General features: G+C 58.7%; 3 protein-coding genes across 5 annotated transcripts in view; 2 read left to right on the top strand and 1 right to left on the bottom strand.

The window, feature by feature from the left end:
• The first annotated feature begins 19980 nt into the window (after positions 1 to 19980).
• On the top strand, positions 19981 to 20978 carry Fam163b (family with sequence similarity 163, member B). The gene is made up of 2 exons (XM_013029429.1): positions 19981 to 20114; positions 20566 to 20978. Exons 1-2 carry the CDS (start codon positions 20022 to 20024, stop codon positions 20974 to 20976), a joined length of 504 nt encoding a protein of 167 aa, XP_012884883.1. The 5' UTR covers positions 19981 to 20021; the 3' UTR covers positions 20977 to 20978.
• A 2801-nt stretch (positions 20979 to 23779) lies between these two features.
• Adamtsl2 (ADAMTS-like 2) lies at positions 23780 to 59446 on the bottom strand. 3 transcript variants are annotated; one of them, XM_013029477.1, is made up of 19 exons: positions 59274 to 59446; positions 57470 to 57688; positions 56818 to 56960; positions 56276 to 56351; positions 55058 to 55160; positions 53781 to 53926; positions 53531 to 53654; positions 50213 to 50293; positions 47230 to 47405; positions 41237 to 41582; positions 40074 to 40446; positions 35927 to 36024; positions 32670 to 32796; positions 31363 to 31576; positions 31104 to 31259; positions 30218 to 30388; positions 29374 to 29550; positions 26579 to 26723; positions 23780 to 24460 (listed from the first exon to the last, which is right to left on the bottom strand). In XM_013029477.1, exons 2-19 carry the CDS (start codon positions 57602 to 57604, stop codon positions 24342 to 24344), a joined length of 2910 nt encoding a protein of 969 aa, XP_012884931.1. In that variant the 5' UTR covers positions 57605 to 57688; positions 59274 to 59446; the 3' UTR covers positions 23780 to 24341. The 3 variants fall into 3 exon arrangements, with proteins under 3 accessions (XP_012884931.1, XP_012884932.1, XP_012884933.1); XM_013029478.1 differs by lacking the exons at positions 57470 to 57688; positions 59274 to 59446 and having other exon boundaries at positions 40074 to 40270; positions 40397 to 40446; positions 56818 to 56881; XM_013029479.1 differs by lacking the exons at positions 56276 to 56351; positions 56818 to 56960; positions 57470 to 57688; positions 59274 to 59446 and having other exon boundaries at positions 53786 to 53926; positions 55058 to 55157.
• A 6301-nt stretch (positions 59447 to 65747) lies between these two features.
• Tmem8c (transmembrane protein 8C) overlaps positions 65748 to 68334 on the top strand; it is a 9178-nt gene continuing 6591 nt past the window's right edge. Inside the window, exon 1 of the mRNA XM_013029430.1 lies at positions 65748 to 65884. Coding sequence (XP_012884884.1) covers positions 65750 to 65884 — 135 coding nt within the window. The 5' untranslated portion in view covers positions 65748 to 65749. The remainder of the gene's footprint in view (positions 65885 to 68334) is intronic.

A 68334-nucleotide genomic window follows, 5' to 3' on the forward strand; every position in this document is an offset into this window, starting at 1 on the left:
GCCACAGGCTGGCTGAGCAAGTACAAGGACTTGCGTGCAGGGGCCTGTGAAAAGTTCCTCTCCTGCTGGAGGCCAGCGCTTTGCGCACAGGAGCCTGTGAAAAGTCCCTCTCCTGCTGGAGGCCAGCGCTTGGAAGTGGCTCTGTTGCCTTTCGTGCCTGTGACGGGGCCGTGTGGAGGGCCCGTCTGGTCTCCAGAAGACATAGGGAGTTTGTACCCAAGTCTTGGCCCCCAACATGAGTTTTCTGTTGAGGTGGCCGGTCAGGACTGGGAAAGCTTGGGGAGTTTCCTGAGGGGTGTGGGGTCTGGGGAGGACCCATGGACCCAGCCTCAGCACCCCAGATGGGGCCCCTCTGGGATGACAGCTGCTCTCCGGGGAGCAGGGACGCTGCACCCGGCTCCAGCCCCTCTTGCTGTGCCAGTGCTGCTGAGCAGAGAGACGGTGCTTGGGGAGGCGGTGGGCACTGATGGAGGAGTTGGCGCGCGCCCATCAAGCTCTGAGGAACCCTGGGCCAGTCACTCTCCCTTTCTTGATCTCAGTTTCCCATCTGTAAGAGGAGGGGGTGGACATGTGCGCCCCCCCCCGTCAGCCCCTCCCTGTGGCCCTGGTGCTGAGGCGTGCTCAGAGGTTTGGACTCCAAGCCCCCTGCCGGCCTCATTCTCCATCCAAGCAGCTCCCCGTGTTTTGCAGATTTGAGGGCTGAGTTCTGAGCCGGGGGCTGGCTCTGGGTAAGGCTTCCCAGCCCAGGGAGCCGTGCCTGCAGCCCAGCCGCTGGCCGAGCACGCGGGCTTGGCCTAGAATGAGGACGGCCGGTTCTAGCCAGGAGTAATTGCAGCGCTCGGGAGGGCAGATTTATGATATCTCAGTCAATAACATCCAACTCCAAACTCAGGGCAGGAGGGGAGGCTGGGCGGCAGCCAGCCTGTCCTCAGCACTCAGTGCCCGGCCGCCACGTCCCGCTCCGTGGTAGTGGACACAGCCTGGGCATCACCACAGCAGTGATTTGTGTGGCAAGAAGATGGTTGGGGGCCCAGCTCTTGAGTGAATCACTCGGCACCCTCTTTTGCAGAAGGAGGGGTCTTTCCCCCATAGGCTCAGGGGGTTACCTGGTGGAAGGGCGGGGGCTGCTGCTGCCCCCGGGGAGGGGCCCGGGGCCAGGGGAGGGGGCTTCTCAGGGCTTCGTGGCTGCTCTTGGCGCTGGCTTGCATTCCTGTCTCAGCCCCTTTGGATTTGCTCCAGAGCGCTGTGACAGGACTCACACCCCAGTGCTCACCGGCTTTCTCTCCCTCTCCAAAGCTCCAGCGCTGGTCTCTCCTCCCATGGTTCCTTGTTCTTGTAGGAGTTAAGCCCCCCCCCCCACAGTAGGCTGAGCTGTTGAGCCCCCTCCAGTCCCCAACTCAGGCCCAGTCCCTCTTGCTGGAGGCTGCCCAGTCAGCCTGCGAGGGGCTGCTGGCTGTCTAGGGCGAAAGTGGGCTACAGCAGGAACCTGAAATGCAGGTCTAACCCAGCCCGAGGCTCTGGAACTGGATATGGAGAGTGTGCCTCTACTTATCCGGTGCCTCATGAGGGGAGAAGGCACTGAACGGGGTGTGGGGGCACTAGAAGCCCTGCTTAGCAGGTAGGCTTTACCCAGAAACCCAAGGGGGAGTGTGGTCATTTACCCAGCAGCATGCTATAGGGGGGTGGCAGGAGGCAGGGAAGCTCAGCAGAGGAGATCATCGGAGGCCTGGACCAGGACGGGGGTGGGCAGATGCCAGGCACACAGGGTGCTGGGAGGGTGCCAGGCGGCAGGGCGCAGTTTCTCTAAGCAGAGCCTAGGCCAGTGCGCAAGGCAGGGACAGAGGCTGGGTGGTCCACGCGGGAGCAGTGAGCAGGCAGCCCTGGGGGGCCAGGAGGCACGTGCCGCCCTCCCCCTGCTGGGCGTTCCTGTCTGTCCAGCCCGAGCTCAGCTGGGCAGTGCCTTGTCTTCCTGTGTGTGGAGTTCCCTGTGCTGTAGCTAGTGGTGAGGCCGAGGAAGGGCTGGCCGGGAACCCCCGGGACCACAGGCGCCTCCGCCCCCTCCCCGGCTGCTGGGACAGGCAATGCAGCCCAGGGCAAAGGAGCACAGCCTTTGGGTCTGATTAGGGCTGTGTTTATGTCTAAGCTGTGTGTTCCTAGTGCAGTTACTTATCCTCTCTGGACCCTGAATTTTCCGTTTCTAAAATGGCAACAATTACAGGTACTTCGTGGAAATACGCAGTGGAGCTGGGGGGAATCCATACCTCACTGAAGACTAGCAGAGCTTTCTGTCAGGCCCTGTGCGCCCCCAGGGAAGCCAGTGGTACCCCCTCTGTCAATGCCAGGTGGTCGTGGGGGCTGATCTCCCTGGTAAGCAGTTAAAGCCCACTCTGTGGGATGTGGTGTGAGACATGGACAATGCCATCATGTTCCCCAGACAGGTTCAGGGGCAAAGCCGACCCGTGGGTCACTCCCAGACAGCTGTGGACGGCAGCTGGGCCCGCAGTGGATGCGTATGCAGCTGCCTGGGGAAGCAGCTTTTGAAATCACTTTGTGTGTTTGTATGTGTATGCACGTGTGTGCATGTGCTTACTGGTACTGGGGCCTGAACTCGGGCCCTTGTACCCTTGTTTGGCTTTTTCACTCAAGGCTGGCACACTACTACTTGAGCCACACCTCCACTTCCAACTTTTTGTTGCCTATTATTTGGAAATGAGAATCTTATAAACTTTCCTGCCTGGGCTGGCTTCAAACCACAACCCTCAGACCTCAGCCTCCTGAGTAGCTAGGATGACAGGCGTGAGCCCCAGCGCCTGGCTTATAGCAAAGCATTTTTAATTTTAAAAAAGATGCTGCTTTGCCATGAAAGAAAGATCAAGCCATCTGGTTTATCACAGTAAACATGCCGTGCTGTGGCTCACTCCTCAGCCCCACTGGGTGCGATGTCCCGTCCATGGGTTCCTTGACCTTTGATTTTTGTTCTTTTGTAGTGCTGGGGATGGAAGTAGGGCCTCACACTCTGCCACAGAACCGCACCCCAGCCACACAGCCACCGCACCCCAGCTCAGCTTCACAGACCAGATTAAGATTGTGAGGTACTGACTTCACCTGGCTGGATTAGTAAAGGTCTACATTTGGTTTTTTATAGACTTAGTAGGCTCTGGTGATTGGATGGCTCTCATGATTGACAGGTGAGGGGTTAAACCTAGTGCGGGACAGTGGGGCCAAGAGGCGGGTATCTCGGGTTCGGAGGAAATGCAGGCCTGGCTTGAGCCATCAGGGAAGGCTTCCTGGAGGCAGAGCTTTACCTCAACCCTGCAGGGCAAGTATCAGAGTGAGGAGGAGCCCCCTGGGCCTTCTGGGAGGCTTAGCCCCAGAGGCACTGTTACTTGCTCTGAGCATTTGTTGGGCGGCCTCATCTGGCCGTGCCTGTGGTGCTGCATTTTTACACGGCGTTTTCCCAGTCCTGCCATTCGGTGCTGGCGCGAGCAGTCTCGCGTGGCACATCAGGAAACTTTCCTAAGGCAAAATGAAGATGTGCATTTTTCTAATTGAAAGGCAGGCCTCCTGGCCCGTGCTGCAGCTCAGCCCGGGAACCTGGCAGGAGCTCCAGCCGGCTTGCGGACGGACCCAGGGCTGGAGCTCAGACACGCAGTTCCTTCTCACGCCGCTGCTGGAGACGGCTTCTCCTGGGGTGGCCGGTCATCTGGTTTGAGAGGAGATGGCCACGGGTAGGCGGGGCAGCACAGGGGCTGGAAGTGTTTTGGGGGGCAGCATTAGTGGCTGCCACAGGGCTGGCGGTGGCTGTGTTTAGAGTTGTTGGGTTTGAACGCACATTCTGCTGGAGGCTTGCAGAATGTGGGCGTCAGTTACAGTCAGCTTTGATCCCTTCTCTCCCCCTCCCTGCCTGCCCCCCTGCTTTGGGATCTCCCACCAGCGCTCCCCCGAGGCAGACCCCTGCTTCATAACACTGCGGTACAAGTCTTTGTGTTCGTGGTTTGTTTTATCTTGTTCCTCGCTACTTGTTCTTTTCTTCCTGGGAGCGACCACTCCACTGATCAGAAGATGAGGGAAAGAGAGGAGGGGAGAAGAGGTGGGTGCCCAGGGGAGAGAAAGCAGAGGGGTCTGGTTAGGTGGGTCTTGACTCAGGCTCTTTCCTTCTGGTGAGCCCAGGCAGGTTACTCAACCTCTCTGTGCCCTAGTGTCCTATCTATAAAAAATGGGCCTGGGCCTGGGCTTCAGTGGCTCGTGCCTGTAATCCTAGTTACTCAGGAGGCTGAGATCTGAAGACCACAGTTCAAGGCCAGCCTAGGCAGTAATGTCTCTGAGACTCTTATCTCCAATGAACCACCAAAAAGCCAGAAGTGAAGCTGTGACTCAAGTGGTAGAGCACTTGCCTTGAACACAAAAACCCAGGACCAGCCCAAGACACAAAAGTAACAAAAACCAAGCATGATTTTCCCACCTTAGACCCCTGGTGCACATGGGTCTGCTCTCCTAGCCTCTGAAAGCCCTTCTTCCACTCTTCTGTACTGCCTCTGGCTCACTTCCCACTTCTGGAACATTCCAAGAGTCTTCCTCCCCCCAGAGTTCTCCCACCTGTTCCGCTCTGCCTGGAGACCTCCCTCTGGCCAGTGCCAGGCCAGGCTCTGGTGTCCACCCTTCAGGGAAGTGCCCAGCTGCAAGCCCCGGGTACCACAGCAGTCATCAACACCTGCAGCCGTGGCTTTGGCGAGCTGGAGCCCCACAGGGCCCAGAGCCAAGCGCCCGGCGTGGCGCCTGGCACCCTAGGGACTCTCATAGATGCTACTGGATGGCTGGTTGGTCTGCAGCATGGGGGCCACTCCTGCTGGCCACCAGCCTGGCCTTGCAAGGCCCTGCATGGCCCAGAACACCACAGTTAGGGTCATAGTGCCATGTCGGGGTTTACCTTCAAAACACTCAAACCGGTGGAACCTGATCTTCTGGTAGAAGGACTTGGGGGGAAGCAGCTGGGCCAGAGTCTGTATCTGTTGTCCTGTTCAGTCCCATGTCCCACATCCCACAGCACGGCTGTGGGTGAATGATTAGAAGGAAATTCCAGGCCAGGCCAGCCTCCTCTGGCCAAGCCCGCAGGCTGAGCTGATATCCTGCGCAGACACACAAGTGAGTCGCAGGCTGGTGGCTCACACCTATAATCCTAGCTGCTCAAGAGACTGAGATTTGAGATGGCAGTTTGCAGCCAGCTCCAATGGGAAGGTCTGTGAGACTCACCAAAAAGCTGAAAGTGGAGCTATGGCTCAAGTGGTAGAACTCTAGCCTTGAAAGAAAAACTAAGGGACAGCACAGCACCCAGGGCTCTGAGTTCAAGCCCTAGTACGGATACCAAATGTGTGTGTGTGTGTGTGTGTGTGTGTGTGTGTGTGTGTGTGTGTAATTATATATATAATTTAATCCACATGATGGACCGTTCCAGCAAAGCAGCTCTACTTCCTTTCCTGTGTACTGGAGTTTAAACTCAGGGTCTCTTGCATACTAGGCAGGTGCTCTACCACACGAGCTAAGCCCACCCCTTTTTGCTGTAGTTTTTTTTTCTTTTGAATAAAGCCTCATTTTTTATGTGGGAATCCTGGGCCACCATCCAGGCTGAGTATCCACAGTCCAGAATGTCATGAGCAACCACTGGATCTAGAGGATGGTCAAAGCAAGGGACCACTAGCTCTTCACCTTCCCTGGCTGTTAGGCAGGCCAGCCTGGGGGGGGGTGGAGTCCAGGCCACTTAACTCTCCCTTTTTCCCTGTCCTGTCTACATTTATATCAGACACACAGAGTACACTCACTAACACAAACACACACACAGAGGTGTACACAGATCACAGATGCACCCATACTCTCTGCAAGTCAGTTTCAGGAAGGAGCAATTCCTCTTCCAAGACCCTGTCCACCTCCCCATTCTACACACGTCCAGCCTGGGCTTCTGGACGATCACTACCCCTGCCGAGGAGGCTGCTTCGGGCTTCTGCGGCATAGCTGCAGAGCCTCCTGTCCTCTGCCTGCCAGCCCCTCAGGCAGCTTCCTTGGGCCCTAGAAATCCAGTGTCTGTCGGTCAGGTCACTGCTGTCCTGGGTTCTCTGCAGCACTCATCCACATTGTCCTTAGTGCTCCTTTACGCCTCAGCTGTATGTATCAGTCAGTTGCAGGCACAGTAACAGTGTAACAAATGGCCCCATATTCAGCAGCGAGCGTGGTCTCTGGTAGGCGAGTGCGCACAGTGTGCAGGGCTGTTCTTTGAGTGCCTGCTTCCTGGGAACCCTCTCCCTAGCCCAGGACCATAGGCATCTTCAGGACTGATTTCCGGCCCTGCTCCCTCAGCCAAGGCCAGCGGGGTGGGGCTGTGCCCTGCCTACCACCACGGCAAAGCCCGTAGTGGAGGGGGGGAGGAACCCCCTACCGGGGTCACCTCCTAGGAGAGGCTGGACCCCAAGGCCCCCTTCCTGTGATGTCCTGCCCAGACCTTTCAGAGTCAAATCTCATGGCTGAGAGCTGCTGCCAGGTCTGCCTTGGTTCCCCCAGATGTGGAGGAGCAGTGCAGGGGAGAGGCTGTAGCCGGCCACTGCTCGACCCCTTCCCCACGCCTTGGCCTGGGACAGATAGGGGGGAAATCGGTTGTCCCCGCCTGGAGATTACAGGGGTGGCACACAGGGGGCACTCAGTGCATGCTGGACTCTGCCTTCCCAGGACAGGGCTGATCTTCAGCCCTGAACAGCTACTGAAGGGTAACCTCCGTGGAGAAGATCTGAGGACGGCTCTGCCCATGGCAGCCTCACACAGAGGGGGGAGAGAAAGTCTTCGGGGAGGAACAGAAAGGCCAGGAACCTCCCACCAAGCAGCATGGGGAGGAAGGGCTCCTCTCGCACAGCAGGGCTGGTGCATGCTGGCAATGGGTCGGGGGGGGCTCCCTTTGCCTGTGATGCTGGGATGGGCACCCCGAGGAGAGAGGTGAGCAGGAGAGCTGTGTGTGGGCTGAACTGGAGCACAAGCCAGGGCCAGCTGTGGGGGCAGGATGCGGGATCCGGAGCACAGAGTGAGGGGGCGGGCAGGACCCTGAGCCGCTGAGGTGCTGAGAGGCCAGCGGGCTGGACGGGAGGAAGCAGGGGCCCAGCCAGGACAGAAGGGAGCAGCAGGGAGCCTGTGCACACCAGGGGATCCTGGGGCCACTCAAAAGGACAGGAAGAGATGGGCCCAGACAGGGGAGCAGCTACAGCCCCCTGTCTTCTCGGGGCATTCGCGGTTGGGACAGGACCTCGGGCATCTAGGCTCAGTCTGAGATGAGCAGCAAGATGGCACAAAAAAGACCTGGGGCTTGGACAGGACAGGACAGGACAGGCATCCACTGCTACCTGGTGACACCCGTGTCTGTGCCCCACCTGTGAAAGAGAATGAGGGTCTGCCTCCTGGATTCCCAGGCCACCCTCCCGTCTGGGAGATCCTATACCGGAAAAGCCAGCTGCAAATGTGGAGCACACAGGGCCGTGTCTGACCAGCCATGGGAATCCCCACACAGCACCGGCCCTCCTCCATCCCTCCTTCCTCCAGGGCCGTGTGTGGGCTGAGCAGAGCCCCTCCCCCTCGGTAGCAACCCCCCCTCCCGTGTGTGCCGCTGCTGCAGCCATGGAAACGGCCTGGGACCCATGAGCAGCTACAAAACAGGGTTTTTTTCCCCCTGACTCTTTTTAAAATAATTTTTAAAGTTATTCTCTTCCGCCTTCACACTCCTGCATGACGGGTGAGGCCAAGGTACAAGAGACAGGCCCACTGTTCACAGGAAACCCACGCCCATGCCAGGTGCTCTGTGCTGGAGCAGAAATGAAGAGAAAAGAAGGAAGAGTCTCTGAGTCTCCCCTAAAACAAGCCAGATGTCACACAGGCTCCCAGAACCAGAGTACCTCCCAGCGGAGAGCTCACAGGCCTGGGCCCCCGAGGGGGCTGATGGCCCAGCAGGAGGGCCCAGACCAGCCCACCTGAGTGTTTTCCTACCCAGGTGGGCCCACCAGGGGGAAAACAGGAATCCCCAGAACAGGTCCAAACCACTGTACCCTGGCAAGAGTTCCAGACCCTGCTCCCCCATAGCCTTATAGTCTAGAAAGGGAGACTGTACTAATGCCACCACCGCTAATTTACCCTTCATCTTGGAAAGATTTCCCCCCCTTCTCATGTATGGAAGCTGCCAGGTTTGCATCCTCTTGTTCATCCTCTTCGTTCTGATAGACAGGCTTCCACTATCTCCCAGCTAACTATATCCAGTGAGATGTCTGCAGTCACTCTTGTTGGCCAGACCTTTCTTGTCTGTGTTTTAGATTTTCTCCGTGTCACTGGTTTTAAGAAACTGGATGATCACATGTCCCTGGCTGTTGTTTCCCTCATGCTTCTCTTGTGCATGGTTTTGTCAAGCATTTTGGATCTGTGGGTTTGTAGCTATCATCCAATTTGGAAATTTTGCAGTCCGTAATTCTGCTGATTCCTTTGCTGGCAGTTATGGGTGACTATGTAATAGGCCATTGGAGTTTCTCACATCTCCTGAGGCTCTGTTTATTATCTATTTGTTTATTCTGGGTTCCCCCTCATGCTTTATTTTGGATGGTTTTCACCTTAGACATTGTTGTTTCTCATCTCTAGAAGTCCAGTAAGTGTTTTGTTTTGTTTTTGTGGTTAAAAACAACAACAACAACCAATACCATTCACGTCTCCATTTGTGATCAGAATTCCCTCGTGTTTTGAGTGTATGGGCCGCAGTTAATAACTGTTTAATACCGTGTCCCCTGATTCCATCTTCTGCTCTGCTTCTACTCAGTGACCCGACAGTTTTGTTGTGTTGCTTTGGTTTTGTGTCTTTTTCTGCTTCTTTCCACGTTGGGTGATTTTTACTGATGCCAGTCATGGTGAGAGCTAGGTATTTCTGCGTTCCAGCCTGTGTGTGTGAGTTCTGCTGTGGAGGGTTGCTAAGTCACTGGGGGACAACCAGACCCTTGTAGGTGTTGTTTCAGAGTTCCACTCAAGAGCAGAGCAGCCCTCCCTCAGAGCTCTCGGTGTCCCCTCCTCTGTGTTCTGTCAGATACATGGTGGGACAAGAACCATTTCTGGGCTGGATGAGCTTCAAGTTCTGTTCTCTAGACCTTCCCTCAGGCAGTTCTTCCTCTGGTCTCACATGCCGTGAGAGCTGAGCTTCGAGCTCTGTGTCTGGTCATCTCTGCTGCTCTGGCCACCTTGGATCCCAGCAATCTCTCCTTAAATGAGGGAGACTCTGGCTGCTACTTGGCTCCTTCTGCCAAGTAAGGAGAAGAGTAGCCAGGCAGGATGCTGGCTCTGGGAGAGCACAGTGTTTCTTTCCCATCCATTGAAGGTCGCTTTCCTTCATCATCTGATCCCAACACCTCAAGTGGCAATATTCCAGCATTTTGTCCTGACATGCAGTTGTTCAGGAAGTAAATCTGTCCCTCTAACTCCACGGTGGCCAGGCTTCTGGAGTGTCATACCTGCTTATGACAGCCAGCTCTCCTGAAGAAGGCTGGACTGCATCCCCGCGCTGTCTGTGGACAGGATGAGGCACCACAACCTGCAAAGAGTACCAGGCGGTGCCGGGCGCTCTGCCCCTGCCTCTGGCAGTGTGGGCCCACGCCTTCCGTTCACAGCCAAAGGTGCGTCACCCCAGTGCACTTGGACTCCTCTCCGATCATCCTCCTGTTGTATCCACCCCACCAAGCCCTGTCTGTGCTCTACCCCGCCCATCCTCTTGTCCTGAGCCCCGTGTCTCAGGCACTCTGGGGCCTCTCTCCTCTATGTCTGCTGGCTCTGCTGACTCCATCCTGCAGCCCCTCACTTATCCCTCAGTTGAGGGCAGGCTGAGGGTGTCTAAAAGGAGTTCTCAGCAAAATCTGGATGGAAGGCAGGGAGGCAAATGGGGAAGGGAGCCTTGGGTCTGGAGCCCTGGACCAGCAAAGGAGATGGTAAGGCTCGGCCTGCAGGTCAAGTCTGCAAGGGAGATGCGCAAGTGACTTGAAGGTCCCTGCCCTTTGCCCGCCGCAGCTGGCACCGTTGCAGCTGCAGCCTGGCAGCACCACGACCCACTCAACGCTGTGCCCATTAAGATACGGTGGTGCGATCCCAGCTACTCGGAAGGTGGAGGTAGCACCATGGTCTCACGCCTCTCTCGTGGGCCCGTGCTGGCTGCTCTGGTATAGATGTGGCTAAAACAGCCCTGCTTCCCAGGGGACATTCAAAGGAGAGGTCAGCGGGGCACCTCCATGGCCACCAGCACCACCAGACCATGGACGATGCATGAATTCTGGCCCAGGAATGTTTGTCCAGGCTGGGGCTCAGACCAGGCAGGACTGCCCAAGTCCCTAACGGGGGCCTCTGTGCCTGGCACACAGGAGCAAGGCTGGTCATTGGCACAGTTACCTGTCCCAAGGTGCCGGGTCAAGGCTTCCCTGAATGTGTGTTTGGGGCTCCTGGACAGATGTGGCATGAGTGCCCAGAGCTGGGAGAGGAGGCACGGACAGGGCTAAGCACAGGCTGTCTGGAGCGCGAGGATTGGAGCCAGGCCCTCTGGTGGTGGGAATGGATGCTGCCTTTGTGAGAGATGGCAGGATGGCCAGGACCGGGGCGTGTGAAGGACGTGAACCAAAGACCTCACCCCGACTGAGGATGCCCAGATGGGTAAACTGAGGCAGCCTGGGCAGCAGGACACTCCCAAGGGAACACAGCGGATGAGGAGCTGAGGGAGATCTGAAGTCAGGCTCTCCTGGGCCTTTCCTCCTGTCCTCGTCTCAGCCAGACTTGGTTTCTTCTTGAGAACCCGTCTATCCGGCGCTCTTGCAGGCTGGCCATGAGGGGTTGGACTCTGAGCCTGACAGACGGCAGGGGGGCTGTGCGCCACCAGTCCCAGAGCTGACCGCCTGCTCCCTCCTGCAAGAGCTCTCCAGGGGGTGGCGGCACCTCGTCTCCTCACCCCGGGCTCCATGCCCAGAGCTTCCAGGATCAGAGAATTCACTGTCTGCCAGGCCCTGAGCACCCCAGAGCGGTTCCACACGGAAGCAGATGGGGGCAGGGGCAGGGCTGGTCTTAGGGCTGAGACCCTGATTCAGGGGCATTGCTGGGCAGTGCTGTCTTTGGGGTTCATGGAGGGGAGGACTGTGCTTTCTCAGCCTCCTTGGACCAGAGTCAGACACCCCCTCCCCCAGTAGAGCAGCCCAGGTGTAGAACCCTCTGGGAGGTGAGGAGGCAGGCCTGGTATGCAGGACGGGACATGCCTTGTCTTGGGCCGTGCCTTTGGAGGCTGAGGAGCTGGGAGGGAGCACCACGGTGCTGTAGGTGGCATTAGAGTGGCTATCACTGACCTCAGGCGCCCAGGTGGCCATGCCCTGTGCTCAGGTCTGGCTGCCCTCCTGCCCCATGTACGCAACACACCTGGCACGTGGCTGGGGCCCTCAGAATGAGGAATTCCTGGTTGGGGTCAGAGGTTGGGGGCCACAAGCTGGCTGAGGTCCTGAGTCTGGGATGTCCCCTGGGTTCCTCCGTGGCTCTCCCTCAGGGCTGTGGGGGCAGGCAGCCCCCTTCTGCTGGGCGGTCGCCCTGTGTGGTTTTGCCTCCTGGTCCCCCCCTCCCCGTGCATGGCACACAGGGGACACCCACCCAATCGGCTGGTAGCAGGTGAGCAGGTGTGTGGCTGGCACAGCCATGGGCTGGCGTGGGGCTCTGCAGGGTGAGTGGCTCTGGTTGGCCCACCCACATGCCCAGGCAAGACCAACCAGAGGGCATGCGCGCTGAGAACAGGCCTTGGATCTGGAAGGCACGGCCCTGTGCCCTCGGGCCGGGGAGGTGGCAGGAGAGCTCCAGGATCGAGGCACCCTCTCAGATGCACTGTCTCCCCTTGCCCTAAGCCAGGACCCCCAGGATCCAGGCAGCCCCATGGCTGAGCCTCAGGAACCTGTCCTGCACTGTCTCCACCAACCTCGGGTTGTGGAAGACTTAGGGCATCCCTGTCTGCAGCTCTTGCAGGGCTCGGTCCCCATGAACCTGAGGTATGAGCACAGTGGCCCCTGACTAGGCTTCCTTCCTGTCTTCGTCACATTGTCTGGTCTTGGCCTGGAGGTGCCCGTGAGGGCTGGTGATTCTCGGTGATCAGGGCCTGCCCTACCTCCCTCGCTCCCCCCATCGCCTGAATTCCAGGCCCAAGAGCTGTGCTTCGTTCTTAGAAAAGGGAATTGAAAAGTTAAAACCATCCCACCCCCCCCCAAACCTTGAAGTCAGAGAGGGTTTTAGGAACCTCACGGGTGCACGTTGTTATTTGAGCCGTTTCTGCAGCTGTGCAGCAGGAGGCCCATCCGGCTGTCACCCACGTGTCCTGACACGCTGCCCAAGGGGAAGGCCGAAGTCCCGGGGGCTCTAGAATGGCCTGAGCCTTGTCACAGGTGTGCACAAGTGTATAAGAGCATGAGGTGGCAGGACAAGGCGGTGTCTGGGGGCTTCTGGGAGCCATGACTGACCTCTGTGAGCCCCTGCGTGCCACGATCCCGTTCACCGCCCCCTGTACCTGGGGTGTGCCTCAGAGAAGCCCTCGGGAAGGACAGGAGGCTTTGAGGCCTGCTGTCTGTCAGGGTGAAGGGGACCAAGACCTCCCCATGGAGGCAGCCTGCCACTCTGCTGGACCCTTGTGTCCATGAGGTCTAGGTCTGTGGCCTCCTCCCTCCATCTACACTGAAGATGGAGTCTACAAGCCTGGGATTTACTGCACAGCGTGGACCGGGGACTCTGGGCAGGATGCTCTCACAGTCACACTGTCTGCCTGAAACCCCGGGAGGAGGGACAGGATGCCCCCACGCTGGGAGGCCTACGCTCCTCGGGCAGCGTGGAGGCCGTGTCCCGTGGCCAGGCCTTCTGGGACAAACACCTGTTCCTCTCGGCAGACTGGTGTCTGCCTGGCTCCTCTCCTCCAAGTCCCTCCCTAGCTCCAAGCCGTGCTGCGGGAGGCCAGGCACAGCTCCGGCCCTGGAACAACTCTGATGTTGCAGCCACGGGCCAGCTGGAGCCGATCTTAAGTGCAGCCTCCAAACACGGACTCCAGACAGGGTGGCTTTGAACTCCAGGGAAGTGCTTGGTGACACAAGCATGGGTGTCTGTAGCCTGGGGTGTCTGCTGGTTTCAGCCTCCTGGCCTGTCTGCTCCCTCAAAAATGTGGGTCATGGTGTCATTTCTCCTTGCAAAGAGCTGTGTGGAGCCTTGTCTCCCAGGTGGCCTCGGCTGCATCCAGGTGGCAGCTCCCGTCTAGTCCCTCCATTCTCTCTGTCCACCAAGAAAGTCATCCACCCTGGGCTGGATGAGATATGCAGAGCAGGTGTTCTCATGGCTACATGGCACAGAACACTCCCTTCCGGTCTTTTCATTGGACCAGAAAAAAAGAAGGGGGACCCCCCCACACACCCTATCACACCCTATCACACCCTAGCCCAGCCTAGCCCAGCGTGAGAACTGGGGTCAGACTAGGTTTCATTCACCCACAGGCTCGCTTTGCTCATAGCCTCCGCTGGGCTGCGCACCGTGGGCGAGGCCCCAAACTCTGGTCCTGATCCCAGGGCTCTGTAGCTGGAGTCCGGGAAGAGCTTCCGCGCATGTGGAGTGGCCTGGGATCAGCCAGCGAGATGTCTGGGTCACTGTGCTCTTTCTGGGGGGCCCCTTGGAGAGGCCAGGCCACCACGTTTGGCAAACTCAGGCTCTCCATGTGTTTCCAGAACGCTATCGTCCCTCCACCTGACCCCACCCGACCCCAAACCTGGATCTCCTCATCTCCCCGTGGAGGACGTGGCTGGGGCCTCTAGCGCTCTGGGAGTTGTGGCCCTCTGGCCCTGACGGGAGGTGGGGGGGCGGGGGGCTTGGCTGGGCTGGTGCTTGTGGGGAGACACTGCAGGCACTGTGGAGAGCTGCTCTGAGCCAGCCCCCTCCCGCCATCCCACCTCCAGCTGGCTCTGGATAATATCTCTTCTCCGAGACCCACCAGGGTAGCCGCGGAGCTCTTTCCTGTCTATTTATTACAGAATGCAGGAATCTGGGAGCCCGCAGAGCGTGAAATTAGGAAGGAGGAGGTCTAGACAGGAACTCTCCGCCCGCTCGCAGAGCCTGGCCCCTGGGCTTCCAGGTAGCTGAGCACTGTACAACCAGTATTTGTGAGGAAAGGGACCTGTGAGCCCTGGAGGAGGCACAGGCAGGGAGAAGGGCCTAGGAGACGGACAGCGAGCCTGGGGGCCCAGCCTGGCGATGCACCGAGCCAGCCTCAGTATCCCCGTCTGGAAATGAGTTGGCACCATCTTCACAGGATTGGAAAAGCTGCCAGGTCCCCAGTGTGTGTGCCTGTGTGTGCCTGTGTGTGCCTGTGTGTGTGTGTGTGTGTGTGTGTATTTATAAGGCCCCCCAATGCTGGTGTCCCATGGGGTTGGAAGTTGCTAGATTCGGTGCTCCAGCGGGCCTGGCCAGCACAGAGGTGGCATCTTGCTGGCACCTGCAGGAGCCCCAGGCATCTCTGGTGAGCAGACAGAGCCCTCATTGGGCCTCACTGCGGGTCCCTACCATGAAGGCACTGGCAAGGGCTGGGGCAGATGCTAAATAAATAGACTGTGGAGCTCGGGTCTCTAGCCGCTAAGGCAGTTGGGGGCACGGCGAGAGGGGCGGAGGGGAAGTGTCTCCACAGGCGCGGGCTGTGTGGTCCAGATGGCAGCGGCGCAGGGGGTCCTGCCAGCGAAGGGCGCGGTGGGGGCGGCAGGTGGAGGCGGTGTCTCGTTCTCCTGCCAGGTGTTTCCTGCCTGGCCCCCGGAGACAGTGAGGGCTTGTGCGTGGCTGCGCCCCAGGCTGGGGGCCCAGACGAGACCTGGCTATGGGAAGGGGCTGCTGCCCACGGGGGCCCCTTCCCCAGACTTGGGGGTGGGGGCGGCACATGGAGGGCCCCTTCTCACAGTCTGCCCTTGAGCAACTGGCAGAGACAAGAAGCAACGCTGTTTCTAAAGCTTGAAACCCATGTATGGGGGGGGGGGCAGATGAACAATTCCGCCAGGTTCTCACCAAATGGCACTGGCTGGCGGTGGGAGGTGTGGACTTGCACGGGGCTGTGAGCCCGGCTGGGGTGGTCACAGCCTGCCTGGCAGCTTGTCCTGGGCTGTCCCCTCAGTCCTGTGGAGGCAGCTCACCCTCCAGGACTGGTCCTCTAAGAAGCCCCTGGTGCCAGCCCTCCATTCACGGCCACCCCCTTCCCACGGCACCCCTCCCCACTGTACCCTCCCCTATCCCCACTGCACCCCTACCTCCTCCCCACTGTACCTCATGTTCTCGGAACCAGGGCCTGTCCCAGATGACTGAATCATAGGGTCAGTAGCCCTCTGTCAGGTTACCTTGGCTTACTGTTTGGTACTTATTATGTTCAGGATTCTCAATTTATTATTATTGTCATTGTTGTTGTTATTATCATTGTTGTTGTTGTTGTTCGTGCTAGTCCTGGGGCTTGAACTCAGAGTCTGGGCACGGTCCCTGAGCTTTTTTGCTCATGGGCTTTCTTGCCTGGATTGGCTTTGAACCAAGATTCTCGGATCTCAGCCTCCTGAGTAGTGAGAATTTACATGCATGAGCCACCGGTGCCTGACTAAGACTCTAGTATTTTGGGGTACATGGTAACCACCCAGACCTCTTGCAGGGCTGGTCAGCAATGCGAGCTGGAAGCCCCACACACCCTATTACAAAGGGAACTGATCTCATGAGGGGCTGACCCCAGGACACACAGCTGTGTACTTCAAGACAGTCCCTCATCTGCTGGGCATCTGGGACAAGACCACGGCCCCTGGGGGCTGGCACCCCGTGCAGCTGGGTGAGGGCCAGCCCTGGAAGGTGGCAGGAGTGGGCAGAGACCTCAAGTCAATCATCTTACTGCATCCAACCGAGGGGCGTGAGGGGGTCCATCACCAGCACTGAAAGGCTCTGTGGTATGCGTTAGGTTCAAGAGGGCTTCCTGGAGGAGGAAGGCGTGGGCCAGGCTTTGGTGGTGCTGATCTGAGGGAGGAGTTTCCCTTCGTGAGGCCCAGCAAGAGCCAGCAGGGAGGCAGGAAGTCTGCGCCGGGCCGAGGGAGGCCGCGTCGCACAGGACTGTCTGGAGTAACAGCGGATGATGTCAGGCGGGTGCACTTGAGTCGCCAGCGGTGTGTGCGTCTGTGCTGGGCCCGGCCCTGGGGCCTGGCGGCCGTGGCGTATCTGCAGATCCCGGTGGGCGTGTATCTGCAGAGCGGGGCTGAGATGCTCCAGCTGGACGGCCCGGGTGTTGGAGCAGCACTTGCTGACAGCCCTGGGCATCTGGCCTGAGCCGGCACCCTTCCCGTCACGCCGCCAGGCTGCCTGCTGCCGGAGACCCACATGCTGAGGAGCCCTGAGGGCCAGGCAGAGAGAGAGGGAGGGGCCAGCTCAGCAAGACAGAGGCTCGGTGGCAAGGGTGGCCAACTCCTCAGGTACCTGACGGAGACACAGACCCAGCGGGGGTGGGGGGTGCACAGGGTAACCGCACACGGAGCAATCACACGCTGCCTTCTCAGAATCCTCAGCATCCTCCATTCGCTTTTCAGAGGAGGAAGCCGAGACACAGAGCAATGGAGCCAGACCTTACCTGCAGGTAGAGCTGGGCAGGCAGGCAGGAGTCCCATCCACTCACACTCATGGAGGACCTCCTCCCTGTCCCCAGAAGTTCCCTCCGCCCCGCCATGCCACCCACTGGCTCTGTCCTCCCAGAGTGCCCGGCCCAGCCTCGGTGGGGCCCTTGAGCACATGGTGGCCCCAGGGGGTGGCCGAGGTCGGTGGCAGGCAGAGCACTGGCGTGGGGGTTGAATTCAGCCTCTAGAGGTCATGTTCGGCTCGCATGGGTCCCCTGGCTCTGCAGACGAGGCTCGGTGAGGCTTCACCCCCGCACTGGGACCAGAAGGACCAGCCCTGGGCTTGAGCCTCGGGGAGGACACCTCCGTCGCCCGGGAGGACCTGGCGCCTTCCAGGATTCCCAGCGGCCCCGCTGCTCCTGTGTACCCTGCCCTCCCCCGTTCCCTCTGGCTCCCTACATCTGTCACCCCAAAATGCCAGCCCCGGCCACCGTGCCTCTGGCCAGGCTGGTGACCAGCAGAGACCAGCCTGGGCCTCGGGTCTTGGCTCTACTCACCCAGCCCCGAGGGTTATCCACCTTGAGTCCTGTACAGTCCATAGGCAATGCAGCTACTCAGGCAGGACACAGAGACCAGGGCCCGGGGAGGCACCCCCAAACCATGAGCTGCAGCATGTCTTCCCACATGGGGCTGTGGAATTTGGGGTGTTCATGCCACAGAAGCTGGGGTGGGGTGTGGCACTGCGGGGCAGGGGGGGAATTACAGAGTACAGCTAGTCCTGCTGGTTCTTCCATCCGGGCTGGGGTCTGTGCACATCAAATAAGGGTGGGCATGGTGGTCTCAGGTGGGCTGGTGACGCCGGGTCCGTGTCCCGGAGGTCCTGGGCTCCTCACACAGGCAGACTGTGTCCCTGCTGTCCGGGCCTTCAGCCGGGAGAGGGGCCTGCTTCCTGGACAGATGCTCACAGAACAGGCCGGCCCTGCCCCTTCCCTACCCCTCACTTTTCAGGCATCAGGGCTCCAGGCCCGGCCCTGTTGTCCCTGGCTCTCCCGGGTCCCTTTTGCTAGCCCAGGAAGTCAGCAGTCTTGTGGCTCCCAAGGAGGGGCAAGAGGTCAGAGGTTGAGCCCAGTGCCCTCGGCGGGGTCCGCGCGGTTCTCCTCATCCTCACCCAGAGAAGTCTAGATGGCGAGATGGCCGGGCCCACACAGCCTGGGTGCAGCCCGCCAGCTGGCCTCAGCCGCCCCGGGAGGCTGAGGTGGGCTGAGCTCCAGGCAGAACGCCTGGAATGAGCAGGGTCCCCAGGGGCTCCTGCCCCGTCTGGGTCTGATAGTGTGTCTGCGCCCTGTAGTCTCGCTGCTTTGGGTCTGTCTGGACTTGCCTGTCTGCACCTCAGCCTGTCTGGACTTGGAGCTGCCCATGTGTCTGTCTGTCTGTCGTCTGTCTGTGTCCTCTGGGTGCATCTGGACCAGTCGGTTGTTGGTTGAGGATCTGGGTTCCAGTTCCAGCTTTGTCTCTGGCTCCACGTGGTGTGTGCAAGCCCCTTTGTCGGTATGTGCCCCATCCCCCCCGGATGGCAGCCACGGCTTTTCCGAGACTATGCTTGGCTGTGCGACTCCCCAGCTGTCTACCATCACCCCCCAAACCCATCAACCCCCACAGAGACCTTGGGTCTCTGAACCCAAATCCCTTCTGTCCGTGATTCCCACGCATTCCCGGAAGAGGGTGAATTGGCCCAAATTCCAGCGAGACTTGGCAGAGTTTGCCGAAGTCTCCAGAAACGTGCGCACTACAGAGGTTTGGTGCCTGTGTGGAATAGCCGGAAGCCGGCGACGGCACCCCGATCACACATTCTGCAGAGCCCGGCCGGGCGAGCTTCCTCCACCCCACGGGCCCCGCGGGCTGGAAAGGGCAGGCCAGAGCTGCGGGGCCACGGGGCACACCTGCCATAGCACGGAGGGACGGGCCGCCGCGGGGAGCAAAGGAAGGCACAGGAAGGGCTCACTTGTTAAAGGGAGTGGAACTATCTATGTGCTTGCAGGGGTCCGCTTGGAACTGACACGGGGGTTCTGGGATGGGTAAGGAGGAAGGAAGATTCTCTGAACACACCTGCCTTTGCTTTATCTATGTTCATTCAATGAGAAGAGATTTAGCCAGGTTCTATAAACTGTTAAAAATGACAGGTTGGGCCCGGCACCGGGTCTCATGCTGAGGCTGAGATGTGAAAAATCACAGTTTGAAGCAAGCCTGGGCAGGAAAGTCCACATGATCCTTATCTCCAAATAACCACCAAAAGGCTGGAAGTGAAGCTGTGGCTCAAGTGACAGCACTAGCTCTGATTGGAAGAAGCCAAGGGGGAGGAGGAGGCCTGAGTTCAAGCTCCATTACTGTACAAAAATAATTAAATGAATAAATGTAACAAAAATACCCAAAGATTTCATGCTGAAAAAGTAATTGAGCAAGTAATCTTAGTGAATCCCTAGCTCTTACTGGTCACAATGCTTGAAAATAGCTTTTCTAGTCCCGTGCTAGGGGACATGTCTGTAATCCTAGCTACTCAGGAGGCTGAGAGCTGAGGATCAAGGTTCGAAGCCAGCCTGGACAGGAAAGTCTGTGAGACGCTTAGTTCTAATTGACCAGCAAAAAAGCTGGAAGTGGTGCTGTGGCTCAAGTTAAGAAAAAGTTAAGGGACAGCCCTTTGGCCCTGAGTTCAAGTTCTAGTAGTACCATGAAATAAAGCCAGGAGAAGGAAGGGTGGGAGGGAGGAAGGGAGGGAAGAAGAAAATAGCTTTTCTAAATCTAAGCATCCTGAAGAGAATTGTTCTTCAGGTTTGTGGGAAAAAAAAAAAAGTTCTAGAGGGCAGATACAGCCTTTAAGAAAGGAGAGAATGGTAAAATTTACCTGATATAGGCATTTGTTATATTATATATTGATATATTATTATTTAAAAGAAAGGCATTGGTTGTATTAAACAGTGGAATACAGTCAGAAACCCCGTTCTGGAAAGACGTTTAATGAGGTGGAAAATGAGGTAAGATAGCCGGAAGACAGGCCACAAAGCCTGGGCCCAGCTCCACCGCCTGTGTAAGCTGTCCCGAGTGACCGGAAGGGCACCTGCCAGGTCCTCAAGGGCGTGTCTGTGGAGTCTTTGCAAAAGCCCACCATTCACATCCGCACGTTACAGATGAGAAAGTGCGGGAGGCGGAGCAGGCCCTGGCTTTCTCCCAGCTGCCCCCTGCCTTGAGTGTCCTTTTTCCCCCTCCGGCGGGCTCTTCTCAGTGCTCTGAGATGGGGCACGTGGCGTTTGCATAGCAGTGCTGGGGATGTCACAAGGCGTGGTATCTGCTGCAGGCTGTTGATGGAGAAGTGAGCGGATGACAGCCGGGACTGTGGTCATCACTGGCGGCATCTTGGCGACTGTGATTCTGCTGTGCATCATCGCGGTTCTGTGCTACTGTCGGCTCCAGGTACTCCCCAGGGCTGGGAGGGGGCCACTGGGACCCCAGGGTGATCTCCAAGGCGAGGTGGACCGCACACAGCTGGCCGGCGGGAGAGCAGGCTGAGCGCCTGGACCGCCCAGCGCCCCCTGTCCTGCGGGTGCTTTTGAGAGACCGAGGCCCCATGTGCTCCTGAGAAGGGGCCTTGTGCAGTGTCGCTGTGCAAGCCCAGGGCCTGGAGAGGACGTAGCCAGCTAGGCTGCTCTCAGGCCACCTGCCCCTCTGTGCCTCAGTTTCCCCGCCTGTAAAATAGGGATTGGTTTGTGCTTGCCTCACAGCTAAGAAGCAAGGTTTGCTGAGAGCTTAGCACAGAGCGAGGCTCGCAGTGGGCGCAGAGCGGGACCACCCCACGACGGGGGCTGGGGTCGCCTCTCTAGTGCTGGGGGGTGTACAGCGCAGTCACCCCGCTCTCTGCCCGCAGTACTACTGCTGCAAGAAGGACGAGTCCGAGGAGGATGAAGAAGAGCCGGACTTCGCCGTCCACTCTCACCTGCCGCCCCTGCACTCCAACCGCAACCTGGTGCTGACCAACGGGCCGGCGCTCTACCCGGCCGCCGCCACCTCCTTCGGACAGAAGTCCCCGCAGGCGCGCGCCCTCTGCCGCAGCTGCTCGCACTACGAGCCGCCCGCCTTCTTCCTGCAGGAGCCCGACGAGGACGAGGACGAGGACATGCGCAACGGCGGAGGCCGGGTGGCCTACAAGAGCATCAGCCAGGAGGACGTGCAGCTGCCCCCCGGGGGCTTCGGGGGTCTGCAGGCCCTCAACCCCCACCGCCTGTCGGCCATGCGGGAGGCCTTCTCCCGGAGCCGCAGCGTCAGCACCGACGTGTGACCGCACAGCCGGGCCTGCCGCGCGGCGGGAGGGCGGTGGTGTGGCATCCCGGGCCCGGGTGGGGGCCTCCGGCACGAGCCGCTCCCTGGCCTCTTCGGCCAGAGGGCTCAGTGAACACAGGTATGCCCGAGGTGGGAGGGGGGTGGCTGGGGTGGGAGGGCAGGGAAGCTGGGGGGGGTGGGCATGCAGGAGGGCAGCTCTGGGCTCAGGGAGAGGGGGCCAGCTCCTGGTTCCAAATCCAGCCTGGCCCTCTCTGATGGGTGACCATGGCCTGACACTTTCTCCCTGGGCCTTGGGCTTCCCAGCTAGTTAGGGGAGGGGTGACTTCCATGGAGCCAGCAGCCCTTGTAGCCTCTTATAATCTCCCTTCCAAGGAGACTCTGGACCAATTATTCTGTCCCTTTACCTCCCTCAACTCCTCTCTCTCTCTCTCTCTCTCTCTCTCTCTCTCTCTCTCTTTCACACACACACACACACACACACACTCACACACACACAGACCCAGAAGAAACTTGGACAGGGAGCTGGGGTATGCAAGGCAAGCAGAGCTAGGCTCCAGGGGCTCAAGGGCCTCAAAGTCAGCGTGAGACTTGGAGAGGCCTCCTCACACCTGGTCTTGGTCTTCCCATCTGTGTGAGGAGGGGGGAGAGACAGAGACAGAGCTGGAGGCTTTTGAGCTCTGGTTCTCAGAACCAGCATGGTTCCCAGGAAAGACAGCACCCCAGCTCACCCTCGACCACCTGCTACCCACTTGAGGAGAGGCCCGGGCCTCGGCCAGTGCCTGGAAACCCAGCCGGGCAGAGCTTGCTGCTCCGTGGGAAGCCTCATCTGTGCATGCAGAGTAGCAGCCACCAGGGCCTGGGTGCGGGCACCCCAGGAACTCTGACCCCACACTCCAGCCTCCCCACTGGCCAAGGAAATGATGCCCAAAGTCCACTAGCAGCGAGGGGTGTAGAGCCCGCCTCCAGGAGGCAGCGTTCTCTGTCTGGGTGGTGTAACTCCAAGGGTTTCTTCTGTCTTTGGGGGTTCTATCTCTCCTGGGCTGAGCTGGAGAGATTCCAGGCTGGGGCAAGCTCCCAGTGAAAACAGCTTCCTAAAAGTTGAGGCCCAGTGTGCCCTGGCCACCCCATGAGTGGGGCAGAACACTTCTTGCTTTTACTAGAAAGTTCTAGGGAGTTACCAGAGGCACTGACTGGACTTAGTGGAGACCTGTTGGCTTTGGCATTGGCAATCTTTTTCCTCCTCTTCCTTCCTCGCTCCTCTGCCTCAGTTTGACATGCTGATTGAATTTACTCTTGGAAGCCCAGCCCACCCCTCTTCTCCCTCTGGCTTTCTTCAGCCCATCCCAGGAAATTTGTGTTGCGTCAACCTTGTGGGGGGGTGGGGGGATAAAGGCGGAAGGGCCACCCCTGGGCTGCTCCTAACTTCCCCCTTGCTGGCCTCTGCCCTCTCTGTGTACATTATAGATTTATTTGAAATAAGCATCTGTCCTTCCTGGTTCACTGGACGCCACCATGGGGCCTGCTGGGGGAGCCACTGGCTCCCTGAGAAAGCAGAGGACAATAAACTCGTCTCCCACACTCCTGCTCTGTATCTTTAGTCCTCCTGGTTCTTGCTGGCCATTCTCTGAAGCTGCCCCAGGGCCAGGGGGAGTCGGCGCTGGTGGGAGTCTGGGGTCCACTTAGAGGGGCCTGGACGGCCCCCTGGTGAGGGGACACTACAGCAAGCCTCCCTTGCTGTTTAGCTCTTCCCCGTGGCTCTGCCCATCTGGAAGCCATGGCTGTGGGGGACAGCAGGCTGTGCAACCTGGAGCATCTTGCTGGGTGTCTCTGGGTTTTCACATCCATATAATGGGGTGATCGTGCCACTTACTTGGGGCGTGGTAGGGGGGTGTCTCTCAAAATCATAAAACCAGTCAACAATGCTGAAGCACCTGACGTGCAACAACAATGCTGAAAATGGTGGCAGAAAGGAGGCTGGGAGAGGAAGGAAAAAGAAAGGAGGCTGGGAGAGGAAGGGAATAAGAGCTAGGAGAATAGAGGGGGCAGAAGGTTGCAGAACAGAAATGAGGCTGAGGTGCACGGTCTCCCTGTACCAACCCAGCTGGTGACCTGGAGCAAAGGTCATAGAGTTTTAGGACTGGACCCTGGGTCACGCGTGAAGGGGCACCTATGCAGGCTCATGTGCATGCACGTATCTACACACAGGAATGTACTGGCTAGGTCGATGCCTCAGTTTCCCCAACGTCTCAAGGCATGCAGACACTGTCCTAAGATAGGACCCCAGGGTGGACCCCGCTCTGGATCTCAGCTTGTGGCAAGACCCAAGTCACAGGCGGGGAAAAGGCCTGCTCATGCTCCCTCCACAGCTCCCACACCCCTGCTCAAGCATGAGCGGCTGGGGGAAAGCCCTGTGAAGCAGCACCCCAAGGGGGCCCATGTTCCTCACCCACAAATCCAGGGGGTCCTTCCTGAGGTCCACAGGCTCCCAGAGGCCCAGCCTCTGCCCCGCTGCCCACCCAGCACCCTGCGGCCCGGGTTACCTCTCCTGAGCTGAGGCTCAGATTCCGTGGAGTCTCCTTAAGCGCCTCTATGTGACACCATCCCCACCCCCGCCAGAGCTGTCCCCTGGGCCCAGCGCCCCTTTCTCTTCTCATGGCTGTTTTGCTTCCTTCACCTGTCAACCCCACCCAGCCCCACACCCATGGTGGAGCAGTAGACCTGCCAGCCCGGCCCAGTTCACCCAGCTGTCTCCAAGGAGCAGTGGAGATCCCACAACGCCGCCATAAATACGACCACTTTATTAAAATACACCGAGGAGTGGAGAGGACAGTCACAGGGACGCCCCGCTGTCCGTAACCAAAGAGCCCCTGAGAGACGGGCCTCTTCCTGGGTAAAGTGCAGGGCCCCTCGGGGCCTACGCGCTCTGATGGGGGTGGGGGCAGTACAGCTGTACAAGAGGATCCCCCAAGAATCGACACCCTAATACCATCGGGGCAGAGTGGCGGTCCGGGGCCCCTGTCCAACCCCAAGGTTACCCCCTTTCCAGATCATCTGCGAGTCACCTGGAGAGGGCCTGGCCTCCCCAGAGAAGAGCTTGGACTGTGGGCTCCCGGAGGGTGGGCCACAGCCAGGCCCCTCCTGGCTCTAGGTCCAGCTTCGTGCAGTAGGCTCCATGTGGGGAGGGGCTGGCAGGCCCTGAGGCCTCTCCCTTGCTGGGCAGAGCCGAGGTGCAGAGCACGCACAGTCCCTTCCGGTCAGCCGAGGCTCAGTGTCACATCTTCACAGCCTGGGGGCCCCTGTAGGACGGGTGTCCAAAGAGGGGCCCCAGGGTGGGGCCCTGGGTGTCTGGCTGCAGTGCAGGGCCTAGGGGTGGGTGGGGCGGCAGGAGCGGCAGCAGGCCTTGCTGTAGTACCAGTGGCTGCAGAGGTTCACCTTGATGGCCAGGGCGCAGTTGGTGCCTGGCTGGTCCTGGCAGCTGTCGTCTGGGGCAGAGGGGGATAGGATGGAGTAGCCAAGAGGTCAGGAAGGGATAGCTCGGAAAGGACCTCACCCCACAGGCCCGAACATCGGGAGCTTCCTCTAGGCCCCAGGTCCCCCCTGCCCCCCCACCTGCTCCAGACCCCACCTGCTCCAGATCCCACCTGCTCCAGGCCCCACCTGCTCCAGGCCCCACCTGCTCCAGGTCCCCACCTGCTCCAGATCCCACCTGCTCCAGGTCCCCACGTGCTCCAGATCCCACCTGCTCCAGGCCCCACCTGCTCCAGGTCCCCACCTGCTCCAGGCCCCACCTGCTCCAGGTCCCCACCTGCTCCAGGTCCCCACCTGCTCCAGACCCCACCTGCTCCAGATCCCACCTGCTCCAGGCCCCACCTGCTCCAGATCCCACCTGCTCCAGGTCCCCACTTGATCCAGGCCCCACCTGCTCCAGGCCCCACCTGCTCCAGGTCCCCACCTGCTCCAGGTCCCCACCTGCTCCAGGCTCCCACCTGCTCCAGGTCCCCACCTGCTCAAGGTTCCTACCTGCTCCAGGTTCCTACCTGCTCCAGGCCCCACCTGCTCCAGGCTCCTACCTGCTCCAGGCCCCACCTGCTCCAGGCCCCACCTGCTCCAGGTTCCTACCTGCTCCAGGTCCCCACCTGCTCCAGGTTCCTACCTGCTCCAGGTTCCTACCTGCTCCAGGCCCCACCTGCTCCAGGCTCCTACCTGCTCCAGGCCCCACCTGCTCCAGGCCCCACCTGCTCCAGGTTCCTACCTGCTCCAGGTCCCCACCTGCTCCAGGTTCCTACCTGCTCCAGGTTCCTACCTGCTCCAGATCCCACCTGCTCCAGGCCCTACCTGCTCCAGGCCCCACCTGCTCCAGGTCCCCACCTGCTCCAGGCCCCACCTGCTCCAGGCCCCACCTGCTCCAGGTCCCCACCTGCTCCAGGTTCCTACCTGCTCCAGGCCCTACCTGCTCCAGATCCCACCTGCTCCAGATCCCACCTGCTCCAGATCCCACCTGTTGTTCCAGATCCCCACCTGCTCCAGGTCTCCAGCTCTGGCTCTCTGCTTCCTTTCCCAGTTCCTGTCCCCCTCTTCATGAAGCCCTAGGTCTTGCCAAGTGATTTGATATGTGTACCCAGAGAGGTGACACCCCAGGAACTAGGATTGTTTTGTTTTTTATCAGTTGTAGGGCTTGAACTCTGGGCCTGGGCTCTGTCCATGAACTCTTCAGCTCAAGGAACACACTCTACTACTTGAGCCACAGTACCACTTCCAGTTTTATGGTGGTTTATTGGAGATAAGAGTCTCACAGACTTTTCTGCCAGGGCTGGCATTGAACCGACATCCTCAGATTACAGGCGTGAGCCACCAGCTCCTGGTTCTTTATTTTTTGGACCCATTCTGGAGCTTGAACTCAGGACCTAGGCACTTTTGTGCTCAAGGCTAGGGCTGTACCACTTGAGTGACAGCTCCACTTCCCATCTTGTGGTGGTTAATTGGAGGTTAAGAGTCTCATGGACTTTCCTGCCCAGGCTGGCTTTGAACCTTGATCCCCAGAGCTCAGCTTCCTGAGTAGCTAGGGTTATAGATGTAAGCCACTGGCACCAAGCTAGGGACAAGGACTTAAGGGAGCCACTGAACCCCTCCCCGAGGCCTGCATAGCCCCAGGGCCCACGGAGGCCCTCTGACTCAGTGTACTCAGCAGAACTCACTGTGTCTGCACCCGTCACACACACACACACACACACACACACACACACACACACACACACACACACACCTCAGAGCCTTGGGGATCTTCCAAGTGTCAAACCATAGACCCTGCCCAGACTCTGCTCCTGTGCCAACACTAGCTTCTTAGACGGAGATGCCTGAGATTCTGACCCTGACCTCATAGCTGCTTTACCATCTGAGGCCCAGGGCCGGTCCCCAGTGTGGCTCTCGGGAGCCCTAGTGTCTGCCAGGTTGGGATCCCCTCCAAGCTGAGAGCAGCCAGACCCCAGGGATCCTCTATTCCTGTTCTACCATACTTCAGCCTCCTCAGCCTGGTCTCCTGGCTGATGGCTGCTCCTCCCCTGGGCACTGGCTCTGCCCATGCTTGCCTCCTCCCTCCTCACCTGGAGGCTCTGTGGGACAGGGCTGCAGGTCACAGGCCTGCCGGCCAACAGGCTTCACCAGTGGGTCGCAGCCACGGACGATGTCTGTTCCCTGGTAGCATTTCACGTCGCGCATCCGCACGCCCACCCCACAGGTCTTGGTGCACTGAGGTGAGAGAGGCAGGCACAGATTCACAGCATAGCCCCCACCCTTGGGAGGGAGGAGGGGCCTCACCACCCCACCCCAACCACTGAACCCCGAATCCCAGTTGACCCCCCCGTACAGGCCACGCTCCTCAGAACCTACAGCTTGCAGCTGAGGCTGAACAGAAGTAACCAGAGAGGAAAGACCCTGCCTGCCAGTCAGAAGATGCTGACCCCTCGTGCCCATCTGAGCTCTGCCTTGGTTTCCCCAGCTGCACAGTGAGGGAGGTTCCCCTCCTCTCTCAGCCTGTCCTGACAGATGCTCTGATCCCAGCTGACTCACTCAGGTCTGGGGTGCAGAACGAGCCTATGAACCAACCAAAGGCAGTTTACAGAGCCCCGCCCCGCCCCCACTCCCTCCAGATGTTTCCCTCAGAAAGCCTGCTGAGCTGCCCAGAGCACAGGGACATCTACTGACCCCAGTTGTCCTGCTGTCCTCCGGCCAAGGCCTAGCAGGTGGTGGCTCCCTGACATGGATGGCCCCACATCACCCAGGGCCTGAGCCCTGGGTTTCTAAAGGTGGAAGAGGCCTCTGCCCCCAGGCTCCCCCCCCCAATCTGCTTGTGAGGGTGAGGGGAGAGGCAGCAGCCATCCTCCAGCTTCCTGCCCCGAGCCTGGCGAGGGGCCGGTCTGAAGGAGGGAAGAGGTGGACTCGGTATCAGTGACCAGAGGACGGTCTGCCACGTGGAACTCCGGACCTGACCCTGGAGATCGGCGGGCTCCCAGCGGGTCCTGGCACGCAGTCCTCTCTCCTGGGAGATCGAGGAGACTAGGGGGACAGATGCTGAACCCACAGACTGTATTGTGGGAGGGCATTTCTGTCCAGCAGAGGTCATGTGTCCACCTCCGTCTGTGCTAGCATCCCTGGTTTTGTGGGGCCAGTATGGAGGTACTTCTTGCCCAGTGCTCCCCCTCCTTCTATAGCCCAGCGTATGCTGTGGTGCTGGCATCCAGTCGGGGCTGGCCCTGGCCCCAGGGTTGCTCCTCCATCCAAAGCCAACGCAATTCCCAAAGTGCAGGTCTTGGCATGGCTCCCTAGGGTCCCGGCCCTGTCCAGGTCCCTGTCCCAGCTGGGAGCCGCCAGGCAGAGAGACGCTTCACCCCCACCCTCCCTGCATCCGCCCTGCACTGGTTCTCCTGGCTGATGCCTGCTTGTCCCTGGGGCCCTGGGTCTCCCACCCACAATGGTGCCCTTCATGGGCAGTACAGAGTGTGTGAGTGCTGTGCATCTGGACCAGGCAGCTCCCTGTCGGAGAGCCGAGCAGGGGCCTCTCGGGTCTGTGGGAGAAGCTGCAAGTCTGACTTCACCCTCAAATGGGGCCAGCATTCCTAGGGTCCAGTCTCACTTCCAGAACCTCACCTGGAGCTTTGGGGTTTGGGGATTTGACACCCACCTGCCACAGAGGCCAAGAGCAGGGGGCCGGAGGGGTCTGTGACACTGTGGGGCTGAGCACATTGACACCGCTCTACGGTCCCTAAGTATTGAGCAAGGACTCTTGTGGAAACTGAGGACCTCGGAAGCTAGACACGCGGGGTCACTCCACCTGGCCCAGGGACCCTGCTCTCCAGCCTCTGCCCAGCAATTGTCAACGTCAGCTCTGGCCTTCCCCACATTCTCCCCTGAGGACCTCACACAGGAGTGGGGGACATGGGGACGAAGATAAACAGGCTTTGACAAGTTCGTGAAAGCTAGTGGTCAGACACTGCTACCTCAGGGTGTCAGGAGGCTTGTGGCGCTGCAAAGCCCTGGAGCTCTCAGGGGTCTCTTTGGGGGGGGGAGGCCGAGGGGGTCAGAGGGGATGGGGAGCAGGGCGGCAAGGTACAATGGCTCTGCCTCAGTGGCCACCCTGCAGATGGGGCCTGAGGATCTGGCGCCTGGCCTATGAGGCTCCCTTGAGACTCCCAGCCCTGGGCTTCGGTGGCTTGTCTCGGGCATCTTCAAGTCTCACTTGGGGTTCCCAGGTTCAAGGTACCCCAGCCCCTCCAGGCCCCCTGGGAGGTGGGATGTGCTCTGACCCTCAGTGCGTTAGGAGTGGGGGAAGAGCCCCTTCTTGGAGGAGGGAGCACCTCGCGCGGGCCGAGTGCTGGGCCTGGGCTGTCCACAGGGCCCTGTTCCTGTGCGCAGGGAGGCGAGCTTTCAGCTCCTTGAATCCGACCCACCTTGTGCACCCGGGTCCTGAGCCTGGAGGCTTTGGGGACCAAGGAGGGAGCCCACAGAACAGAGCAGGGGCCAAGTTTGTGTTGAAGGAGCTGCCATAGTACCCTTTGCCCCCACTCGAGGCCGACATGCTACCACTAACCTACAACACCAGGTCCCAGGCCCCTCCATTCCCCCCCCCCAGCATATCCCCAAGGCCGCTTGGCTGTCACTTTAAAGGACAATCTGAGGCCAGCCATGACCAGTAGCATCAAGAAGCCAAACACACACACACAATTGAAGCACCTTTTGGGGGCTGGAGGCATGTCTCAGGCGGTAGAGCATCAGCCCGTGAGTGAAAGCGTTCTGTCCTGGACTGCAGAAGCCTGGCTGGCAGGCTGGGAGGGGAGGGACGGTGGAGGAGCAGGTCTCAGGCCTAGCTGGGGGCAGCCTCGGAGAGGGCTGTGGTGCTCACCTCTGACCAGGGGCTGGTGTACCACTTGAAGCAGGGCCTCTCAAAGCATGTGCTCTCCTCAGAGGGCTTCTTGGCCAGCCCGCACTCGGGGCCGCTGCGGGTCTGAGCTTTCCCGTTGGCCACCTCCATGCAGAGAACCAGCCGCTTCTTCACACCCCGCCCACAGGTGGTGTTGCACTGAAGGGGGGGGGGCAGATGGGGCATCAGGCCTCGCTAGAGGCCGGAAAGGACCCGGAGCCTGGCCGTGTCAATAGCACTGGGGTGAAAACCACGCAGATGAGTAGGCAAATGGGCTGAGCACTGACTCGACTGGATAGGCATTTGGCCTGGAACAGATCTATCTGATCAAAAGCAACTTAGCCCCCAACCGTCTGTTCTGAAACAAATTGGTTCATGGCAATTTGGGCAAGGATGGTTTAACGGTAATGTGCCTGAAACAACTACTTGACAGCTGTTCATCCAACATGGTGAGTCTGGGGCGAGGCTGATCTGAGTGAAAACACAGTGTTCCGATGGCCAGCGGCAGCCCAGGCCCCAGGGCGGGAGCAAAGGCACCAACACCCACTGCCCCTGGCGTTACGTCCTTTTCCCCACTGAGACCGAGGACCCAGGGAGAGACACTGCCAGCTCTGTAGACATCACCACGCTGGCCTCTTAGATCTAAGAGATCGCCAGGGACTTTTCTGCCTGTTTGGACTCGTGTATTTCCAAGTAAGTTTTAGTGACTTGTGCCTCATCGTGTGTAATGGATTCCTTGCTGTCCCCAGTGGAGCCTGCGCCTGGCCTGGCTCTCCGCCCCACACTGTGGATAGGAGTCTGTCCGTGCGCACCGCAGGGCACTCACCCGCTCCCAGTCCTGAGCCAGCCAGTGCGCCGGGCAGTTCCTGTCCCCGCAGGGGTGGATGGCCAGCGGCTTCGTCTCCGTCTGGCACTGAGACTCGGGCACCACCCGCCCGTCACTGGTCTTGCAGTACACGTGTCTGATGGTGCGGCCCTGCCCGCAGCTTCCACTGCACTGCGGGAGGGGGACACAGCGTCAGGGGGGCCGCCCCACACACACGCCCCGTCCACCGCGGTCCCCAAGGGAGGGAAACCGCTCTGGTGCCGCATGGGGACGCGGTTGCCGTAGTAACCACTTCTTAAATAACATTTTTCTGTTCTAATTACAGAAATAACACACTGAATGCAAAACACACACAGAGAAAAGCACAGCTCAAAAGGTCACACACACCTCCCCAGCTCTGTTGGAGGTGCCCCAGCCAACAGCAGAGACAAAGCCAGAGACAAAGAGAGGTGGAGACAAACAAGGAGAGACCCAGAGACAAAGGGACAGAGACAAACATGGAGAAAGATACCAAGACAAAGTGAGACAGAGACAAATAAGGAGAGAGGGACAGAGACAAAGAGAGAGAAAGGCAGAGACAGAGATCTGGCAGAGACAAGGACAGAGACACAGAGTGACAAAGGGGCAGAGACAAGGAGAGACACAGAGAGACAGAGAGAGAGAGACACGGGCAGGCTAGAGACAGAGAGACAGAGTCAGAGGGATAAATGAGAGATGCGCGCAGACATAGAGAAGCTGTGCTGTGGGCTCGGGTTTGGATGAGGGTTGGCTCTCTCATTACAGCAGGAGAGAAGCGCAACTCCCTCACACCTTCACCCCAAAAGATGGGAAAATGAGGCCCAGTGAGGGGGTCCCTCTCCAGCCTCCGCCCATGCCCCGCCCTCACCGGTCCCCAGTCCGACACGGTCCACTGGCGGTCGCAGGGGGGTCCCGTGCAGTTCCTCTCCCCCACCGGCCTGGTGCTGGGGTCGCACAGCGTCTCCTTCTCCGAGCAGCGGATGTCCCTGGTCACCACACTGCGCTCCCCACACTTGGCCGTGCACTGGAAGGAAGCGGGGTGAGGGGCGTGCAGCGGGCTCTCCACGCAGGCTGGGCAGGGAGGCCGCAGCGCCCCCCTCATCCCCCCCCCCGTCACCCACGCTCACCTCAGACCACTCTGACATCTCCCACTGAGGCCCGCAGGCCGGGTTGCGGCAGGTCTTCCGCTCCTCGGGCCTCACAGCCTCTGCGGCCTCGCACAGGTCGCTGTACACGGAGCTGTCGAAGCCGGGCGACAGCATCTTCCAGCAGCGCACGACGCGGACCTGGTAGCCCTCACCGCAGGTGCGTGAGCACTCGCTCCAGCTACTGGTCTCCCACCTGCCCCAGGAGTGCAGGGCACTCAGAGACCCCACCTCCTGGTGGGACCCTCAGTTCACAGCCCAGCCCAGGGGCTGGGCTTCACCTGAGTGCATGCCCCCAAGGATCTGTGGCCGAGCCGTCACCTTGTCCCCTGGCACACACCCTCTGCCCCCTCCCGATGCCCTCTGCACCTGCCGTAACCCCAGGTGCACACTCCAGCCTCCTGAGCTGTGTCAGGTCCTGTGGGGGTCACATCGGGGGGAGGGGGGTCTCTGATTCCTCAGGAGCCATGGTGGAAATGAACCAATGGCTCAGGTCTGGCTCTGTGTGCAGAGACCTCGCCAGGGCGCTGGGAAGGCCTCAGGCCCCGTGCCTGAGCTGGGCAGGTCTGCAGAAGAGACCCCTGGTCCTCTGGAAAGATGGACTTAGAAGAAGTTCAAAGCCCGCGGGGCTCCAGAGAGGGCAAAACTAGCTCGGGAGTGGGGGGGTTCTTCCCAATGCCTGAGATACAGCAGGCAAGAAGAAACAAGGGTGTGGGGCTGTGTCAGAGAACAGGAGCGCATGCCCTGAGCAGCCGCGACCTGTAGATGGTCAGTAGAGAGGCTGGTGCCGCGGCTCCTGCCTGATTGCCACTGTGGGTGGGCACATGCAAGGGTCTTGTATCTGACTGCGTCTGGGGTCTAAAATGATGGGGTACGACATACAGCTGAGAGACAGCCAGTCCTGGAATCCCAGGAATAATCCTATTAGCTTATAAAGGGCCTAGCTGTACCAAGTCAGTCAGAAGGGCTTCTAAATCCATGATAGAAAGCTACCGGGCACTATACACACACACACTCTCTCTCTCTCTCTCTCTCTCTCTGTGTCTTTCTGTGTGTCTGTCTCTTCCCCCTCCCTCTCTCCCTCTCTTCCTTTCTCTCTCCCTCTTCCTCTCTCCCTCTCTCCCTCTTCCTCCCTCCCTCCTTTCCGCTCTCCCTCTCCCCCCACTCTCTCTCTCCCTCTCCCTCTCTTCCTCCACCTCTCTCCCTTTCCCTCTCTCCCTCCCTCTCTCCCCCCTCCCTCTCCCTCTCTCTCCCCTCCCTCTCTCTGCCGGGCCCTCAGGGGCTGGTACCTTGGCTGGCACTCCCTTCCAACACAGAACTCGTGGACAGGCTCAGGGCGGGTCAGGGCATCACAGTGGCTGTCATCCACCTCCACGCCGTCATAGCGGACACACATGGCATATGCGGACATGACCCCTGGGTTCAGACAAGGGAAGAGGCTGTGATCCTGGTGGTTAGCGCCTTGGATGCCAGCAGGCCAGCCCTCTGACCTGGGCGAATCACAGGACCTCTCAGCCCTGATGCCTGGCTCGGGCGGGGTGGTGAGCAGGCCAGCTTGGCTCACGGTGAGGTAGCTCTATAGGCCTCTCTCCCTGCCAATCCCAGGATCTGACCTCTCTTCCCATCCCCAGTCCAGCCCAGGCCCGCCACCCGGTTCACCCATCACCAGCTCTGGGCTTGATGTAAACTGGAATCAGCCTTTAAAGAGGTGTGGAGGCAAATAGAGCCATGCGTCCCTGACACCCACATACTCAACAGCCTCCCCATGGAGGGGGACCCCCTAGCTCTACCGTTCATCATTTCTGGGTGTGTCCATCTTCCTGGGCTCCCTGGGACTCTAGAAACCCCATTAGGAGGACAGAATCAGAGGGCCAGCTGCCACCTAGCCACGTAGATTCCTGGACCACACCCTGTCTCCTGACTCCCTGGGCTTCCTACTACATCCAGGTGTGAGTGGGCTTGTGGGCGCGCTCCCCCAGGGAGCCGGGGGATTCAGAAGGGTTGTTGGTATGGGAGAGACCATGAGGGGCTGTGGGTGCCAGGTGATGGTGGTGGTAGTGGTGTGTGTGTGAGAGAGAGAGAGAGAAAAGGGGGAGGGAGTCAGAGGGAGGGGGAAGGAGAGAAGGAGAAGGAGAAACTGGCTTCTTGGGGTTGCCAGTGCCCTGAGGGAGTGCCACTGTCTCTCTCTTCGGGATGTCTGAGCGTCAGTGGCAGCTGCCTCTCCAAGACTGGGCCTGGATGGATCAACAGAGCTGGGTGACAACCTCCCACGTGGTTTTTCTCTTTTCCCTAAAGGACAAGCCGGGCGGCAATGACTAGTTCCTCTCCACCAGCACCAGGCTGTGCAAGTCTTCCGCCTGCCCTGAGGGGGCGGCAGTTTCCTGGCCAGGTCCACCTAGAATGTTCCAGGCCCCAGAGACACCCAGCTCTGGGGCCCAGTACAAAGCAGGGGCTTGTCCACACTCCCTGGGGGCCTGATTACGCGGCTCTTCCTCAGGAAGTGGAGACTCAGACGCCCCGCCCGACTCCACAAGACTCGGCTTGCTCCGCCCCTTTCACAATCTTCCAGGAAGGCCGTGAGAACCAAAATGCCAACTTTCTGGACACCTTTTCCTATACATCTTGGGAACTAAGCTTCTGGAATCTCCAAGCGACAGTATGCTCTCTCTTTTTGAACAAGAGCGGGCCTAGAGCCCAGCATGTGAAATAACCAGGTTTTCCCCTTTCCAAGAAAGGGTCCTGCCAGCTGCCCTGCTCCCAGCACTGGGCCCCAGGGAATCAGAGCTGGGACAGTTTGGACACTGCCACCTGAACCCCAAGCCGAGTCTCACTTATCTGCTAACACTGCTGCCATTTCCAAGAAACAATCGAGATGGACAGTCAAAGCTGGGGTGTGGTCGAGGTTTGCCCCCTGGACCTGACAAGCCTGGGCCTGGCGTGGGGGAGGCAGGGCACTGGTAACCCTTCACCAGACATCTGTGGATGCCATGTGCCCTGCACGGCTGGAAAACCCCATCTTGCCCTGGCCTGGCCACACTGCCCCTCCAATAGGCACCTCCATAGCTGCCAGGTGGTTAGCTGTGTGGGGTCTCCAGCGCCCAAGCACAGCACTGCTCTGGGAGGGCCGAGACTGCCGCAGTGAGCACCTAGCATTGTCCTTTCTGCCCGAGGCCACTCAGCTAGGCTGGGCCTCCCATAGTGTCCAGTCCTGGACACTCCTCCTGTCTCTCATCTCCTTTGTCCTTTGTCCTGCTCTGTACCTTGGGCTCCACCGAACAGACCCAGTGCCCTCTCCTGGTCATTCCCGGCACGCCAAGAAGTCATCCTATCCACCCTGGGCTTGTCCATCAGGCCCCTCGTCCCCGAGGCTGCTTCCACCTGGAGTGACACCATTTCCCCAGCCAGTGAGGTCCAGAAGATGCTCTCAGATGGTTTCCATAATCCCAGCACACACTGAGTCCCATGGCCAGGACGGCTGGAGAAGTCCAGAGTGCATCCACCTCAGCCTCCATGGGCTCTGGCCAAGCCTCCCAGTGGCCTGGCTCCTCTCAGGCTGGCCTGGAAGAAGCTGGGTCAGGGGCAACCCCTGGGCTTTCCCGATGCTGCAGTGAACGCAGCAAGGATGCGTGCTGGCTGGGCTGGGAACATGACAGTGGCACTGGGCTGAAACTCAGGGCCTCACTCTTGCTTGGCTTTTCCTTTCCTGGCTTTTTTGCAGATTCCTTGGAAATCAGAGTCTCTCAGCTATGTCTGCCTGGGGTGGCTTTGAATCCTTGGATCTCAGCCTCCTGAGTGACTTAAGATTATAGGGAGAGGCCTCTGTGCCCAGGACAGATGGCTTCTTAGTTTGTGTTGGTCCCCCACAACCAACTCCAAGATGAGGCACATCCTATCCCACAGACAGAAAATGGAAGCAATCTGCCAATGGCTTATCAGACATCCTGTGAGGGCTGTTCCCCTCAAGAATGGGGGCTCCCCCACAGGGCAGCCACAGCACACTCAGGGGCAGGGCCTGTGGGCACTGGACCTGAAGATCCCTGCTTCTCAGAGCAGACAGGGCCACACCCCCCTCTAGTGGGCCTCCGACCAGAGCTGCAGGGCACAAGCTGCTGGCATCCTCGCTGGCCAGAGGACGCCAGGAATCCAGATTCTCATTTACTAAAGGATGCTGGGTGGTCAGGAGGTATCCGAGGCATGGAGGGGTGGCAAGGGGCTGTCAAACGGAATCCCAAAGGTGCACACAGAATGACCCTGGCGTGGCCTTCAGGATCTCCAGTGTCCTAGGTCTGACATTTGACCTGCCAGGATGCCTTGGGAGAGAACCATGGTGGCAGCAGATTCAGCCTCAGCCCCTGGTGGCCGAGGCCAGCGGCCCAGGTCAGGTGGCTGACCCTGCAGCCTGACGCGTGTGAGTCCAAAGCCCATGCACATGCTCACTAACCAAATGTGTCCACCCTCTCCACCTCCTTCCTCTCAGGATGCTGTTCCCGCCCCATGCCAAACCCCAGTCACCATGGAGGTGGGCTAAGGCACCTGGGGCCTGTACCTGTGGTGCAGGTGGCACTGCAGGGCTCCTGGGATGAGAGCTTCCACCGGTACATGTCCGCTGGACTCACACCTTGCTTGCGTGCCTTGGGCCTGGTCCTGAAACAGACACACAGGGTGGGCAGGGAGGGAGGGGAGCTGGGCCTCCATTCTCAAGAGCCTTCCTATTCCCCAAACCTCAAAGGCACCTAGGTGCTGAGAATGTTCTAGAAGTCTTTCCTCCTGCCTCCTTCAGCTGGGATTCTGATTGCATTGGAACACTAACCATTCAGCCCCCAATGCGTGAAATTCCAATTGTGAGCTGCAGACGGCTACAGCTGCTCAGATCAGCCCTGTGCGCACTGACCCACTCGGAGGCAAGAGGCACCTGGGGGCCCAGCCAGCCCCAGCTATGGCTCTTCCTGTCAAGGACTGCTGGCTGCTTTGAGCCAGCCCGTGGGCCTGGGCATGCCTCAGTACCCGCCGTGCAGAAGTATCTGGGACACAGTGGGGAAGGAGAGAAGTTACATGGCTACTCCCTCAGCCCAGGGTATCTGCTCTAAGACACGGCCCTCAAACAAATCTCAGCCACAGGGTCCCGTCACCCCCAGAGCTAAAGACAGGAGAAGGAGAGCTGACCCCGTCGACAGCAGCTCCCACGGGCCTTGAGTTCCCTGGACATTCCACCATCCACACCGCCCAACACCGCTTCCCTTGGAAGCCCGGGGAGCTGGCCAGAGCATGGCACTTCTATCCACGCTCTTCAACCTGGGCCAATCCTTTTTCTCAGGTCCCGGGCCCTGGGGTCCCGTAAGCAAAGCGTGATAGGGTGTTACATTCTAAAGTACTTTCTGGTCCATTCTGTGAGCACTGCTCCTGCACTTCCCAGGAGAGGCCTGAGGGGTGCCCAGATAACACGCCATGCTCCAAGAACCCAGGAAACGATCTGCCAGCAGGAGCGTGGGTAATGGGTTCCTGGAAGACGGGAGGAGGTGGTGGACAGAATGAGGGAGGGAGATGGGGACTTCAAACCAGGAGTCTGTGCTCAAGGAAGGGGAAGCCTTTCCCTGCCTCCCAGGGACAAACGGAAACGTTCAGATGGGAATCATCAGTCGTCTCAGAAGGCATCTGTGAAAACCTGGCACTCCTGGGGGGGGGGGGACCCAGGGTAGGCGATCCTCGCAGGGCAGGAAGAACCCTGAAAACGAGTCCCTAGAGCTTGATTCAGAAGGCACGGAGCTTTGCTGATTGGGTCTCCCTACCATCCCCACCCTGACTTCAACAATTCTCCCCCAAGAACAAAAACAGAAGGAAAGATGCGATCCATGTCCTCTACCCCGCCATCTTTATCTAATTACACACCCTGAGCCAGCAGCCAGCGTGACTCATTCCTGACTCAAGAGAGCCACCGGGTTCAAAATAACCCTTTGGATTTTAAGCCCCAGAAGTATTTCTGGAGGGGCTGCGTGCGCGCGCTCACACACACACAGTCACGCTCACACTCCCGCCAGCACGTGTGCAACGTGGGCCGAAGCATATGTCCTTCTGGAACAAAACCCTGCATATATTGACACAACAGTACAGAGCCTAACAGGTTCGCTTCTTGGAAGGAGCATCAGTAGGCAACACACCCCGGAAACCACCCCACCCCCCCACCCCTGCCTACCTCCCCTCCCCCTCAGTCTGGAAGGATGCCACTGTCCCTCAGCTTGTGCCAGACTCGAAGCGTCTGCCCAGTGCCTGGCAGGACACAGACTCCTGAAATCCCCGGGGGCCACAGAAGCTCTGAAATGACCATGTTTGTTTATAAATGAACCACAAATGTCTTTCTGCCTTTCCCCCCTCGCCCTCCCCCCCAACACACACCCAAGGCTTCAGAAAGGGCTGTGCGCCTCTGTGTCTCAGACGCTTGTCCCCAAAGTCGAGTCTGGTGACGGCCCCTCCCTTGATTGTCTGAAGCATTTCTGAGAAGATGAAAATAACCCTTCCGTTCTGGGCCGCCCCTTTGATTTCTCCCGCTCCCCGGGCAGACACGACTTCCTGTGTTTGGACAACCGGCCGAGACGCGGCTATTTTGGCCCGGTAGTTTCCCCCACGGCCTCCCTCAGCCCTTTATCTGCCCAGACCATCTTTGGGTCCCCACCAGCAGCAGCATCCTTTGATGACAGCCTGGCCACCTCGCTCAGAGGCAGGCCCTTTCTGGGTGTTGACAAACGATTGTATCCTCCTGTGGGGATGGGGGAGGGGTGGGCAGGAGAGATGCTTCAAGACGTGGCTAGAGGATTTGAACACTTGTGTGTGTGTGAGCTGACAGGCCTCTGACAAACTCTGCTGAGCGAAGGGAAACTGAGGCCCCCTGAAGGACGGAGGTGGATCCAGCTTCCATTGTGTCAGCTGCCTTTCCACTGGACCCCACAGACCCTTGTGGGTCCCATGCCATATACTGAATGAAAGAGGGGGCCTCTGTGTCACCCCCCAGCCGGTACAGAGCACTGGATGCTTGGTGCCTTCACTGTCCTGACTATAGGTCTGAAACAGCCTCTCCCTGACCTCGGAGGCTCACTCTGTTACTAGCACCTTCCATGTCTCAGTCCTCACTGTATCCCATGCACAGCCAGGCTGTCATCTCTTCTGCCCCGGGGAAGATCAGAGACAGAGCCAAGAGCATGGGAGGGACCAGCAGCCTTCTGACTTTGACGATCTTGCCTGCCAACCACACACGCGCGCACACACACGCACATGCACACACACATGCACACACATGCGCGCGCACACACGCACACGCGCGCACACACGCGCACATGCCTGCACACACGTGTACGCGCGCGCACACACACACACACATACACACACACACGCACACAGAGCAGAGCCTGGACAGACACCCGGTCCTGCAAACAGAGGTCTTCCTGGCAGGGGCTTCAGCCCTCGTAAGCTTTGCGTATGCTCTGGGGAAGATGGGCAGCCAACCCTGGGAAAAGAAGAACTCCCTCGAGAGCTCACGATAGCGGCACCCCAGTGTACCCAGTTCTCTGGGGGCAGTTGGAGGGCGTAGAACCTGTGGGCCCTGACTCTTGTGCTGCTCTCAGCCCTCGGGATGGGTAATAAGGCCCAAACCCCACTGTCCCAAGAGAGATCCCCAAATCTCCCATCGAATCCAGCCTCCCACATCCTGAGGACTCACACCTCCTGGCCAGGTTCCCCTCGTGCTCAAAGTCAAAGGGCTTCATACAAACAAAGCTGAAGCTGGTGGCTTTTCTCGCCTGGAGCCCCACCCAAACCAAAGGCCACCAAGCCCGGCCCAGCTGTTCACAACAGTCCGGCTACCCACCTGGGTTTCTGGAGCCCAGAGTTCAGTGACTGCCCAAGTTCCAACCCAGCGGTACGTGGAGAACAGGCCACCCTCGGCCCAGGGCACTGCTACCAAGAACCATCCTACAGTACTGACTCAACAGGGTAGGGACCCCTGCTCCCCGGCAACCCTGGCCCCGTGGGCTTGGTCCTCTGTCCTCCCTAGGCCTGCCCCTGATGGTCCAGGTGTCCCCCAGCGATGGAGGCTCACTTGTCCCAGCTGCAGCCAGGCCCCACTGGACCGGGCCTGGCATACTTCTGCAGACCCATCCCAGCTGTGGCCGCAACTATGTTCCTAACCCTGAGCTGCCCGTGGCCATGAAGCCTTGGAGCCCTGGGCACCTGGCCGTCCCTCTGGTTGGTCCAGAGGGACATCCAAAGGTGCAAAGGCTCTGCCTTTGAGGAGCCGTGTATTCAATGACTGGCCAGACTCAGAGTCCCAGTGCCCCAAGTCGTCAAACTGTGAACTTGATGGCGTTGCTTAGCCCCCTTCTCCCGCTCTGAGACCTCAGTAGCCTAAAGCTGAGAGTGACTATTGTAGGACCCATCGCATAGCTGATGCTAAGCCCCTCCCCGGCTCACCAGGTGTACCCAGAACTGTCAGCTGACCATTTCCAGTACCAACACCATGACCAGGAACCCCAAGACCCACGGGCCCCATGTTCAGGAAAGACATGCTGCAGCCCGCCCATGCCTCGTCTCAGGGTGGCTGGAGGGAGGAACCCACGGACCACCAGCGTCCGAGCCCTTCTGGTCAGACTCCCTTCCCCTCACATGACCCAGCCTGGATGGGGCAAGGGAAAGGATTTATCTTTTACCTGGCCTTGTGAGTCCTGTTCCCAGCCACAGCGGGGAAGCTGGCGCTGCTGTTGGGGAATGGGGCCTCCGAAGAGCTGTTGGTGATCCTGTCGCTGCTCAGCTCCAGATAGGATCCATTGAGCAAGTAGGCGGCAGCCCCCTGGTTCTCCTCGTAATCCACATAGAGGCTCTCGGCCGGAGAGCTCCTGGGGGCGCCCTGGGCAAAAATGCTGTTGACGGTCTCATTGAGGGTGAACTCCTTCGAGTCAGAGCCTGGGCTCGAGAGCTGGGCAGAGATGGCGTTAGCAGAGAGAAACTCCTGGGAGGTGAAATGGGCATCTACCTCTTGGTCATCTTTGTCCCCTGAGAGAGCTGCCCCGGTGGCATTGTGGTCTGCAGAGAGAGAGAGACAGAGAGAGAGACAGAGAGAGAGAGACAGAGAGAGAGAGACGAATGGGTCAACGCAAGCAGCGACTGTTACGTGAATTTGCCTTCTCTATGAATCCTCTGTATAATAAATCAATTATGTAATAAGAATGGCTCCACCAGGCAAGAAAACTAAGAAGCTCCCAGAAGGCAGGGTTCTGGGCAAGGAAGCACTCAGTTTCCCTACAGAGAAATTTGATGGGTCTTTGTGGGGATTGGAGAAGCACTACCCCCAACAGACAGGCAGACAGACAAGCCACACACACACACACACACACACACACACACACACACACACGGAGCAGGCTGTGTGAAAACCCCAGGCAGGAGAGAGAAGGTGGGTTTGAGTCCAGTCTCCAGGATAGAGGTGGAGACTCTCTAAGTCCCACGCTCCTCCTTCAGACTCTGAGAACCATTTACAGCCAGCTCTGCCACCGCAGATCCTCTAATTGCAGCATCATAAATATTTGGAAACAAATTCGCCTCTGTACAGAACAGACACCAAAACAACAGAGCCCGACAATATCGCGTAGCCTCCAACTTGGCTCAGGTATGCAGTCGACATCCATGGAGGGTTGTAGAGAGGATACGCACATACGACATCTTTGTGTGTGTTGGTTTTGGTATCTCAGAGGATTCTAGAACCAGCCTCCCACAGACATCTCAGCCCAGAGTGGCCTCTCCTGCCAACTTCCAAGGGGACTGGAGCCCCGCCCCCTCAAGTCTCCTCCCCTCCCCCCACATTCCTCTTGGTCACCTCGAAAGCCCTTGCTCCTGGGGGGCCCCTCGCAGGCTCCTCCGCTGGCTGGCTGGCACACCTCGTTGGTCTCCTGGCCCCGAGTCAGGCCCAGCTCCACCTCGGGGCTCTGGGGTCCGAAGAGCCGGTTGTCCAGGCTCAGCCGCTCCGTGGAGGCCTGGCCGTACAGCGAGCCGTTGTGCCGCATGAAGCCCAGCATGGCGCCATCCAGCTCCTGGCTCTCGGTGCTCTCCGAGGCGGGCTCCGAGAAGCTGTAGTAGACGGGCTGCAGGCGGTGTGCATGCGGAGGCTGCAGCAGCGTGTACTCGAAGGTGATGGAGGGGCTCTTGCCATTCTGGTTCCATACCTGGGGAGGAGGGGACGTGGGACGTGGCCGCTTCCTCACTCCAGCCCCTCAGGCTGCTCTGGCCACTGGGGAGTCCCTCCTGGGGAATCACTCTTAACCCCTGAGCACAGCCTGGTCCGAGGCCCTGGGGCAGCTACGGCTCAGGCACAGGGGGGCTCAATGCAGGCAGAATTGTTTAGCTTGCATGTTACTGACACCACGGGCCAGAAATCCTAAGCAGTAGCACCACTGCTCCCATTCTCACCCCCAGACCTCCCTGGGGAGCCGTTATGTGGGCAGGGGGGGTGGTAACAAAGCACTCCTCCTCAATGTCAGACAATGCCTGAGACCAGCTGGCCATAGAGTGTCTGTGGATTGGTCAAGGCAGCTAGGCTGTTCCCAGGAGGGCTCCTGCAGCCCCTCCCGGAAGCCCTACCCTCAGCCTAGGAGAAGTCTTCAGAAGCAGAGTCTAAAATGGGCTTAGAGCTGGGCACCTGTGGCTCGTGTCTGTAATCCTAGCTAATGAAGAGGCTGAGATCTGAGGATCATGGTTCAAAGCCAACCTGAGCAGGAAAGTTCCTGAGACTCTTAACTCCAGTCAACTACCAAAAAGCCAAAAATGGAGGCATGGCTTAAGTGGAAGAAGACCAGCCTTGTAACAAATAAAGCTCAGGGGACAGTGCCCAGGCCCTGAGCTCAAGCTTCAGTACCGGTATTAATTAATTGGTTAAATGGGCTTGCACAATCAGCTGTTTCTGAGGCCACAAGAACCCACCTACCCAGAGTGCACTGGGCTCACTGAGTGCCATCCGACCCCCAAGGGCAGCCATGTGTCTTCAGGAGGCTGACGAGTGCCCAGCCAGGACATCAGTGAGAGAAATGCTCCTTAAGCTAAGATCTCAGGGGCGTCAGAGAGAGCTGAGACTATGTGCGCTGAGCCGCAAAGGGCCACAGAAGCCAACGCACTAGAGAAAGATGGCTGAAGAGGAGCGTCTCCACCAAATCACCTCTTCAGAGCTAAGCCAGAAGGCCGGCAGGATGGTCCATGAGGAATCTCTCATGTCTTACAGCTAGAGGACAGCAACGTGGAAGGAAGACGTCTGAGGAGCCTGACTTCTTATCCTTACTGGGACTGCTAGAACCAGGACAGAGTCAGACCAGGAGAGCAGGACCCTAGAACTTGGGATGTAGGAGTTCAAGTCAAGATCCTGGAAAAACATGAACTCTCAGATTGCCCTGAATCTCCTGAGCCTGGGAAAGGGGTCATTCTTTCCCATTAGGAGTGGCCAAAATGATGCAGCAAGACAGACACAATTGTCACAGGCAGCGGTATGGCAGGTATAGGAGCCAAGGCCTGGCCCACACTCGTGACGGGTACATGAACAGCAATAGAGCAATGGACCAGAAAGTGTCCTACTCAATCTATGCAAGAAACCCAGAGTGGATGAGGAGGCAGAGATCAGCTGCTCAGCCCTCTGCCATCAACTGAGACATTTTCCAGGGCCACGTGGCATGGAATGACAGCGCACCTAACTCCCTAGCAAGAATCCACCACTTTAAATGGCAAGGATCTCCCAGCTCTTCCCCCGCAAAGGCCTCAAGGCTCTTCACTTGGTTAACTGTCCCTGCCGCGAGGCCCCAGCTGCCCATGCTAACTGTGGGCTCCAAGCTCCCATCATTACCCCCATCCCTGAGCAAGCGTTGGGGTGGTCAGAATGGTGGAGCTGTGGCCTTGGTCTACTCTCAGTGTGTCCATACACTCCCTTGTCCCTAAACGCATAACTGGCTGTTAGCACAAGGCTCACATTGACTCCTAGACCTTCGGTGTCAGGACGGTCAGTCACTGGGGACAGGGCGAACAGAGGCCACTGCTCAGGCCAGCAGAGTGAGTCTAAGTGTCCCATCCTGGGGGACGGCAGCCGGCAGTGTCATGCTTGCCACCTGAAGGATGTGGAGTGGGGGGGAACCCATCACAACCCACCACCCCCAAGTGGTAAGAGCACCCTAGCAGATCTGCCATCAGAGGCCAGAGGGGCACTACAAGCCCGGAAGAGCAGGGACAGCTTTGGTGTTTTTCCCAGAACAGATCGTGGAGCCTTGGGTTGAGGCATTCATGGCCATTGACCTGACAAATAGGCTCTTTTTCCCCCTTTGAGGGAGAAGGCCCAGAGCAGCCCTGATCATGTGTGCATTGCAACCCAAATCTACAGTAACTTCCTTTCCTGGCCACACTGCAGATGGCCTGGCCGGGCTCTGGAGGAGGCTGCACTAGTTCACACGGACGGCACTGTGCTCTTCCAGTAAGAAGAGGCACTGGTTCACAGTGGAGCCCCTGAGCTCAGAGCACCAGAGATCTAACCCTGTGTCGAGTTGGTACCGCAAACTCCAACAGGGAGAGTATCAGGGTCCCGTTTGGGGAAAGTTCCCTTGAAGGATGTTCTCTCACAGAGGAAAGGCAAGTTATTGCAGCTCATAGCCTCCACCATGAAGAAGGATTCAGGAGCTAGCATATCTAGGAACATCCATCCAATCTGCATGTAAGGTGACATCAACAGCTGTCAGCTTCAGCCAGATGCTAGTGGACCACACTTGTAATCCTAGCTACTTGGGAGCTGAGATCTGAGGATCACAATTGAAAGTCAGCCCAACTAGAAATGGTCCTGGAGACTCTTATCTCCCATTAACCCACCAAACAACAACAAAAACAGAACTGGAGGTAGGCTCAAGGGGTAGTATACCAACCTTGAGCAAAAAAGCTAAGGGACAGACCTCTGGTCCTGAGTTCAAGCCCTAGTATTGTCACCAAAATAAAAAGCCACAGCTTGGAGTGGGTCTTGAGCAGAGAGGCCTGCAGAGGCCCAGGGTGCGGTCTACACAGCCAGCTATTTGAGCCACGGTAGCCAGCAGACAGGGGTAGCCATATAGGGGAGATGGGGAAGGTGTCCCATGGAATTACTACAAGCCCCTAACATCAGCCCTGAGCCCTGGAGCCAGGCCAAGCCATTGCAGCAGGAAAATAGACATCATTTGTAAAAGCACTTCTGGCTACAAGGACTGCCAAAGACAGATGCCTTTAACTGCAGGACAGCCTTTAACCCACGCAGCCAGGCCTGAATGCTACACAGTGAGCTCTGTCAGCTCCTCACAGTTACGCAGTCCCTCATGCTGTGCCCAGGATCAGGCCCAGAAGGCACAAGAAAGCAGCACAAGCAAGTGCCCCAAACTGCCATGGTCCAGGATTCCTGCTAAGGGTGTCTCTCACATCACAGGGCTGCACCTTAGAGTAATGCGGGGGGGGGGGGAGGGATTCTAGTGACCCAGCAAGGATAAGGAAAAGTGGCCAGGTGTGATTCAGAGATGGGTTAGCTTGGTGTGAGCGGAAAGTGAACACTGCCTCAAGACTAAAGCACTCTGTGGGGTGAGTGAGGTCTTGAAAAAACACCGTGAGGGAAACCATGGAAGAGTAAGTTGTCAGCATGGGATTGGCAAGGGCTGGGCTGGTTGCGCAGGGAATGGCGTACCTGTGGGTCTTGATTGCCTCCGTTAGTTAGTACAGGACTTACCGAGATGCGCCCATCAGGTCAGGAGCACCCAACGGCCATGCAACACTGTGGGCAGAACAGCTCTGCCCACCGACAAGGGCCATCCCAGGTCTCCCAGGGCTCACAGGGGAGCTGATGCGCTGAGGCAGGGCGCCTCGCGACACAGCAGTGCAAAGGAAACTACTTATCACGCACAACACGCCAGCCAATAGCAGTGGGAGATGAGGCCACGCATCCACTCGGAGATGACATAACATACAAGAACTTTGAGCCTTGTATTATCCATGAGGGACACAACTTAAACCAACCATGGTGCTGGGACCCGAGCGGGCAGACTCTGTGAGTCTAGGAAGAGGGTAGCTACTTGGAGACTTCGAGTTTCCCATTCTACAGCTCTCAGGACTATGTTCCAGATGCCTGGGGACGACTGGGAGGGGGACACTAACTGCCACCAAGAGACAGAGCAGAAATCTCCTTAAAGCGTAAGCTATGGCTAGACACTGCAGTACACACCTATAATCCCAGCAGAGGCAGGGGGATAAAGTTGGAGGCCAGAGAGCTACAACTACCACCTGGTATGTTCGGACACTGTGCCAAGAGACCAGCACCCAGGAGGAGTGAGCACCCTGGTGGAAAGCAGGTAATGGAGCCTCACCAGGACCTGAGGGGAGCTGCGACCTGGGGCCTCTCTTGGTATCTTGCTGCCCTGATTGATGAGGACCAGATGAGGGCAGTAGCTTGGGGTTGGGGACAGGGAGACCAGGGTCTCCTAACCAGAGAAGCCACCAAGACTAACCAAGGTACTGGCAGAGCTTAGGAGGGTTTGAAACAGGTAGAAAAAAGGAATACGGCATGTGCCAGCACCGTCCCCAGACCAGCTGCAGTTCCCCCGCCCCCTGCTTTCCTCCAGACAGCACAAGGGCTGAGCCACCATGGACATCCCACTGTGCTGAGAGGAGTACACAGCTAAGCCTCTGCTCCAGCCATTTTCCTAAGCAAAGGGAGTTCTCTCCCAAGGCCATCGCCTTCCCTGAGGGGGTAACAGCACCCAGTAAGTGCACCACGTCCCAGCTTCAGCTTGAGGTAACACTGATCCAGCAGGATGGGCTTCAGCCCCTCCTAGCACTGCACCACAGCCCAACAATCCTCTCTGTCCAGTTCAGAGTCTTTCCCTCCCCTATCAAGGCCTCTTACGCACGCATGCCACCCCATAGCCTGTTTCCTGGCTACCCTGACCTTCAGCATAGCTTCCCCAGCAAGAAGCCAGTGTACCCCAGGAAGGAAAGGCTAGATGGGCACAGATATTTGTCCCATGAGATTCTGGGACCTCCAGAGAAGTAGACAGGTGGCTCTAGCAAAGGCAGAGCTGGCATGGAACTAAGGTTACAGGCTGAGATATGCCTCTTAGCGTCACCACCTTCTGAGTTTCTGCATCTACAACCTGAAGCTCCCAAGCGCACTATGTGAGATCTGGCAACAGGACTTGAGGGCTGCATTCTGTCACTGCCACTCCTTCGGCCTCCTTGGGAGCAAGCGGGCCTTAAAGAGCACATCCCTGATTTCAGGGATAAGCCCTCTGTGTGTCCACATGTCCTTGGGGCTGGAGCACTGAGCTGGAACAATGCATGCTTTGTGGTGAGCTGTGCATAGGAGCCCAACTCTTCCTGCCTGCAAGAAACCCTGAGGAAGCATCCTGGGAGAACTCGGAGTCCCCGCTGCCCTGGTCCTCAGCACAATATCAATAAGGGCAGTACAGAACTTCAAATGAGAAATGGGTCTATGTCTTATCCTGAGCATCCAGAACCTCCCAAAAGGCCAATCCAAAGGGGAAACAGGGTGAGGTCCCCACAATGGTATACAAGGGAGGGGTGAATGAATAAATGAAATATGGATGAGTGAGAGTGTGAAGGAGTGAGTGAGCGAGCGAATGAAGGAAGTCAAGAATGAACTCATCCATGGGAGACCGCACGAGCCAATGGTCATCAGAGTGAATGAGAGAAGGAGGAAGTGGCCAGTGAGTGGGTGAGATGGCCGGTGCCCCTCCCCTCCCCGCCCCCAGGCAGCGCCACACAGCCTCGTGCATGCCCTCAGCAGGGCCGCCGTCCTTTGAACCCGGGCACACTCACCATGACGTTCAGGCCCTGGTTTGTGGGTCCCTGTGCCACGATATACTCGATGCCGGTCTCATACACGTCCATGGGCCGCCGGTACTTGACCACAGTGCCGGCGATGTTGAAGTTCTTGGGGCTGTCCACCTTGTAGTTGCCATTGAAGAAGTAGAAGCCAGCTTCATCTGCAAGAGCTGCAAAGACAGAGCCGCCTGGTCACGTGGGCCGGGCCAAGGGAGGACTGAGGGCAGGGAGGAGCCCCTGCCATGGACACAGGGAGTAGCCAGCCCCCGCCTGACCCCCTGAAGGCAGGAAGCTCAGTGTCACAGAGGCTCAGAGAGACACTCTGCCCAGGGACAGCCTGGGGCCCTAGCCAGTGAAGGCTGGGGAGACGCAAACACACTTTCCTATCAGCCTAAAATAAACAACTACAGGCCAGTCTGGATGGCTGGAATAGCTGGCAGAAATGCCTGGGCCCGCTTTTCTGGCTGCTTCCACAGGGCTGAGGGACTGCAGGGTGATGAGCTAGCATAGCGGCCAAGTGGCCAGTGTGGACCGGGAGGGTCGGTCAGCTGGGCAGTGCAGCCCCACCGTGGACCCCAGACCAGGCACCACCCCGGCCCCTCCACTTGGATGTGAGGAGCATGTGTTATCCAAGGCTCCCACGGAGCCCCTGGGGTGCCATCCACTGAACCCTTTCTGGGGACCACTTCACAGTGACAAGCTCTGTCCTTCCCTTCCCTTCCCTTCCTTTCCCTTCCCTTCCCTTCCTTTCCTTTCCTTTCTTTCTTCTTTTTTTTCAGTGTGCTAGTACTGGGGTTTGAAGTAAGAGCTTCATGTTCTCACTTAAGCTCAAGGCTGGTGCTCTACCACTTGAGCCACAGCGCCACTTCTGATTTTCTGGTGGTTAATTGGAGATAAGAATCTCACAGACCTTCCTGCCCAGGCTGGCTTTGAACCAAAATCCTCAGATCTCAGCCTCCTGAGTAGCTAGGATCACAGGCATGAGCCACTGGCACCTGGCTCACTTCTGGCTTTTTGTTGGTTAAGTGTAGGTAAGAGTTTCTCGGCTGGGAAGGTGGCTCAGTGGTAGAGTGCTTGCCTTGCATGCATGAAGCCCTGAGTTTGATTCCTCAGCACCACATAAACAGAAAAGGCTGGAAGTGGTGCTGTGGCTCAAGTGGTAGAACACTCGCCTTGAGATGAAGAGCTGAGGGACAATGCCCAGGCAGAGTTCAAGCCCCACAACTAACAACAAAAAAAAAAGTTTCTTGGATTTGCCTGCCCAAGCTGGCTTCAAATGCTGATCCTCAGATCTCAGCCTCCTGGGTAGCTAGGATTACAGGCGTGAGCCACCAGCTCCGGCCAGCTTTGTCTTTTCAATGGTATCTTAAGCCCTGCTGGTGTGACAGGGCTTCCTGTCACCCATCAATCCATCCTACTGGGAGCCTGGTCAGGCAAGTGCATGTCCTGGATACTTCCTGTCACCCTCCTCGGGAGGCAGGTGTGGAGGACACTTCCAGGGAGACACAGCTAGAGGCTCAGGAGAAGAAGAAATGTGCCAAGGCCATAGTCCTGAGCCACAGCAGCCCATTTCCTGCCAACCAACAATTGGCCTGGGAGCTGGTCCTCCCCGGGGTTCTGGAGTGTGAGCAAAGCCTCCAGGACTGGTGACAGAGGGGAGGAGGCTGGCTCGGCACTGGGGACACTGTGTCTTCCAAAGGGCGTCCTTAGAGCCAGTTCCTGGAACTGGCCCGCCAGAGCAGCGCATTCGGCTTCCAACGTTCCCGATACTCTATGAACAGAGGAGCCGGGGCAATTGATTCATTATCAGACAGACGCAACAAGCAGGACGCGTCTGCTTGAGAAATACCCTTCACGTAATACCGTCAAGACAGGATCACCAAGTCCAAGTTCTGAGCCTGGCTGCCCCGGTGCAGCTTCCAGGTTTGTGCCCACGTCCAAAACCTGTTTCCTGACAGTAAGGGCCTTCCTTCCTGTGGCTTTCCCAGCGCTCCAAGCCTGCCCTCGGCATGTCCACAAGTCCGTTTCAAGAGCGAGAGCTCTGCAGCCAGCTCAGAGAACACAGTGTTTCCTGGCCTCCCCTCAGGCCCAGCCAGCGAGTGACAGAGCAACCGGCCTGGCCAGAAGCCTGGCTCCCCACGCTCGGCCCACCACAGGCCCCGGGGTGCTGGGCCTGTGGCCAGCCATGTGCTGGCCTGCTGGGGCTGTGCGGAGGGCTGGCCCTCGGGGGTCTAGGCTGAGAGCCCAAGGCTGAGCTCCAACCTGAGTACTTTTCTGCACGATCTTCCCCCTTTCCAGAGTCTCCTGGAGGGGGGGGGCTGGCTCCCCAAGCCTGGCACTCACACAGATGCCGCCACCTGAGGTGGGGGCTAGGCAGGCAGACTGGGAGTGTGCTGTTGAGACAGGGCTGGGCCTGTGCTGGGGAAATGGATGTAGCCTGAGCCCCAGTCTCCCATCCCAGGGCAGGGCCAGCCTCAGAGCCGCTCATTCAGCACCCGCCGGCCATAGCACAGGGGGCTCAGCCACCGCGAGGGGGGCGGAGAACAGGGCTGTGGACCCTACACATGACCAGGTCAATGCCCCAGCTTAAGAGAACTCATCCAAATAGTGTCCCCAAGAGGGGACCCGCGGGCAGCACTGCAGAATCCTCAAGGCGGCGGCCTGAGCTTCCCGAGCTGGGTTCCCTATGGATGTCTGCTTTCTGCTGTATGTGACCTTGAGCTGGCTCGTGACCTTGGACTGGCCAACTCTGCTTCCTCACCCCTCACCCCAGGGACACGCCACCTTCCCTAATTTCTGCCAAATTCAGGCTTCCTAGCAACAGGGAGCTCAGTCGTTGATGTCCAGCAGCCGTGAGGACAGGGCTTCCCCACGCTGCCCCTGTGGCTCTGGGGCAGCACCGGCACGACCCAAGAAGAGACGCAGGGCCAGCTGCCCCTTCCCCACCCATGAGCCGGCCCCAGGCCCGCTTACGTACCCAGCACGTCGGCCGACTTCTTCCTCTCTACGATCTGGATATCTCGGGCGCCAGCTGGGATGTGGGTCACCAGGGAGTAACCTGGGGGTGTCAGGAAGCAAAGCCTTCAGCAGAAGCAGCACCTCCGGGGAGGCTCAGCAGACAGCTCTACCTCGCGGGTAAGTGGAGCCACCATCCCCTGAGCTCCAGGAAGCCCAAGGGCTGCCCTTACACACACACACACACACACACACACACACACACACACACACACACACACACACAGAGCTGTGCAGATGCCCCCAGCCATCCTTTCCCGGAGGCCGGCCCCCACCCCAGGCTCACCCTCCCTCCAAGGCCATGTGCTCACCCCACCAGGCCTGCCCACCCCAGCTCTTCCTGAGGGACCACAGGGACCACAAAGACCTTCAATATGCTGTGTTCAGTGCTGCCCTGCCTGCAGGGCCCTGGGCTATCACTGGAGCCCTGGGCCTCAATTTCCTCATCTGTACGGAGAGACCACACCGTCCACCACAGGCTACAGCATCGCGCGCCACCAGCACCCCTGCTACGTCATTACTGCTAAATGCCATCTTATCCTAGCTTGGGGCACCCGAGCATGGGTGTGAGAAAACACAGGAGAACCACACACAGGACCTGGACACCCCATAGGCCCTGCTGATGTGCCAGGGCCCACCGGCTCAGAGCCTGTCATCCGGGCTTCCAGGTAAGTGAGAGGCAACCATAGAGACCCCCAAATAAGGACCTAGGGTCTAGGGGCCTGGGGAAGGAAGAAGGATTTCCAGGAGTGGTGGTGTGGTGGGATCCATCTTGGAGGGGAGAGAAGCTGACGAGCCCTAGGCTGGAGCAGCACGGTGGGGGGAAGGGGGTCTCAGTACTTGTGAGTGTGCTAGGGCCGTGCTACGCTCCTGGGAGCACCGACGCAGTGGAGTCTGCATGCATCTGCCGCCGGAAGCAAGCTGCTCCTGACCCCCACCCCCCATCTCACAGTGTCAGAAGATCCTGACCTGACCCGCACGGCCAGCAGCTCTAGTAAATGTCTCCCATGGGCTCTTTGGGGGTCAGCGGGGGTGCTGATCTGTAAACTCTCCTAGGGTGGTTGGTGTGTGCTAAACTATCAAGATGGTACCCCTGGGTCCACAGCAGGCATGAGGCTCGTGATACCAGCACTGACAGCATTTCCATCTTGAGATAAAACCCTTACGAGGTGCAGAATTAAGAAACTGTTGCTTTCTCCTAAATACCATGGATGTGAATGCGGACACACATTTTAAATGTTCAGTCAGCAAGGAGCTCACAAGGCTCTCAAGCATTCAGCACTCACGTCCGCAGGCCTCCGCTTGGCAAATGAACGTGGGCTCTCCAGGTAGGAGTGTGGTCCAGCGGCTAGAACCACTGACCTCCAAAGCCAGGCTGGAGCCCATGTTCAAACCCAATTCAGTCCTCATGTCTGTGGGACCTTAGATCACTTTATTCCTCAGCTTGTCTTTGTAGCTCTGGCCAAAAATACTAGTCCCTGCCAATAGCAAAAACAAAAGCACCAGGTCTGAATGAGTTAACGCAGGCCAGACTTGGCTCAGTGCTGGCCCGGGGGGTACACCCAGCAGAAATGAGCTGGGATGGCTTTTCTGTTAGCCCCAGCTAATAGGGGCTCCACCAGGGAACAGCTCTGGGCACTGAGCATTGGGCACTCAAAGAGGTGCGGTCCCAGCCACTGGTTCCCTGTCCCATGTGCCGTATCCACCGGGAAGCTGTACAGACAGGTGTGTGGAAGGGAAGGAGCGAGTGACAAGCAGACAGCGGCAGCCTTGCTGTGCTCCTCCCCAGAAAGAGCCTCTGTCCATAGCACCTGGTACACCATTTACCCCCGTCTAGCTGCCTTGCTCAATGCTCTCTTCTCCCCAGCCCTCATCCTCAGTCCAGCACGCCTCTCCCTCAGTCCCACATCGGCACGACCCCTCTCCAGGACCCCCACAGGGCCTCCTGTAGCCCGTGTTGTCCCAAACACTCCTCATGTAGGTCTGACCACATTCTTGGCCTCCTGAACCCACCAGTTCAGGCTCAGCGGGCCCTCCTGGAAGACCCGAAGTCGAGAATTGCCACTCCTGGCCTGTTTCCTCACCTGCTGGGTGAGTTTCAAGCTGCGCTCCCCTCCCTCACCTGGAGGTCACGGTAGCCCAGCTCAACTCTACACGCATATCCGGAGACTCAGCGTACTAAGTGATCTGAATGACATCTTTCCAAGACTATGAAGATGGATGATGCAGTCCAGACAGAAATGGACTCCTTACCTGACTTATGAAGCTGCCACCCCTCTATACATCACCTTAATAATAACTTTATTTTTTTTTGCTAGACCTGAGGCTTGAACTCAGAGCCTGCTTCTTTTTTGCTTGAGGTTAGCCCTTTACCATTTGAGCCACAGTGCTACTTCCCGCCTTTTTCTGTGTATGTGGTACTGAGGAATCAAACCCAGGGCTTCATGCATGCTAGGCAAGCACTTCCACCACTAAGCCACCTTCCCAGCCCACCTTTATAATAACATTATTTTAAAGACAAAAGTGTGAAGGCCTGTCACACACAGAGACCCTCAGACCCGCAGAGGGCCACACCAGAGCTGGATGCAAACATAGGACCAAGAATCACAGCTTTGGAGAGAGCCAGGTGCCTCTGCCTGGGGAGAGAAAAGTCTCTAGATGGGGTCAGTCCACAGCCCAGGCAGAATTGGGATTTAAGATTCATGACCAGAACTCGGCATGAGTCAAGTCTCTTAGCTCCAAGCCTGGGACCCAGGCCTCAGTTTCTCTCTGTCTCCCTTGGTGTATCTCTTTCTTTCTCTCTCTCCCCATCCCCCTGAGAGAGCTCAGTCATGGCATGTGAACTCGGGGCTTGGGCCCTGTCCCTGAGCTCTTTTACTCAAGGCAAGGCTAGCACTCTACCATTTCAGCCAGACCTCCACTTCTGGCTTTTTGGTAGTTGATTGGAGTCTCATAGCCTTTCCTGCCCGGGCTGGCTTTGAACCACGATCCTCAGATCTCAGATCTCCTGAGTAGCTGGGATGACAGGCGTGAGCACCAGTGCCTGGCTTCTTTCTCTCTCTTTCTTTTAAGGATGGTATTCACACTTCCCTGCAGCCTACCTGAAAGGTAAAACATGACCTCCATGCCAAGTGCCCACTGAGTGCTGACCGGAGAAGACCTATCAGAGCACCCAGCTAGCCTACCTGAACCCTGGCCCCGAAGCAGGTAGCCCAGGAAGGGAAGAAGCGGCTGGAGAGTGGCAGGGAGGTGGGAGGCGGGGCGGCGGCCTCGCCCTTACCTAGATGGGCGTTGCCTTTGCGGTAGTTGCCGGTCACGTGGGTGCAGCTGCTCCCGTCGCCCTGGCAGACGCCACACTTGTCCAGCGTGTGGGTGGAGAAGAGCACCCCGTCACAGCCGATGGGCTGCAGGAAGTGGGGGGAGAGGCTGCTGGGGGGCGCTATGCCGGGCCCGGGGCCGTGCCGCCCTGGACAGCCAGGCGGCGGCCGCACAGCGAGAACACACATACTTTTGCTACAATGTTTAACAACCTCACATTTTCCAGACACGCAAACCCCTCGCAGGTCTGTGAGCTTGCAAGACGTGCCGTCGCGGGCGGGGACCATGAGCTGCCGCTGGCCGTCCACCGTGGTGCAGTGCAGGTCGCAAGGCTTGCTGGAGATGTGGACGTAGTCGTCTGGGGCAGAAGCAGGGGGGGTAGTCTCAGGGGGGAAGAGCATGGGGGAGGGGAGAGCATGGGGGAGGGGATCTCAGGGTAGAAGAGCATGGGGGAGGGGTTCTCAGGGTAGAAGAGCATGGGGGGTTCTCAGGGTGGAAGAGCACGGGGGAGGGGGTCTCAGGGTAGAAGAGCATGGGGGTTCTCAGGGTGGAAGAGCACAGGGGAGAGGTTCTCAGGTGGAAGAGCATGGGGAAGGGGGTCTCAGGGGGGAACAGCATGGGGGAGGGGTTCTCAGGGGGAAGAGCATGGGGGAGGAGTTCTCAGGGGGGAGAGCATGAGGGAGGGGGTCTCAGGGGGAAGAGAATGGGGGTTCTCAGGGGGGAGAGCATGGGGGAGGGGTTCTCAGGGTGGAAGAACATGCAGGATTCAAGGGCTTCCCCTAGCCTTCCTGGGGAGACAGACCTCGCCACTGTACAGATGGGGAAACTGAGGTGCGTGAAGTGGAGGGGACCTTCCCAGGTTCTCGGGGGCAGAAATGGGCCAAGACACAAGCTGTCTGGCTCAGTCCGGGTCCCGAAGTCCCTCCTGTGGGTGGGGTCTGCAGGAGGCCCACACAAGGGTCCCCTCCGCAGTGTCTGAGCCAGCCCAGCAGCCCGCACGGCCGCCTGGCCACCTGGGTGCCAGCACTTACCCTGGGAGCTGTAGAGGAAATTTGTTACATTGCTACCTGAACAAGTTCTTTCTCCCCAGCCCCCTGGACCACAAGAGGGGAAGACAAAATGTTTACTGTGTGTCCCAGTCCCCCACCCCACCCCGGGACAGAGCCCAGTCCCCATGTGGCCTTGTCTGGTCTGGTTCCTGTCCAAGTCTTAGGACTGGTAAGTGGCAAAGTCCTGATCTCAGAGGCTCAGCCTCGTCATCTGACCCAGATGACATGGTGGCTACGGGAGAGGGCCGGCTTCCAGGCCCTCCTCTGGATACCTCGGGTCCCCTCCTAGCAATGCAACTGGTCACCCTCGCCTTCAATGAGACCCTGCTCCAGGCCTCAGTGTCCCCATCTGTCCAGCCGTAGTGTTTGGTCCTAAGTGTTGGAAAGGCCCCCCACCCTCTGCCTCCCTTCACAAGGGGCAGGGGCAGGACCGCAGGTACCAGGGTACAGGGGCTTCCACTGGTACGTCTGCCCATCGTACACTCGAGAGTTGAAAGACGCGCACTGCTCCTCTCGAAAGCTCCTCCCGTCTGGTGGACACTCCTGGAGAAGGAGGGGAGTAAAGGGAGGGGAGGTTAGGGAAGGGGAGGTGGGAGAAGGGGAGAGGAGGAAAGGAAAGGGGAGGGAAAGAGAGAGGAAGGGAGGGGAGGGGAGGGGAGGGGAGGGGAGGGGAAGTACCTATGGCTGGCTGCCCTAGAGGCCACAGCCCTAGTGACCTCTAGTGCCCTCACAGATCACTCTTGCTCAGGAAGGTCGGCGACCGTCCCTCTCACACCACCAGTGCCAGCCGCCCCTGCCCCCTGGACATGACCTGGCCTCCTTCCCTAGGCACAGGGACTAACGGACAGGACATCATGGCTCGGCCCACTCGGGTCCCCACAACAGGCCAGCACAGGTGACGGCCATGAGTGGGGCTGAGGGAGGAGGGAAGCGTGCACACGGCTCTCCACAGCCAGGCACCCGGCTTAGCCACGCTGGAGCTGGATGTCAGTGAGCATGCATCTCCCTTTGGAACTCATGACTGGCCACCAAACCCCAGTTACAATGTCCCTGTGGGGCAGTTTTCCAGGTGATGCTATGACAATCTGTAACTGCTGGCCTCCCTTCGGCCCTCAGCAGCCAAACGGGCAAAGACAGACCCCCCCAGCAAGCTCGGCTCCCAGGCCCAGGCCAGGTGAGCAGACCTGAGAACGGGAGCATCTCCACTGGGGAGCCAGCGGCCTTGGACAGGCATTTGGGTTCCCATTTATTTGGCCTCAGAAAGAGAAGCCCAGAGTCAGCCTCTCCTCCACAACTCGGCCGCCCTGGCGCCCCACGCTGACGCTGGCTGAGGGGAGTGTGTGGGACTCAGGACGCAGCCCGGCAGAGACAGGAAGCCTGGCTACCTCAGCCTCTGCCCGTGAGCATCTGGGGTGCAGAGGGGGAGGGGCTGCAGCCTGAGACCCCAGGCCTTGAGGCCACACTTGGGTTCCGAGAGCAGAAGTGAGTCCCTCCCTTCCCGCCCGGTCCCGGGCAAAGAGGTCAGGACACACAGCAGCCTGCTGCCTCCACTGGAGATCAGCTTGATGGAGCCGGGCTCTCCCTGAAGGGGCAGATCCTGGACTAGACTGACAGTCTTGGGGTAGGGTCCAGAGAGGGTACATGGTCAGAAGCCTCACCTGCACCCTGCAGAGCTGGTACCGCTTGGACGTGCCCATACAGGTCCGGTTGCCCGCGCCCAGGACTGACGTTCTCCTGACAGGAGAGCATACAACAGTAGCAAACATCCAGCCTGTGCTGGAAACACGCCCTCCACGCCCCTGGTCCCAGAAATACGCTCTCCACACCGTGGGTGTGGGAGCCGATGCTCACAGAGACTAAGGCCAGAAGTAGCAGAAACAAGACTCTCACATCTGGCAGGGGACGCTCAGCCTCATGTCTGTGTTTCTCCCTGTGCGGTTCGTTCAAACGTGAGCAGGTGAGGGAGGCCCAGCCCCCATGATAGAACCCGAGAGGCAAGCCCTGCCTGCTTGTGAGTCCCACACTCTATTTTGGGGATCCACCAGGAGCCCCATCTCTGATGGAGGCCAGCGGGAAGATTGTACCGGAGAACCCCTCCCCCAGTGCAGGCCGCCTGTGAGCCGGGCTGCTCCCGTCCCCACAGCCCACCCCGAGGGACCCCTCCCTCCCCACGCAGCCCTCCCGCACCCCACCCTCGCACCTCTGCTGTAAGCAGTGCCGCTCCTGTGACATCACCCCGCCCCCGCAGCTGCGGGAGCACGCCGTCCACTTGGTCCACTCCCCCCACCAGTAGGCCATGGCGTCCACACCTCCCTCCAGGCTGTTGGACGTGGGGCTGTTGTCCTGATGAGTGAGAGGCCCAGACAGTTAGCAGAAGGCTCGAGCACCCTGTAGGACAGGCCTGTTCCGGGCTGGAGGGCATCTTGGACAGCTGGACAGGAAGATGTGGCCCCCTGGAAGACCTGCTGGCTAGGTCGCTCCAGAGCCTGGGCTCAGAGCTCTTGGGTGATCTGAAGGGATTTTCTTGAGTGCCGGGCAGTAGGGGCTCCCTGTATTTGATATCTGAACATCCCAGGTTTTGACAGCTTTCTGAGGCCATGTCTTACTTTCTCCTGTACAACCTGGGCCCACTGTGTCCAGCATTCCTCCCCCCACCCCCGTCCATGAGCCTCACCCAGGCCTCTGCTGGGGAAAGAAGGTACCTGGCCCCTTGAGGGTCACCCTCCTGCCAGCTGGCCAGGGATCTGAGTGGCTGGACCCTAGGCTCAGGGGGTCTGATTGGTTCTGAGCCACACAACCCCCTCCAACATCAGCCCGCCTGACTGAGGGGCTGGGGTGGGGGGGCCTCTTACTCCATTCACCAAGGCTTCAGTGGAGGCTGCACCCCCAGCCACCACCGCCATGGCCAGCAAGGCCCAGGCCCAACATGAATGCCATTGTCCACTGTCCATCCTACGGAGAAGACCACTGTCACCATCTGCCTTCATTTTGAGGATACCCTCCAGGTTTTCCCAATGCCCTCGGTGTGAAGTTATCTGTGACCCACAGCAGCGAGAGAGGCTTAGCAGGCCCTGTAGGGGAGAGAAAGGGAGCCATCATCTGGGCTCAGGAAGTTCAGTGAGCGATTAGCAATGCCTGCCCAAGCTTAGGCACAGAAAGGTGGTGTGTGTGTGTGTGTGTGTGTGTTAAGTCGGGGCTGCTCTTCATTAGGGGCTTCCACTGTGCTGTGCCTTTGAATGCCCAAGCTCTCTAGGGAATAGCTGTGGAACCCAGGGGCAGCAGGGGAAAGGGGAACTGGAAGCATTAGCTGGGGGAGGGGCCATTGGGCAGAGAGACAAGGGAGCATCCAGCAATCTGGCACGGAGGTGAGGCCTAAACCAGGTGTCTGAACTCCTCCATCCTGAGAGATGCGGAACCGGGGGAGGTGGAGGAGACACACTTGGTGCAGCGTGTAAATGGCCCACAGCCACCTGTCATTTCTAGCCCCAGGTTTGCCAGGAGTCAAAGCAAGTCAAATCAAGGTCCTATCTCACTGATTGACCTGCTCTCAAAGGTAATACCAAGCTAACATCTTCAGTCCAGGGCTTAGCAAGTGAATGTCACTTCCAGTGTCTCAAAAACCACCAAGCCCTGGGGCTGGGAAGGTGGCTCAGTGGTAGAGCGCTTGCTTTGCATGCCTGAGGCCCTGGGTTCGATTCCTCTGCACCATATAAGCAAAAAGAAAAAAGCCAGCAGTGGTGCTGTGGCTCAAGTGGTAGAGCGCTAGCCTTGAGCTGAAGAGCTGAGGGACAGTGCCCAGGCTCAGAGTTCAGAGCTCAAGACCAGACCCCCCCCCAAAAAAAACCACCAAGCCCAGAACTGACTTGTCCCAAGCACACAGCAAACTCAATAACTCCTAGCTGGCCCAGCAAGCGCAGAAGCCCATCCCCCAGCCCACCTGGGGAGAAGTCCAGGGACTAGAACTCCCGCACCACCCCTAAAACCCACTGCAGAGCGGCCTCTCTCACTGGCTTGCCCCAGTTCTGGTCCAGCGCTTGCAGGTGAGTGGGAACTAAGCCCTCAGCACTGTCCTGCCCACGCCTACCATGCACTCTGGAGCTAGGACCCACAGTCTTTAAGATCCCACAGCAGCTGCCACCGACCCTAGCCCAGCAGACCACCCCTCCTCTGCAGGTCTCCATCTGTACCCCAGACTCACATCAGGCCCGAGCCCTGGACACCCACTGGCCCCATGGTGCCCCAGCCCTGCCCCCCAGCTGAAGACAGGTGCTGAGCGAGTGGACTCACACTTGGTTTCAATTAAGGCTCCCAGACATGGCTGGCTTCTAGCCAGGGCCAGATCACACAGGACCCAGCCCTCCCTGGGTCCAGAACTCATGAACAGTCAGGAGAAGGGGCTTATATAGTAGAGGAGACAGTTCCAGGCGTCCTGCTGATCTGAACCTCACACACACACACACACACACACACACACACACACACACACACACACACATATCCTGCCCTCAGACAGCCCAGCCCCTCTGTGAACAAGTTTCCCAGGGATGCTGGAAGACTTTCTGCCCCACCCCCATTCTGGGGGTGCACACCCCCAGATCTGGAGTGTGTGCGCCCAGCCCCCTGGGGGGTTAGAACGTGAGCAGGGGCGGGGCCTACCTGTCCTGAGGTTAGCAGGCTGATCTCCCAGAGAGAGGGGTCCAGCGCAGAGCCCTTGCGGGCAGACCGCAGGTGTGCTGTGCGGGCCGGCAGGCGCGGTGCAGAGACATGTGGGCTCTGGCCCCCCGCTGTCCCGCCTCCCTGGCCGCCCTCCCTCCCCTACTTCAAAGAGCATCCAAGGGAGGGGGTTCCTGGCGGGCGGAGGGCAGGGCGTGCAGCACGGAGCAGCAGGGCTCTGCGGCCACAGCTGCCTTTATAGCTGTCAGGCAGACGGGGAGGAACTCACACTTCCCACCGGGCTGCTCCCCCGCCCGCCCCGCCGCCGGCCCGGCCTGGCGCACACTTTAACCCGCTCTGTGCCTCTGGAGCCCCGCCAGGCCAGCTGCCTGCTGGCTGCTGCCGCCAAGGCCCAAGAGCAGCAAGAAGGAGGCCAGTCTGCCTGGGTCCAGAGCTGGGAGCTCATGTCTGCTGTCCAGACAGATGGGGCAGGCGCTTGCCTGAGGTCCCAGGAGAGGCTGGAGAGGGTGAAGCCTGGCCCTAGCCCGGCCCGGCCCGTTCCTGTCTCCCCAGGGGCCCCCCACCACCCTGGTGCAGGGACCCGGGCAGCACGAGTTTGGTGTCAGGAGGTTCTCAGAGGGGCGTGTGCGCGCGGACCACCCAGCGGGGTTTGGAGAGGCCGTCCCCACCAGCCGAAGCCTAAGCAGTTGTGAGACCAGCAAGGCCTGGCCAACAGCTCCCGGAGGGGCCAGATGTGCCCACGGCCTGTCGACCAGACGGCTAGCACAGCCAGGGCGTGGGGAGAGGCGCAGAGAGCTGGGCAGATGTCCTGCACCGGCTTGGCTGGGCCCTGCGCCAGCTGGGCAGCCCTTGGCAAGCAGGCCTGGGCTCCAGGGCTGCTTCCGCTGAGCCAAAACACGGAGGGGTGCAGGGGCAAGCAATGGCTTAAGCCCCACTAGGAAAGTCTGGCAGACTTGGGCTGACCTGGCACCTGTGCCGGCACACCAGGCTCTTCTGAGCCCCCAATCGGAGGCACCTCCAAAGAGGAGAGCCAGCGCTGGGACAGAGTCCCTGAGGCCATCTGAGCCATTTCATCCAGGCCCCATGTTCACGCTCCCCCCTTCCCTGTCCTCTTTCTCTCCCTGCTGGATGGTAAACTTCAGCTGCCTCTTGAACAGCTAGGAGTTCTACTTCCTTAGTGAAGCTGTAAGTTTGTTCCAAGTTTGTTCTTGCAAATCTGACCACTTACAAGAAAGGCCAGGAAAGAGCAACCAGTAAGAACAATGAAATCAACTCCTGGTGTTGAGTGTAGCTTAGCAGCCTACACACACCCCAGGCCAGCCTCCTTGTTATCTGTGTCTTACAGATGGGGAAACTGAGGTTTGGAGATGTTGAGGGACCCGCCTGAGGTCCTGCATCGAAGCAGTGGCAGGTGCAGCTGGCCAGTGCCCCATGGAGCCCACCCTCTGGTCTCTTGCCCTCAGACCTGGGTGTCCAGCCATTGCTCCGCACGGCCTAGCCTCCCCTAATCCTAACCCAGGCCCACACTGCCCCCTGGGGTCAGTGTGCTGAAGCGCAGTCATATCAGAAGCTGTCAAACAGCACTGGTCATGCACACAAATGCATGTGTGTACAGACACGTACACACATGCTCATGTGTGTATACACATACACATGCACACCCATGCGCGCACACAAGCACACACTAATGTACACTCTCACGCACACAGTCCCTCTCACAGGCACAGGGTTGCTCTGGAAGCCTCCGGCACTCGGCTCTCCTCTCCCCTGGACAGCTACCAGGCCTTATACACCGTGGCACAGGCCTTGCTCTCCTGATACCTCTGGCTCCATAGCCACTGGTGCCAGGGCGGCTGGCTTAGGCAGGGGCCTACCGCCCTCCCCCGCACCAGCAAATTTCCCCAGCATCTTCTCTTGGCCTGGTGGGACACCTGGAAGACAGCCTGTGGGGTCAGGACCTCCACAGGTGGTGACCCTTTGCATGGTTCCCTGAGCCCTCCAGGCCTCCGTCCTCCCACCCCAGCCCCCGGCCTCTGAGAGTTCCCAGATTCAAGGCAACTGTGACCACCCACGGATACGGCGTCCTGGGGGTTCGGAGGGAGACCTTCCAAGTCTCCGCTCCCCGGGAGGGAGGCCCCACCCCCCCACCCCCCGGTAATGACTGCTGCCTCTGTCCCCAGGGAGGCTTCAGGCAGCAGCGCAGGAGCAGGTGACAGGAGCAGTGTCATGCAAGGAATCCCAGCCCTGCTCTGCATCCGGGCCTGGGGGTCTGTCCAGTCACCTCTCAGAGGGTGAGGAGTCCCCGGCCAGCCGACAAATGACCCAGCGCTAGGAGCCCAACAGCCCTATGTGGCGCCAGGGCTCCACACTGGAGGTGGGTGCATCTCCAAGTCTAGTGGCAGATGAGGAAACTAAGGCTCAGAGGACCTAAGGGTCTGTTGAGGTCCTGGTGCTAGGTAGGAAGCCAGAACTGGGCCTGGCCCACCTGGCAGGTGTTCAGAAGCCAGGGTGAAGTAGGATCTCGAGCTGCTCATTTCCGGCCAGCAGCTGAAGGCGCCGCCCGGCTCCTGAGCACAATCCCAGATGCAGATACACACACATCACCCCGCACACACGCAGAGGCTTAAATGGCCCACCCGGCATGGGGCCCCCTTGGAAAGAGTTGGGGGCATCAAAGCCTGGTCTCCCCTCACAGGTGCAGGGGGGTGTGTGCAGACCCGACGGGAGAGGCGGAGCCTAAGCCTCTGTGCTCTGAGATGGCCCAGTGTTCAAAATCTGGAGGACATAAATACAGCAGCTGGCCCTGCAATCCTGGCTGGGCAGACCGACAGCTGTCCTGGGGGGCGGGAGCTGAGTGGCATTCCAGGCATTTCGGCACCTCTATAAAACTGCCACTCCTGTGACTGAGGGGGGGAGCAGGCAAGTCAGCCCTTATTCCCCCCTCAATGGCCCCAGGACCCCTTGCCAGGGTCCATCTGGAGCAGCGCCACCTGCTGCCTGAGACCCTTGGAGTCATTCCAAGAGCTGGGGTCCAGGGGTGGACCACACAGCTCTGATCTTTCTAGGCTGACAGAATGCCAAGGACACTTAGATGATCTTGAGTGAGTCCCTTCTCTCCTCTGGCCCTCCGTCTCTCCCTCTGTACCATGGCGGCAGGCCGACACTTGTACCCCACCAGCTTCGGAGAGGGCCCAATGGGACACAGTAAGAAGAGTCTTTGACACGTGGCCAGCACATCCGTGTACACAACAGACATCCATGTACACAACAGACAACCGTGTATACAACAGACAACCATGTATACAACAGACATCCGTGTACATAACAGACATCCTTGTACATAACAGACATCCCTGTGTGTAGAGGTTTTCAAGACACACTCACTGTGACACGGGGCCTGGGAGCAGCCTCACCATGTCACTGCAGTCTTGGAAGACTAAAGCTACCAAGAGCAGACTCAACAGAGGCCAGAGCCGGGCAGGGGAAACACAAGGCTGTGGGCTTCAGAGGGCTGGCAGGTGGAGAGGTTGGGGACCAGGAGGGACCCGGGGAGCCAGCGCACGTCTCTGCTGGCCTGGTCCAGTTCTGACCCCTCCCCAGGCCTCCATGGATAGCAACACCGCCTCCCCCACCCCCGAGAAAACACAGCCTTCTCCACTCCTCCTCCCCATGCCCAGGCCCCAGGCAAATTGCTTCCCCTGCTCTGGGGAGAACCGAGGGTCATTTCAGTCCTGTTCCAAGCTGGATGCCTTCTCCACAGTCAGCTGGTCTGTGTCCAGGCAGCTAGACTCGGACGGGAGCCATACATAGCCGCCCCCACCTCCACGCTGTTCTCTGCCATGCCCCCCACCATAGTTCAGCCCTGGTGCCGGGGCTCCCTGGTTACCCCAGGCCTAGCCATCTGCCTCCCTGAGTTGGGACATCCCCTCCCCAGCCTCCTTCCTCCTTAATCATTGTAACACATGTGCAGTTGTACCCCCAGCCGCCTTCCTTCTCCAAGCTCATAGCCTGGCTCTGCAGTTCACAGCTGCCACCCCCACCCCCCACCCCCAGACACAGTCATGCACAAAACCAACTGTGGAATGTCTTCCTGCCGCGGCTGCAAGGGGTTCTGAAGAGCGCTCTCCCGTGCGGCCTCTCCCAGCACCTGGCGCCGCCCCGTCCTCCCCCACCCCTGCGGGGGGAGGGGGCAGGGGCTGAGAGCTGCAGCGGAGCTCCAGGACGGTGAGGGCCCCCCCGACATGAGGCGCCCCCAGGGTTGGTGCGTCTCCCATGCACAGCACAGCCTGGTTTTCTCATTTGGAGCGGGAACCGCGCTCCCGCGGCCAGACTGAAACCAGCCACACCTCCTTGGGTTTTCATTCATTCTTTTCACAAAGTCATTCATTCAGCCAGTACTTGGTGGTGATCCACAAAACGTTCCAGGCTTGGACACAGCGGGTGGGTAGGGGAGAGAGTTCGTCAGCCAGACCCTCATCCCAGATCGCACAGTCCAGGGGATAACAGCCCAAGCCAGTCAACTCAAGTGTGTCTCTGCTACGGTGTGGCTGGTGCCCATGGCCTGGACCGGGGAGGGGCGGGGAGGGACAGACAGACGGACAGACAGGGGGGGACACACTGTGCTGTCAATGACAAGGTCTTCCCCGGTCAATCACGAGGTCTTCCCCTCCAACACTCTGTCCAGAGTGCACGTGAGCAAGGTGCTCACAGAGCAGCACAGCTCTGTCCCGCACCGAGGCTGGGAGGTGCTTCGGGCTGAGGGCAGCCTGTCATGGGGACGGGACACAGCTCCCGGCCATATCTGGCCTGTGGTGTCTGTGATAGCGAGGCTTCTGGAGGTGAAGGATGTGAGCAGGTGTTGCCAATGGGATGTTTCATTGCAAACAGTGGAAATGGGCCCCGGCCAACTTCCAGCAAGGAAGGGGCTTCTGGGAGGGGATCTGGGAGCAGACAGAAGGACAGAGGACCCCAGACCTCACAGAGCAGGCGGGCCTGGCAGTTCCTCCTGGAAGGGCTTCACACCATCGATCCCTGAGCATGCTGCCCACCCCAGATTCAGTTCTCAGGAAGATGGACACAGGAACACAATTCACCCAGCTAATGGAACCGGCCACAGTATGCCATACACACTGGCATTGTGTAGGTAAGCTGAGAGCCACCAGACCCCTAAGGGCACACAGCACACGTCCCATTGTCAAGTTCCAGAGCAAAGTCACGCCTGGGGCAGAAGTCACAACAGTGGCGGCTTCTACTAGAGGGCTTACCAGCAAAGAAGCCAGGGAATGTTCTGGATGCTGACAGTGAGATCACTGTGAGGGGTTACATCTGTGTATGTACCTGACAGAACCCACTCAAATCTGTATGCTTTGTCCTGTTCAAATTATGCCATCAGAACAAAATTAACTGGTAGTGCCAGGCATGGTAGCATATGCCTATAACCCCAGCTACCAGGAAGGAAGATCAAGAGTCAAGGCTAACTTGGTAGAAAAGTGAGTGGACCCTATCTCAAAAACAAAAACAAGTCAGGAATGGTTAGCCTAAGCCTGTAACTCTAGCTCCTTGGGCAGCAGAGGTAAGATCACAGTCTGAGGCCAGGCAGCCTGGAGAGAAAACTTGAGACTCTATCTAAAGCAAGCAAATTAAAGCAACAAACAAACACACAAAAGGTCAGGGGCCTGGCTCAAAGAATAAAACACTTGCCTAGCAAGCATAAGGCCCCCAAATCACTAAATAAATAAATGGCAAGGCTGGGAAGGTGGCTCAGTGGTAGAGCGCTTGCCTTGCTTGCATGAGGCCCTAGGTTCGATTCCTCAGTGCCACTTAATCAGAAAAAAGCCGGAACTGGTGCTATGGCTCAAGTGGCAAAGCACTCACCTTAAGCTAAAGAGCTGAGGAACAGCACCCAGGCCCAGAGTTCAAGCCCTATGACCAATAAATAAATAAATAATAAAAAATAAAATAAATGGCAGCTAAAGCTGTTTTCCTGATGAAATCAAAGGCAAGTAAGTAGTGCTTGTGGGTGGATAAAGCCAGAAGATTATCTCCAAGGTCCTTCAAGCAAGGAGACTCCTCTTCCCGTTCTCTCCCCTGGGACACCCCCCTCCGCCCCATGGAGTCACCACACAAGCAGAAGGCACAATCTGTGTGTGTGAGGGTTGGAAAAGTGGGGAGAGGGGTATGCCCCCAAAGGCAGTGGCCCCAGAGAAAAAGAAATACAACCGCCTTGAATCCATTCCTCCAGCATCTGAAAAAAAACCAAAAACAAAAACCACCCAGGGGCCAGGGCGGAGCACGTGGTCTGTCAGCTGCTGGAGCCTCCATGTGTCGCTGGACGCAGGCTTCCCGGGCCACTTGAGCCTTCCTCGTGGTGCCACACAGCTGCGTCCTGAGGAGCCTGCTGGACAGAGCGCCTGGCCCTGGGGGTGCTGGAAGCCCGCGCCCACGCCTCTGCCTGCCCCATGGGGTCCCTCGTGGCCAAACTGCTCCTGCCTACCCTCAGCAGCCTGGCCTTTCTGCCCCTGGTCAGCATCGCTGCTAAGAGGCGCTTCCACATGGAAGCCATGGTCTACGTGTTCACCATGTTCTTTGTGGCGGTGAGTGTGGGGGCCGGGAGGGCGCACCTCGGGGAGGGCTCATGCCCCTGTCCCGGGTGCTGGGGGGAGAGAGATGATCTGGAAGTGTCCCAAAGAGCTGCAGAATGGGGATCTAGCGAGCGGGCTTCCCCGCGTGCCTCCCGTTCTCTTTGCCTCAGTTTCCTTCTGGGTCAGACTGTTTTCAGGGATGACTCAAAAGCCACCGCAGCCCTTCTGGGCTCAGGTTCCCGCTTCTCTTTCAGCTAACACCCTGCTAGGCTGGCCCACCCAGTCTGCCTACTTGCTGGCCGTGGGGCAGGTGGGGGGGTGGGGAATGGGGATGGGGAGGGAAGGGCCGGGGGGGGGGGGGCCAGGAAATGTGAAAGGCCCAGGTGAGCCTGATCCCAGGATTCTGAGCCGTCCCTAGGGGGGAAGGGCGGGTGCCTCTCTGCTGCTGGCTCCCTTTCCCAGAGCCTGCCTCTCTTAGATCCTTCTTTCTCGTTCTATTTCTGGCGAGCTGATGGGCTCCCGGCTCACTCTCCCCGCTCCCCGCCGTTTCCAGGTAACTGTCACGGGGTGATTTCTCTGTGTTTCCGTGGAGGCCTGGCGCACCCCGTCTCTAGGCCCTCTGCCTCCCCCTCTCCCATGGCTCTCTTTCCCCCCATTGCCTTGCTGGTTTTCTGTGTGAGGTTCCCTCTCCGCCTCTCTGTTCTCCCTGCCTGTTTCTCAATTTCTCTCTCTCAGTTTCAGAAACTGTATCCCCACAGAATTCCCGCTGGCCCTCAGTCCCTGGATCTTTCTTTGCCAGGTTTTTTCCTTCCCCCTGACCCCCTGGGGGTCTCTCTGACTGTCTAGCCGGTCCTCTGGCTGGTGTCTGTCTATTGTCTACCTAATCATCAATCGTCTGCCTAACAGCTACTCTAACCCACCATCTGTCTATCACCTGTCTACAGATCATCTAATTATTCATGTCTATCATCTACCCATTGCCCATCTCTTTCAGAGCCCTCCCTCCTGCCCTGGGTCGTTCTGCCTCCCCTACTACTGGCCTCTCTAAGCCTTGCTCCCTCCCACGGTCTCCCCTCCAGCTTCCCTTGTATGACGCATGCGCAGAGGAGGTTCACGGGCCTCCAGCCTCCCACTCAGAACAGAGCCAGACCTGTGGGAGACAGCGCCGCAACCCTAGGCTGGCCTTTCTCCCCAGCAGCATGCCACAATGGGCAAGCGCCCACACGTGATCCAGACTCATCCTCGGGTCACCCTGTGCCAAGCCGTCAAATCTGGTTTTACAGGCAGCCACACATGCGCATGGGCTGTGGGGCGCGTTGTGGCCCTGTCGTAGGTAACAGCGAGCCTCCCGGGCCTAGTCCTTGAAGAACCAGAGCCCCTCACGCTCGATGCCCACCTCACACCAAGGACAATGAGCCCCAAGCCAGCGCTTGGTGGGGACCGTGCCTGGGGCTCCGCGCACAGCCTCTTAGCCTGAGTGCCTCCTGTAGCTCTGGGACTGCTGTTGGGTGGAGTGGATACAGAGCCACTGCTGTCACCGTGGACGTGAGCACACTGAAGCTGCCTTGTGCCCCGTGCCCCGTCCCAGCCCCTCTTGCTCCTTCTGGGAGCCAACCTGGGTCAGGATCAGAGACTCTATTAGTGGATGAGACACCAAGACAAGACAGGAACCTCCAAGCCATGCCAAGGCCTCAGGGCCAAGAACGAAGCCAGAATCACCTTCCCCGGGCCAAGTTCCCAGCCCGGCCACCCTGCCCTGCCGGGGCCTGGGCTGGGCCCAGCTGCTTCTGTGGCTGGCCTCAGAGGCCCACCCAGCCCTGCCCGGAGTGGCAGGGGCAGCTGCCTCCTGGGACAAATGTCCTCAGGCCTCCAAACCACCATCTCCCCTCTCCGTCCCCCCAGCTCTCTTACTTCCCAACCAGGACCTCCTTGACCATGGCCGCAGTCTGTGGGGGACACCATGCTGTACACTGTACCACAGACCCCTTAAAAGATCCACAGAGCTGGTGTTCTCGGAGGCCCGAGCCAACAGCCTCTTGTCGGAGCCCCAAGCAAGATGTTCTAGGCCTGTCCACAGGCCTCCATTGCACCCCTACCAGGCCAGGTCAGTCAGGAGGAGGGTCCTGGAGGCCCCGATGGCTGCCCTGCCCCTCCTCCCTGCACAGGAACTGCTTGGGCGTTTACAATGGCACAGACTAATTCCCGCTTCAGGGGGACCCAAGGGTGGGGGGGGTGTCGGGGTTCTGGAAGGAGCCGAAGGCAAGAAAACAACATAGAATATCTCCTCCCTTCTCCATTTAGTTACCTTGATGAGGCCTCACCTGAAGCTCTTCTTGCCTTGAGCTAAATAGCACCTGGCTACCCTCCTCTACCCTCCTCTCTGCCAATGTCATTTCAAAACCCAGTGGCTTCAGTATCTAGGCAGCCCTGAGCAGAACAAAGAAGAGGACCACTGAATTTCT

This window comes from Dipodomys ordii, unplaced genomic scaffold, assembly GCF_000151885.1.
Source record: "Dipodomys ordii isolate 6190 unplaced genomic scaffold, Dord_2.0 Scaffold118, whole genome shotgun sequence".
NCBI lineage: Eukaryota > Metazoa > Chordata > Mammalia > Rodentia > Heteromyidae > Dipodomys > Dipodomys ordii.

What these genes read in the sequence shown, in the direction of transcription:
- Adamtsl2 (XM_013029477.1), bottom strand. Translation starts at nt 57,604, where the DNA reads ATGAAGGCAGATGGTGACAGTGGTCTTCTCCGTAGGATGGACAGTGGA. An exon ending in CTGAAGCCTTGGTGAATGGA is followed by an intron (nt 56,961 to 57,469) that starts GTAAGAGGCCCC and finishes CTCACTCATCAG; the next exon opens with GACAACAGCCCCACGTCCAA. An exon ending in GAAGTCGGCCGACGTGCTGG is followed by an intron (nt 47,406 to 50,212) that starts GTACGTAAGCGG and finishes CTGTCTTTGCAG; the next exon opens with CTCTTGCAGATGAAGCTGGC.
- Fam163b (XM_013029429.1), top strand. Translation starts at nt 20,022, where the DNA reads ATGACAGCCGGGACTGTGGTCATCACTGGCGGCATCTTGGCGACTGTG. An exon ending in TGTGCTACTGTCGGCTCCAG is followed by an intron (nt 20,115 to 20,565) that starts GTACTCCCCAGG and finishes CTCTGCCCGCAG; the next exon opens with TACTACTGCTGCAAGAAGGA.